Here is a 72,089-nt window from a genome sequence, read left to right on the forward strand (position 1 = left end):
AGGTAAAAGACCAAGAATAAACGCAAATTTAAAGGAAAAGAATAAAGTTTGAGGACTGACATCACCTGACTTTAAGACTTACTGTAAAAATACAATTAAAACACTATGGTATTGCCAAAAGAATAGACAAATAGTCAATGAAATACGATAGAGAACCCAGAAATAGGCCCAGAAATGATATAAATATAGCCAATTAATCTTTGACCAAGGATCAAAGACAATACAATGAGGCAAAGTGGCCTTTTTGACAAATGGCATTGAAACAACTGTACATCCACATGTACAAAACAAATCTAGACAGAGACATAACATCCTTCCTTAAAAATAAAGTATAGCCCTAAATGTAACACAGAAAACTATAAAACCATTAAAAGCCAACATAGGAGAAAACCTAGATGACCTAGAGTATAGCAACGACATTTTACATGCAACACTAGCAGCATAATCCATAAAAATAGTGATAAACTGACTTCATTAAATTAAATAATTCTGCTCGGTGAAAGATACAATCAGGATACAAAGACAAGTCACAGACTATTAGAAAATATTTCCAAAAGACACATTTGATAAAGAACATTTATTCAACCTATACACAGAGCTCTTTAAACTCAACAATAAGAAAATAACCCAAGTTAAAAATAAGCAAAACAACTGAACAGACATGTTGCCAAATGGCAATTTAGCACATGACACCAAATAGCAAATAACATATTTAAAATATTCAACATCATATGTCACCAGGGCAGTGCAATTAATATCTTCCATTAATTAAAACAAGATACCCCTACACAGCTATTAGAATGGCTAAAATATGAAACACTGACTACACCAATTGCTGGCAAGAATATGGAGCAATAAAATCTCTCATTCATTTCTGATGGAAATGCAAAGGAGTATAGCCACTTTGAAAGACAGTTTGACAATTTCTTACAAAGTTAAACATATACTTAACATAGGATTCTCCCATCATTTTCCTTGGTATTTACCCCAATTGAGTTGAAATTTTGTACACAAAAATACATGCACATGGATGTTGAGAGCAGATTTATTCATTATTGCCAAGAATTGCATGTAACCAAGATGTGCTTCAATAAGTGAATGGATAAAGAATCTGATATATCCATAATATGCATTCTCATATGGTGACTAAAAAGAAATGCGATATCAATGTATAAAAAGACGTAGAGGAACCTTAAATGCATATTGCTATGTGAAAAACTGATCTGAAAATGCCACATTCTTTATAATTCCAAGTATATAACATTCTGGAAAAGTCAAAACTATAATGACTGTAGTAAAGATCAGTGGTTGTGAAGGGTTTGGGTGAGGAGAGGAAGGGATGAGTTGGTATAGCATAGGGAACTTTCAGGGCAGTGAAACTATTCTGTGTGGCACTGTAAGGTTGGGTACATGTTATATATATATGTTAAAACTCATAGTACATTATGAAGAATGCTGATATAAATTATAGACTTTAGTTAATACTTGAGTAATATCAATAATATCAGTGTTGGCCTATCAAATGTACATATGTGTGTTAATAAAAGGAGAAAATATGAATAGAGGAGTAAAAGAGTTCATGGCAACTTCTCATACTTTCTGCTTAATCAAAACTGCTTTAAAACTGTAATCTATTTTTTTTTAAAGGCAATGTTGCAAAAGGGATAGAAAAACAGAGAAACAAACAAACAAAGAAAACCCAAGTATGGTTGTGGTGCACTAAGCCCAGTGGAGGTGTGGTGCAAGATGATGTTTAGCATTTGGGACTACAGTCATGTATGTTTAACAGTGGGGCTACATTCTAAGAAATGCATCCTTAGGCAATTTCCTTGTCATGTGATCATCATAGAGTGTACATACAGAAAGTTAGATGTGATAGCCTCCTATATATCTAGGCTGTGTGGTGCAGTGTATTGCTACTAGGCAACAAACTTGTACAACATTCTGCCCCTCTGAATACTGTAGACAATTGTAACACAATGGTAAGCATTTGTGTATTTAAACATAGAAAAGTACAGTAAAATATAGTAAAATTTTTAATGGTACACCTATATAGGGCCCTTAAAAATTAATGGAGCTTGTAGGACTATATGTTTTTCTGGGTAAGTCAGTGAATGAGTGATGAGGGATGTAAAGGCATAGGACATTACTGTACACTACTTGTATCATTATAAACTCTGTGTACAATTAGGCTGCACTTTATTTAAAAAGCTTTTCTTAGCTAAATTAGCTTACTGTAACTTCTTTATAAACTTTTTCTTTTATAAACTTTTTTTTTATTTTTTATTTATTTATTTTTTTATTGCATTTTAGGTTTTGGGGTACATGTGAAAAACATGCAAGATTGTTGCATAGGTGCATACGTGGCAGTGTGATTTGCTGCCTTCCTCCCCTTCACCTATATGTGGCATTTGTCCCCATGCTATCTCTCCCCAACTCCCCACCCCCCGCTGTCCCCCCGACTCCCCCTAACAGACCCCAGTGTATAGTGCTCCCCTCCCTGTGTCCATGTGTTCCCATTGTTCAACACCCGTCTATGAGTGAGAACATGCGATGTTTGATTTTGTGTTCTTGTGTCAGTTTGCTGAGAATGATGGTTTCCAGGTTCATCCATGTCCCTACAAAGGACGCAAACTCATCGTTTTTGATGGCTGCATAATATAAACATTTTTAAAGTTTAAAAAAATTTTGAATTTTTATATATACATTTTTATTTTTAAAACTTTTTTTTTTAATTAAAAACTGAGACACAAACACAAACATTAGCCTGGACCTACAAAGTATCAGGATCATCAATATCACTGTCTTTCACTTCCACATCTTATTCCACTGGAAGATCTTCAGTGGTAATAATAACGCATAGAGCTGTAACCTCTTATAATAACTGGACGAATACTTTCTCAAGAATGTGCCTGAAGCTGTTTTAAATTTAACTTAAATGTAACATTAAGCTGTTTTATATTAACTTAAATATATACATTAAGTGTTTTACATCAATCTTTTTATATAAGTAGGAGAGGTACACTCTGAAATGATGACAGATAGTATAGTATATGACTCACGCCTGTAATCCCAGCACTTTGGGAGGTCGAGGGGGTTGGATCACGAGGTCAGGAGTTCGAGACCAGCCTGTACAACATGGTGAAACCTCATCTCTATTAAAAATACAAAAAATTAGCTGGGCTTGGTGGTGCATGCCTGTAATTGCAGCTACTCGGGAGGCTAAGGCAGGAGAATCACTTGAACCTGGGAGGCAGAGGTTGCAGTGAGCCGAGATTGTGCCATTGCATTCCAGCCTGGGCAACAACAGCAAAAACTCCATCTCAAACAAACAAACAAAGTATAGTATAGTAAATACATTAAGCAGTGACATAGTTCATTGGCATTCCAAGTATTCTTGGAATATGTGTACTATATATACTTGGAATGCTAATGAACTATGTATAGTAAATACATTAAGCAGTAACTTAGTTCATTAGCATTCCAAGTATATGTAGTGCATATAGTACATAATTGTACGTACTATACTTTTGTGTGACTGGCAGCAGAATAAGTTTGTTTACACAAGCATCGTTAAACACATGAGTAATGCATGGCACTATGAGATTATGACAGCTAGGTCATCATTATGCAGTAAGAATTCTTCAGCTCCATTACAATCTTATAGGGCCACCATCATATATGTGGCCATCATCAACCAAAACATTGTTATGCAGCCCATGACTATATATCTGATAAGCCTGTGAACATATCCAAAGGTCTGTATTTTATCAAAGTGCCAAGGGAAGTCGCTAAATTACAAGTGATGACATGATGCAGTCACCCTAAGACAGACAGTGCTTTGGAGGATGAATTACGTGGGAAGAGATTGATGGCAAGGGTGAAGGTGGGCAAATGCACCATTAATGTAGCATAAAAGAGTTAAAACTAAGGTGAGGTAGAAAAGGTAGAGGAACTTTTATAGAAATTCAATAAAATGTAAGCTCTCTAAGCCATCTCATCTCTACAAACAAAATGGGAGTTCTATGTATTTCTTAAGGAAGAACACCATGAACTGCTTTTAAGAAGAAAGGCATAATCTCTGGGGAGAAAAAAAAATAGCTAGTTTGATCCCAGCCTTGAGGGACAAGGACTTGACAATTCACCCTGAATTCTAGAGAGAGATACCTTGGACTTGGGCCTGTTAAGGGACATAGTGAATAGCGATAATGTAGAACAACAGAAAAAGAAAAAAATAAAATTGTTCCAATTACAAGAAATCAATAAAGTTACCACAAATGTGCAATTAAGTAATATTTAATGGAATACTTTTTCATAACTATCATTTAAAGGTTGACTTCAGCAGAAAAAGGTATTGAAAGGTAACTCATGGCAAACTGAGAACACATGAGTTCTTGGGCTAAGGACTTAATGTTTGAGAACCATCAGATTGAGTCTTTATGTTAAAATCTATTAACAGGGAGAAATCACTATTAATTTTCATTTAAGATAAATGACCAAGTTTATGTTATCTTATCCATAGCGATAATTCTTATTTTTAAGCTGTCTTGCACTCAATGTTTGTATTAGGTCTACTGTCCTGAACAATTTGAATAATACTGTAGAGAGGTTTCCAGTTTTAGACTGATCTTTTTTGAATTCTTTACAAATTTTGCATGAGACTATAGCAACCTCAATAGTGTTTTTCAATAAACTAGGAAGGTGTCCAGGGAATTGGATTTTAGAATAATTGGAACCCAAAGACTTCCAGTAAGGAACAAAAGGGTACATCTCAATGAACCTCATTTTCAGACAGGGACCTTGTAAGTCATATGAAGAACTGTTATCTCAAACAATAAAGAAACTGGGAGAATGTAGAGAAGCTGGTGAATTTAAGGGGAGATGAAGGAGGACATCATATATATCATGGTTGAAAGAGTTAAAGTTTGGCTGAGTGGCTCACAACTGTAATCCCAAGTGCTTTCGAAGGCTGGGGTGGGAGGATCTCTTGGGAGCCCATGAGTTCAAAATCAGCCTGGGCAACACAGCAAGACCTTCTCTCTTCTAGAAAGATAGATAGATAGATAGATAGATAGATAGATAGATAGATAGATAGATAGATAGATAGATAGATGATAGATAGACAGACAGACAGACAGACAGACAGATAGATGGCTGCTTGTTGTGGCTTAACAAGCTGTAATCTCAGCTACTTGGGAGGCTGAGGCAGGAGGATTGCCTGAACCAGGGAGTTTAAGGCTTCAGTGAGCTCCGATCTTGCCACTGCACTCCCGCCCCAAAAACAAAGCGAGACACTCTCTATTAACAAACAAAAAATAGTTAAGGTTTACTTAGATAATTCTTATAAGAATATGATGAAAGTATGATTTTGTTATTCCTATTACATTTTGTTGAAGGGATAATTAAGGCTTAGAGTTAAGGATTCTATCCAAAGTCAAATAGATAGTAAAAGATAAAGTTGAGATTAAAACAATTTAACAAAACTAGTTAATTTATCTATTCCTCAGATAATAGCCAAAACTGAATAAACATTAGGTATATAAACTGTATAGTTTTTACTTTCAGAATGTCAAAAGAAGTGCCCATTGTTGCTGCATGTCTGATGACAGCTGTTGAAAGTTATTTCTCTGTTGGTGTCACTGAACAGTCACTGCCTAGAGGAAATGGAGTAACCTCAACTGGAGGTCATTCTGATGAAGTGCTTTGGAAATCAGAACTTTAGCCAAACTACTGAAGTGAGGATTGCAGTTAGAAATGAATCTGTTCTGGTAGTTTGGTTTCACTCTTTGAAGTAAGTTGATAACACATTTCCTGACAGGAAACCTACATGTTCATAAAGTATGAAGGCATGATTTCTTTTCAATTCAACTGCTTTCAGAGGCAATGGAGATACTGCAATTGAACTAAAATATGCTATTAAAGTCAGCTTAATGATTCAATTTGTACAGCTTTTGATAATAGATTTTCAGGTCAAATGAAGATAGAATGAAGGAAGCAGTACACAGACAAACTGTCTCAATTTAAGTTTGATATGACAGTGAACAGATGGAAAAACTGAATTATCATTAAAAACATAGGAAATATGGGGAACAAAATATATAGATGCAATACGTCTGTATATGTGTGTACATAATATAGGCAGAAAGAACTTACGGCCTTTGTTAAAAGTATGATTTTCAAATTACAACCTCACTGATGTAGGAAAAATTAAAATTAACTCTTGAGTGTTCATTAATTCAAATAAAATTATATAATAAAACTGATAACACCAATTAATACAAATATATATTTAAAGTTAAAAATGGGCTGATATTACAGATTTTACATATGTTATACTGAAGCCTCAGTAAGGTCTTATGAAGTCAATATTTATCAAGTTACTTTTCTTACTAGAGAAAATGTATGACATAATGAATAAGGGTGAACTCCTGAATTACAAATCCCCATTCCTTTGCTAATTAGTTATGTGAACTTGGGCAACTCACCATTTCTTTATTTACAAATGGACGTCCATTGTAGTTACACCACATTAGCTTGCTGGTACGTTTAAATGAGAATTCATAGGAGCTACTTAAGCTCTAGGGACTGGTCCAAGTAAATGTTTGATGAAAATGAGATTTTTACTCAATGTCACCATTAATAGAGGAAGAAGTGACCAAAAAAATGTGTGTAATATCACAGCATTGGAAAGTAACAAAGCTGAAATACTGATGTTTAGAAAAACACTGTATGGTCTCCAAAGTGCATATATGAACATTAAAATCTTGTGTTATTATCCCATTCTGATTTTCATTCAAAAATCTTCCCAACATCATTGTCTACTTTAATAAATAAATAATCTAATAGGTTAATATTAAGTAGTTTGTAAAATAAATATTAAAGATCAAATCAAGCCAATTTACCCCTTCCTCAAATTATATTTCTCTTTTACATAGTCTATAAAACACACACACACACACTCCTGTCTGAAAACTATGATAAAATCAGGTGGTTTATATAAAACTGATATCCAAGTTATGGTCCAAACTTCTTCCTTTTCTTTAAAACTGAACTTTAAAAATAAGATACCATTGACAATTCCAAATTCAGTTCATTCCGTAATTCATTTACATCATGCACATTCACCACCTCTTGGTTTCCCCTGTATATACTTTATTGGACTAGCTCAGTTGTCAAAATTTCCTTGGGTTTGTTTTCAGCTGTCCCTGTCCTTGTTTTCTCTTTCTGTATGTTCTTCCAAAATAATGGTATCTGAGCCTAAGGTTTCAAATGCTATTTATATGCTGATAAATTTAAATGTATATTTAAAGACCCCAAAACTCCCAGCTCCCAACTTCACTTCTGGCTGAACACTAGATTTTCCTAGCTTTAAGTTTTTACATACATTCTAGTTTAACTTGTTAATAACTGACTTCTGAGTATTTCCAAAATTCTGCTTTCTTTATTTTCTATTTTGCCATATACCTGTTCATTCATGTTCAAGTCCTTAGAGTCACATTTAACTCCTACATATATCTCATTCTTTATATGTAATTAATCTCTAAGTACCATTGATTCTTTTATAGAATTATCACACAAATATGGCTTTACTGGTTTATTTAAACTAAAGCTGCCTGTGTTCAGATTCAAAATAATTGCCTGAATTATTTTAATATTTTTAAAGTTCCAATATTAGTATTCTCCAGAGAAACAGAACTGAATGCATATATATGTAAGATTTTATATATATAACATAAATATATATACATATATATCATAAATATATATACCACAAATATTTTATATTAGGAACACCCTCATAGAAATATAAAGAAATAGTGTACTTTACTAGATAACTGGGAATTCCTTGGCCCAGCCAAGTTGACACAACAAATAATCATCATAAATCTTTACTCTGATCAAATTTCCATGTGGGTGGCATAGTTATCCATGAAGAAACTTAACCTGCCACACATCTACCTGGACACATATGTTGTATTCCCCCACTGACTGAAGTATTAACCACGAATACATCACCTTGTCATATTGAAAAATATGTCATCAGAATTAGTCATAGTTAATAACTGAAAATGAGAACTGTATTCACATCCTGGTTTTGTCATTTGCTAGCTATAGATTTAGGCACATTTATTCAATCTTTCAATTCTGCTTTAAAATTTTAATTGGTCATCTACCTTATGAAATTAAAGGTACAATGCAAGTGAAAAGGATACCATGGTTATAGGCAATTAAAACATACATAAATAACGTAGAATTTCTATGACTTTGTTACTGTATCACAAATTAGGGGAGTATTAGATTTTCACTAGATTTTGAAGTGTTTGATTTAAAATATGCATAATTTAAAATATTCATCATTTAAATTTATATTCTGGGTTTTAAATTTACTGAAGGCTTTAGGAAGCACTCAAACAAAATAAATAATTCTTCAGAACAGCTGAAACTGGATAAAGTAAAATGCCCATGACACCACTGATGGACAGAAACATGCTATTTGGTAGAATGCTTTGGATGGAGAACAAAGCAAACCAAAACAACGCAAAGAAGAGTCTGATGTTGAGAAATTAATTCATAATAGTCACTTTTTTTCATGGAGAACTATACATAGATGCCCTGGGATGAAGACGAGCAGTTCTCTCTCACAATTTTAGGCCAGCTAATGCTCAACCAGTGCTAGAAATGTACTGTTTGATACTGTAGAGTTTGGTCTCTGGGGACACCCTGCTTAAGACTGCATCCTGACTCTGCATCTTACTAACTATGAGATCTTGGGCCTTTCTGCTTCCTCATTTGTAGGTGGAGATAATAATATCTCCCGCTTCACAGAAATGTAAAAATTAAGTTAGCTTGTTTATGTAAAATACATTTAAAAGAATAGATATACAATATGTGTCAGCAGTTTTTATAACTATTTCATAATTTTACTTCAATTTTTCTCTTTTTGCTCTTCATTATCTCATTATCATGAGAGCAATATCTATATCATGATTATATATGGTTTCCTTATAATGCCAAGGCCTTGCAACTGATCTGCCTTCTACTAGAAATCTATCATTCCTGTTGTCAATTAGGAAAAAAAGCATTATTTAGTATTCAAAGCATGCTAGAAAAATCTCTACAGAACCCTGAAAAAGAGTTGATGCTTTGTCATTGGTGTTTCCTCAAAAGTTTATTCATAAAAAGATAAACTTTATAATGGGGCCTACAGAGCGTTGGTGGGGCATGGAATAGCTTTAATGGGAATCGGTGAGACCTATCTGACAAGAAAAAAATTTTACTAGAACAACTAGAGGTAAACTGGTAATGAAGGGTCTGACTAGAGTTCCTTTTTCCTTGTGTTTTCTTATCATAATAGAAAAGTAACAAAAAACTTCAGAAAATAAATTATCTGTTGAAAAAGTTACATACAAAAAGAGTGGTATTTTGGAGATGTATTTTGCATTGACTACTTTGTAAATATATAACATTGTTTCTAATTTTTCCTAACACCATGCTAAAAGGAGAAAAATTACTGTGCTAGTACATAACAGTAATTAAGAGCACAAGAGCTTAAGACAAATTTTCTGGATTCTATCATTGGTTTGGCCATCTACTAGATATGTAATTTTTGGCCATTACATTAATTTCTTAGGTCATGTAAAAGGAACTCAATAATTATTACCTAGTCTTATAAAGTTGGAGTTATGTGAAATGTAACAGTAAAAAAATAGAATAAATTTATAGGTAAAAGGAGCACACAAAATACACTTAATATGATCCTCTTATTTGTTAAGGTAGACAAATTTATTCTTGGTGATATGGTAGTCAACTCTAGACACTTTATCTCTCATTTTCCTTTACACTTATATCTTTATAATTTGTCAAATAGAATAAAAGATAATTGTTAGGTATTACTAAGTAGAAGAACAACACCTGAATATGAAGCATATTTTTAAATACCAGCATCAAAGAGTTAGGAAATGTAATAATGGTATTTGCAATAGTACATGAGATACAAAGAACCTAAGCAGAAACCTAACAAAGTAAGTGAAAGATCATAAGGAAAATAATAAAAGCTTATTGAAAGATTTTAATACTTCATAGAGAAATATATCTATGGTTAGAAAGCCTCTTTGCCATAAATATGCTGATTTTTCCAAAAATTAACCTATAAATTCCATGCAATCCCAACATTTAATTTCATAGAAATCAAGAATTTGAGGCTAAACTTTGTAAGAAGATTAGCAAAGCTTATTTTGTAGAAAAATAAGATCAGGAATTTACCCTTCTAGATACTAAAACATAATAAAAAGCTATTGAAATTACAACAATGTGGCAATGAAGCAGAGGTGTACAAATTAAGCAAAGAAACAGGATATAGATTATTCTAATAAACTGACTCATACATGAAAATTTCATGTGTATGGATTTTTACAGCACATAACCAGAGAAAGGTTGAAATATTAAGAAAAAGGCATAGAAAATTATGTAAGAAAGTTTGAGAAAAATTATGAAAGGATGGTGATATGGTTTGGCTTTGTGTCTCATCCAAATCTCATGCAGAATTGTAATCCCTGGTCAAGAGGGTGATTTCTAATGCTTTAGCACTATCCTTGTAGTGCTTTCTCATGATAAAGTATCACGAGAGATCTGGTTGTTTGAAAATGTATAGCACTTTCTCTCCTCTCTCCCTCTCTCCCTCTCTCTCTTTGCTCTCGCTCTCGCTTGCCTTTTTGAAGATGTGCCTGCTTCTCCTTCAACTTCTGCCCACTTCCCCTTCAATTGTAAGTTTCCTGAGGTCTCCCAAGAAGCAGAAGCCTGCATAAGCTGCAGAACTGATTAAACCTATTTTTTTAAAATAAATCACCCAGGCTCTTGTAAGTCTTTATAGCAATGTGACAATGGTGTAATACAGATAGTATTCACAGATTGGAAGAATTAAGATTGTAAAGATATCAATTCTCCCCGAATTCATTTACAGATTTCCTTTTCCATCAAATTCCTATCAACATACGTGCAAGGTTTTATAGACATAGATACGCTTATTCTGAAATGTACAGGGAAAGGCACAAGCCTGAGAATAACTGAAAAACAATTCCTTTTTTTAAAAAAAAGAAAAAATTGAGAAGAATTACTATACTTAACATTAAAGCTTTTTATCTAGCTATAGTAATCACAACACTCTGCCATTGGCAAGGAATAGACACAAAAATCAATAGAACTGAATAGAGAACCCAAAAATAACTGCACACAAGTACAGTTAACTCATTCTTGACAGAGTGCAAAGCGACTTAATGAAAGAAGGATAGTCTTTTCAGAAAATGGTGTTGGAGCAACTGGATTTCCATAGTCAAAAAAATGTGAAGCTCCATGTAAACCTCATGCCTTCTATATAAATTAACTTGAAATGGATTATAAATTTATCTATAAATCATAAGACACTAAGACACAGAAGGAAGCTTATGGACCTAGGGCTCAGTCAAGAGTTCTTACACATAGCACCAAATCATGGACCATAAAATAATTTTTAAAAAAACAAGTTCAGCTTTATCAAAATTAATAACTTTGCTCTCTCAAATGCCCTGTAAATAAAGGATTAAAAGACAACCTACAGACTAGGAAGAAATACTTGCAAATCACATGTCTGACAATGAACTTGCATTTAGAGCATATAAAGAACTCTCAAAACACAATAGTAAATGTATAATATATATTTATATAAAACATGTACATATATCTTTTATTTATCTATCTATATGGCAAAAATACATATAGAGACATTTTATGGAAGTAGATATAAAGATGACAGGCATATAAAAATATTCAAACCAGTAGCCATAAGAAAAATGCAAATTAAGACTATGATGTAATATCTCCATGTAATTAGTCAAACATCTAAAAAGGAAATAGAAAAACATGAAATTCTTTCAAGGATTTGGAGAAACTGAGTCTGATACACCACCAGGAGAAATGTAAAGACGTAGGCATAAATCTAGCAAAGTAGATGAAATATCTAGGAATACAGGTAACTATGGAGGTGAAAAGTCTCTGCAAGGAGAACTACAAAACACAGCTCAAAGAAATCAGAGATGATACAAACAAATAGAAAAAGATTCCACACTCATGAATAGGAAAAATCAATATTCTTAAAATGGCCATACTGCCCAAAGCAACTGACAGATTCAATGCTATGCCTATTAAACTACCATTGACATTCTTCACAGAACTGGAAAAATTATTTTAAAATTTATGTAGAACAAAAAAGAGCCCAAATAGCCAATGCAATCTTTTTTTTCTTTAAACAGCAAAGCTGGAGGCATCATGCTACTCAACTTCAACAGGGCTACAGTAACCAAACAGCATGGTTCTAGTAAAATAAATAAGTAAAATAATAATAATAATCAGACACATGGACCAATGAAACAGAATAGAGAACCCAGAAATAAGATCACACAACTTCAACTATCTGAACTTTGACAAACCTGAAAAAAACAAGCAATGGGCAAAGGATTCCCTATTCAATAAATTGTGCTGTGATAACTGGCTAGTCATATGCAGGAGATTAAAAATGGACCCCGTCCTTACACCATATAGAAAAATTAACTCAAGATAGATTGAGACTTAAATGTAAAACCCAAAACTATTAAAACCCAGAAAGACAACATAGGCTAGGCAATATCATTCTGGACATAGGTGTGAACAGAGATTATGATGAAGATGCCAAAAGCAATTGCAACAAAAGCAAAAATTGACAAATGGTATCTAATTAAACTAAAGAGATTCTGCACAGAAAAATAAATTATCAACAGAGTACACAGACAATTTACACAATGGGAGAAAATTGTTGCATCTGACAAAGTTTTAATATCCATGATCTATAAGGAATTTGAACAAATTTACAAGAAAATAATACTCCCATTAAAAAAAAGTGGACCAAGGACATGAACAGACACTTTTCAAAAGAAGACATACATGCAACCAACAATCATGTGTGTGTGTGTGTATACATATATATATATATATATGAACTCAACATCACTGATTATTAGAGTAATGCAATTCAAAGCCACAATGAGATACCATCTCACCCTAGTCAGAATGGCTATTATTAAAAAGTTAAAAAATAACAGATGCCTGTTAGATTGCAGAGAAAAAGGAATGCTAATGTACTGTTAGTGGGAGTGTAAACTAGTTTAATCATTGTGAAAGACAGTGTGGCAATTTCTCAAAGAACTAAAGACAGAAACACCATTTGACAGCAGTCCAATTACTGGGTATATACCCAAAAGAATATAAAGCAATCATTCTATTATAAAGATACATACATACACATGTATGTTTATTGTAGCACTATTCACAGTAGAAAAGATATGGAATCAATGTAAATGTCCATCAATGACAGACTGGATAAAGAAAATATGGTATATATACACCATGGAGTACTATGCAGCTATAAAAAGAGTAAGATTATGTCCTTTGCAGGGACATTGATGGAGCTGGAGGCCATTATTCTTAGCAAACTAATGCAGGAGCATAAAACCAAATGCCACTTTTTCTCACTTATAAGTGGGAGCTAAATGATGAGAACCCATTGACACATAGAGGAGAACAACACACACTGGGGCCTATCAGAGGATGGAAGTTGGGAGGAGGGAGAAGATCAGGAAAAATAACTAATTGGTACTAGGATTAATATCTGGGTGATAAAAGAATCTGGAAAACAATGCCCCATGACTCAAATTTACCTATGTAACAAACCTGTTCGTTTACCTATGTAACCAAACCTGTACCCCTGAAGTTAAAAGTTTTTTAAAAAGAAAACGTATTAAACATATACTTACTACAGGACCCAGCTATCACTCATACTCCCTAGTACTTACAGATATAAAAACTTATTTTCAACATGAACAGCTACATGATTGTTCACAGTTTTTAATGATCAAAAATACTGGAAACAGTCAAAATTCCCTAGAATTGGTGATGGTTAAACAAATTGCTACATTCATAGGCAATAAAAATGAACAAATTATTGATAAATGCAACACTGTGGATGGATTTAGGTTGAGTGAAGAAAAACACAATTGGAGTCATCTTATATACCAAAAAAAAATGTCTATATAGTATTATCAATATGGCACAACCATACACATGGAGAACAAATCAGTGGTTTCCCAGAGTTAGGATGGTGGTGAAATGAAAGTGGGTGTGACTATGAAGGTGTAGCATGAGGGAGATTTGGTGTAAAAGAATATTCCTCTATCTTACTTGTGGTTGGATGAATTTACACATGTGATAAAATAACGGAATATTCACACACAGTGTACCAATGCTGATTCTCAGCTGTTGTTCTTGTATTACTGTTATGTAATAAGTGACCCATGGAGGAAGCTGGATGAACTAGGAGAAGGGTCCTGGGGACTTATCTGTGATATCTTTGCAACTTTCCATGAATTTATAATTATTTCAAAATAAAAAGTTTAAAAATTAAATGAAAATCTAGAAGACTGTGATTTCAGGGGAGACTAGTCCTTTTAAAGAGAAACAAATAGCACAAACTATAAAGCGAAAGGCTGTGCAATAATTTTAAACTAAAACAATTCTGTAAATGAAAATGATATAAGAAAGTAAAAAGGCAATTTATAGATTGAGAAGATACAGTCTTAAAAATAATCATATGTATGGCTCTTGGGCAGGATGGCAGAATAGGAACAGCTCCAGGCTGCAGCTCCCAGAGAGACCAATGAAAAAGGTCGATGATTTCTGCATTTCCAACTGAGATACGTGATTCATCTCATTGGGACTGGTTAGACAGTCCCAAAGAGTGGGTGCAGCCCCTGGAGGGCTAGCCAAAGCAGGGTGGGGCTTTGCACACTCAGGAAGCACAAGGGGTTGGGAAACTCCCTCCTCTAGCCAAGGGAAGCCCTGAGGGACCATGCCATGAGGGAGAGTGCTATCCGACCCAGATACTATGCTTTTCCCATGGTCTTTGCAACCCACAGACCAGGAGATTCCCTCGGGTGCCTACACCACAAGAGCCCTGGGTTTCCGCCACAAAACTGGAAAGCATTTGGGCAGACATGGAGTTAGCTTCAGCAGTTTTTTTTCATACCCCACTGGTGTCTGGAACACCAGTGAGACAGAACTGGTCACTCCCCTGAAAACAGGGCTAAATCCAGGGAGCAAAGTGGTCTAGCTCAGAGGATCCCACCCCCACAGAGACCAGCAAGCTATGATCCACTGGCTTGAAATTCTCACTGCCAGCACAGCAGTCTGAAGTCAACCTGGGACACGAGCTTGCTGCAGGGAGTGGCATCCCCATTACTGAGGCTTGAATAGGAGGCTTTCCCCTCACAGTGTAAACAAAACCACCTAGAAGTTCTGACTGAGCAGAGCCCGCTACAGCCCTACCAAGCCTCTGTAGCTAGACTGCCTCTCTACATTCATCATCTCTGGGCAGGGCATCTCTTAAAGAAAGGCAGCAGCCCCAGTCAGGGGCTCATAGATAAAACTTCCATCTCCCTGGGACAGAGCACCTGCGGAAAGGGGTAGCTGTGGGCACAGCTTCAACAGACTTAAACATTCCTGCCTGCCAGCTCTGAAGAAAGCAGTGGATCTACTAGCACAGCACTCAAGCTCTGGTAAGGGACGGGCTGCTTCCTCAAGTGGGTCCCTAAACCCTGTGCCACTGGGAGGCACCTCCCAGCAGGGGTTGACAGACACCTCATACGGGAGAGCTCTGGCTGGCATCTGGCAGGTGCCCCTTTGGGATGAAGCGTCCAGAGGAGGAAGCAGGCAGTATTTTCTGCTGTTTTGCAGCCTTTGCTGGTGATACCCAGGCAAACAGGATCTAGAGTCGACCCCCAGCAAATACCAGTAGACCTGCAGAAGAGGGACCTGACTGTTAGAAGAAAAACTAACAAAAAGTAATAGCATCGACATCAACAAAAAGGACAGCCATGCAAATACTCCATCTGAAGGTCACCAACAACAAAGACCAAAGGTAGATGATAAATCCATAAAGATGAGGAAAAACCAGTGGAAAAAGGATGGAAATTCCAAAAACCAGAATGCCTCCTCTCCTCCAAAAATCACAACTCCTTGCCAGTAAGGGAACAAAGCTAGACGGAGAATGAGATTGATGCACTGACAGAACTAGGCTTCAGAGGGTGGGTAATAACAAACTCCTTTGAGCTAAAGGAGCATGTTCTAACTCAATGCATAGAAACTAAGAACCTGGATAAAAGGTTAGAGGAATTTGTTAACAAGAATAATCGGTTTAGAGAAGAACATAAATGACCTAATGGAGCAGAGAAACACAGCCTGAGAATTTCATGAAGCTTACATAAGTATGAATAGCCAAATTGATCAAGTGGAAGAAAGGATATCAGAAATTGAAGATGAACTTAATGAAACAAATCGTGAAAACAAGATTAGAGAAAATATTAAAAAGGAATGAACAAACCCTCTAAGAAATATGGGACTATGTGAAAAGACCAAACCTACATTTGACTGGTGTACCTGAAAGTGATGGGGAGAATGAAACCAAGTTGGAAAAAACACTTCAGGATATTATCCAGGAGAACTTCCCCAACCTAGCAAATCAGGCCAACATTCAAATTCAAAAAATACAAAGAACACCACAAAGATAATCCTTGAGAAGAGAAACCCCAAGACATATAATCATCAAACTCACCAGGAGCTGGTTATTCAAAAAGATTTACAAAATAGATAGACAACTAGCCAGACTAATAAAGAAGAAAACAAAGAAAAATCAGACACGATAAAAAATGATAAAGGGGATATCACCACTGATTAACAGAAATACAAACTACCATCAGAGAATACTACAAACACCTGTATGCAAATAAACTAGAAAATCTAGAAGAAATGGATGAATTCCTGGACACACACACCTTCCCAAGATTAAACCAGGAAGAAGTCAAATCCTTGAATAGACCAATAACAAGTTCTGAAATTGAGGCAGTAATTAACAGTCTATCAATCAAAAAAAAAAAAAAAAAAAAAAAAGCAAGCCCAGGACTAGAAGGATTTATAGCCAAATTCTACCAGAGATACAAAGAGGAGCTGGTACCATACATTCTGAAACAATTCCAAAGAACAGATAAAGACAGACTCCTCCCTAACTCATATTATGAGACCAGCATTATTCTGATACCAAAACCTGGCAGAGACACAACAAGAACAAAACATTTCAGGTCAGTATCCCTGATGAACATCAATTTGAAAATCCCAGTAAAATACTGGCAAACCAATTCCAGCAGCTTATCCAACATGATCAAGTCAGCTTCATCTTTGGGATGCAAGGCTGGTTCAACATATGCAAATTAATAAATGTAATCCATCACATAAACAGAACCAATGACAAAAGCCACATACAGGATTATCTCAATAGATGAAGAAAAGGCCTTTGATAAAATTCAACACCACTTCATGCTAAAAATAATAAACTAGCAGTTGATGGAACATATCTCAAAAAATAAGAGCTATTTAAGACAAACCCAGAGCTAATATCATACTGAATGGGGAAAGGCTGAAAGCATTCCCTTTGAAAACCAGCACAATCCTCCTTTCTCTTCATGAGTGCTTTAATTACAGTTGCTTGAATGCTCATGGATTTCTCTGCCTTCAATATCTACCCTCTTGTCAATCTCTGTCTCAATGATTCTCTCTGACTTTTAGGAAATATGGCAGCCTCTTCCATTATACAAATTCTTGTAAATTATAAGATATGTTTTGTAATACTTCCATTGAGATAATATTTTATCTTTTTACATTTTAATCTGATATTTTTATTAAGTTCTCATTTGGGGGGGACACAAATACAAATATTTTTGATCACCTTAACATATGTTATGTTGCAATAATTTTCTTTTTAATGCTATTTGGCCTTTCTCTCTTCTAGTTTTTGTTGTTCTTGGTTTCACTTATTCCTATCTTTCATGTAGCTTATTGTGTATTCAACTATGTCTCTTCTCCTTTGTACTATTTCCAACGTTTTCTACAATTCTTAGACAGTATTCCTTCAACTCCTTTCTCTGAGCTCTCGCAGAGATGTTTTATCTCTTTCTGTATTTTCCCAGAGTTGTGGCATTTCAACTTGGAGTCAGTTTATTTTGGCTGATTTTTAAAATTCTTTGAGTTTTTGTAATATGTTTGAAAGTGAATTTTATTTGCTCAATCATGTTTCTTTTTTCTACCAAATATCTGTTTATAGCTTTTAAAAAGTAATTCATTTCTTCTTTCTATATCTGTAGCTTACAGATTTCTTACTCCTTTCTGCTTCAAAAATGCTTATGTTGGGAGAGATCATGCTAATGTTCTTTTCAGAAGATATTCTTCCTGACTCAGAAAATGTATGAATATATGTTTTTGTTTGGATTTGTGTCTATGACTGTCCTTGTACTAGGTTCTTTGCTTGTTTGTATATTTGTATCAGAGCTATTTTAGCTTTTATCTTTCCACAGCCAATAGAGATTGCCAGCTTCAGGGATGCTAACTGTGTAAAGTCAATCTCCACCCCACTGTTTGATTTCTCATTCAGTTGATACACAGCCACTACTCTATGGTATGATAGTGCATCCCAGAATCTCCTTTTATAAAACTAATGCAACTTTATTTGCATGTCAAACAAGAAAATTATAGTTTCCTTTGAAGAATGAGTACCTCTTTTATAGAATCAAATCTGCTAGATTTGTCCAAAATAAACATCAAGCACCTTTCAGTATCTCCATTTGACATTTATGGCATTTAGCACCCTTTCTTCATATACTGTTGTTCTAATATTTTACCTCAAAATAGTATGTGCTTTTTAATATAATTATTCATAATTTCTGAAATAAGGAAGAAAAATACTGTCTTTTTCTGCTGTTTTAAAGCTTTGTGTACCATCTATTATTATAATAATAGGAATAATTTTTCCTGTGCATTCAGGAAATTTTCAATAGTCAAAAGGTTTTATACTTTAAAACCAAAAATTGCTCATTTGTTTTACTGTAGTTTATACAAAGTTTCCATAGACTGATGTAAGCTGTAATATCACATTTCCTGTGCATGTTAAACAATGACAAAATACATTTTTCTGTTTGTTTTTCATTTACAAAATGGTGCCTGCTATGGTTTGCCTGTATCCCCACCAAAATCTCACCTTGAATTGTAACTCCCACAATTCCCATGTGTCATGAGAGGAACCAGGTGGGAAGTGATTGAATTATAGGGGTGGGTCTTTCCTGCACTTTTCTTGTAATAGTGAATGAGTCTCAAAAGATCTGATGGTTTTTAAAATGAAACTATCCCTACACAGCCTCTCTCTTTGCATGCTGCCATCCATCCAAGACATGATTTGCTCTTCCTTGCCTTCCACCATGATTGTGAGGCATCCTCAGCCACGTGTAAGTGTAAGTTCCTTAATATTCTTTCTTTGGTAAATTGTCCAATTTTAGGTATTTCTTTGTTAGCAGAATGAAAATGGACTAATAGAGTGTTCTACAGAACAAAGGGCAAAGGTGGTAAAATGGTTCTGTGATAGGATCTGTTAATCTGTCTCATAAAACCACCATACAACAGAGATTTTAAAAAATTATAATTTAATTTCTTCTTACATTATCTGGGGGAAAAAAGTAGAAATCTCAGCAGTTTTGCAATTTTGCATGATCGGGGAGTGTATCAATAGAATTTTGTGGCCAGGAGGGACTATCCTATATGGGAAGATGGATGTAATCAGTGTCATTCATTGTAATCAATCCAACAGTCAACACAAATTAAATATTGACAGAAATTTCTCTACCAGTGATAACCTGAACAATCCCTAGGAGGTCCAGGAAAAAATTATCATTGTACAGTAAATTTGTGTGATAATTGTGATCTACTGGTGTTATTTATTATACCTTAGGAGGCTCTGAAGATAGGTTTCCAAGTGGAACATTTTGAATTTAAAGAAGCCTAAAGCCAATGGGTGAAAACTTATATTGGATTTAGTAGCAGTATTAAACAGAACTCCTTAACAAGTTGATTCATATACTATTAACATATCTTACATCAATAAATATTACAGCATATTGCCTATACCTAGAAAACAGAATATTTGTTGGCTTTCAACTTAGGATTCTTGTGAATAATTTGGATAATCCAAATTTTATTTTACTTTTAAAAAAATAGAGGAAATAGAAGAATGAGAAAGAGAGAGATCTAGCTCTTGAGGACTTAGGACGTGTTTGCGATTTTGTAACAGTCATTGGATCTTCATGTTTATAAAAACATTTAGATTTAGTTTTACTTCATCAGAACAAATGGACATGTGATTATAGCTCTTTCAGTAAATATATATATATATATATATACACACATATAAATTTTCAGGAAATATATATAAGTTTTCAGTACACACACATACACATCCCTACATATATATAAAACCGTAGCAAAAAAAACATATTTGTGGGATGGATAAATATCTTAATTCAATGCTCTTTACACTATCATTAATCAGAACTTCACTTTACCTCTGTAGACATACAAATTAAATTAAATTAAATTGTAAAACCCTCTACAAATTAAAACAGGATTTACTATTAATTCCATTGTTCTCTGAAATTTAGACAAAATGGGGAACCTAATAGTAGCATTTAATCAGTTAGTAAATATACATTATTATCCATTACTGCAAGCTAATTCATTCCAAGAGAGAGTCATATCCTTGATGATTTTGTTCACTACTATTTTCTTGGAACCTCAGAATCATACCTGAGACTTAAAAGATAATAAATATTATTGACTCAATGAATAAATAGCAGCAGACTTTAAAAATAATCAGTAAGCATTAATTTAACTAATACAGAAATCATTTAAAAAACAAAAAAGTGAGTCATTATTCTTGCTCTCAGATCTCCTATTACCTAGCTATACAGATAATTTATTTCAAAGCTAATGCACCTGACAACATCAATAAGCATAATAAAATACGTATCAGATCCAATACAGCTATTTGCATAGAAGTATCTGTGTTCTTTATTAAAGAATAAATTATCATACAGAAAACTTCTGAATCATAATTACAAATTAGTGTTACTAAAAGGGGAAAAAGCATTTTACTTTTTCACTTAATTGAAAAATCAAAGGTCTCCATGTATGTATGTGTAGATTAAAAGTAAGGATGACATTTCAATATTAAGATATAGATGGTGGCCCCTGACAGGATGGACACTGTTAGGATCAGGTTGGATTTAAAAAGGATACTCTTCCTGAAAATAGAATCTACCAACTGAAGTGAAGGATGTTTTAAAATATGAGCAAACATGTTTATTGTATATATATATTACTTGTGAAGAAAGCATAAAGTCATAGAAAGTCTCAGTTTATATTCATTATTTGACAGTCTTTGCAGGAATCACTGACCCCAAAGACTATTATTCTCACACTCAAAGAATTAATGAAAATTTGTTGAGTTTTACATACAAGGTAGAATTGAAGAATGGATCTTCTGTATGTGGGTATCCAGTTGGACAGTTTTCTGAAGAGCTTTATTAGCCTGACATAGGTACAGCAACTTGAATATAAAACAGAGCCTGTGGACTTAGATAAGACATCTAAAATTATGTATTAGTATTTTTATCAAATACATTTATAACATTAAAAACTGAATGATTTAAATTAAGCAAAAACATTTTTTCTCAAACCTATCAAGTAGATATTCTTAAGGTCATCTTGGTTTTTGAGGGCAAGATTTTATATTATAGTAGTTTCAAGGTTATTAGTGTTATGGTAAATCTAAAACTTCTTTATTCTGAGTACATGTTGGAAATTATAATATGGGTAAATATACACGATCTACAACATACATTTTTAAAGTCTATAGGAATGTATACCCATAATGGACATGCTTGATGGTAATTTTTACATATTAAACCAGCAAATGCTTATTCCACACAATTATAAGTCTTTTGTATGTTGTCTTATTCTAAAGAGCCTTAAAATTCAGGATGTGTGGTTTCCAGGTTGGTTCTCTATAAGTGTACCACTTATATTCTCTGAAGAAGTTTCTGGCACCTGAAGAAGAATGCAAATGTTTTCCACATGGAATTAGAGCCACACAAATTACTCAGGCAGATTTATAGTGAACGTGTTCCCTCTAGGTTCTTCCTTTTTTCTTCATATGGAGGAAAAAATGCTTTTGTTCTTTGGAGGATAAGTTCAAGCTGAGAGTGCAGAGGCTGCTACACCTCTCAAATATAGCTAGGGAATGTTGCTTTGTGTAAATCTAATCCTGTGCTCCTTATCAGGAAAGGCTGTGCCTACCTATATACAGTGGAGAGAAGACTTCAACTGCATGTACAGTTTTGTTAAACAATATAGAAAAAAATGTTGCAAATTCAAATACAATGACTGTATCACAAAATATCCAACAAATCTACAAATATGTAAAGTGTCCTGGTTCCTGTATTACTGAGCTGATTAGTTGCTTACTAAAACTGAGCAAAGAAGGGTTACACATTTATATGAGTTTTATTATTTTTTTTTCTGAAGGAGAAAGGGGAAGAAGCCCGCCTATCTCCTCACCTAATTTGTCTACAGTTATACCTAATTTTTCTAGAGGAATTTTCAGAAAACCTTTAAAGTCCCAGATCCCTTTATCAAGCTCAATCTGTTATTTGTTGTTGAAGGAAATAAGCATTTTATTTCCTGCTCAAAAAAGACATCTTCATACTTTTTTTCTCCAAAAGGAACTATTGCTAGTCTGTTTCCTGGAGAATAAGATGTTTTACCCTCATAGTATGCAGTGAATGGATTGTATCTAACAATAACATCAGCTGTGTGTTATTACTCACAAAAATAACAGGTCCCTCCGGAATTAAGTTGACCAGATAATTCAGAAATGGCAGAGCTTTAGGGTCCTTCATTTCACTGAATTGAGTTTTAGATGTCACCCTTTCTATCTGGCATAATATATTTGAATTTTTATTTGTGACTCCTTTCCAAGCAGACAATATATTCAGTGTCTCATCAGTTATCACATACATCTGCAGCACATGGTCCATTTCTCCCTGTGGTGACTCGTAAACATGATTTCAGCATAGAGCAATTTCTGTAAACAGAGTTATTTCTATTCTGTGTCTCAACTTATTCTTACCAATCTCTCCCACTCCAGACTTCTTCATAATTTTTTCATTATTAATAGTAGATGCCATAAAATATTGTAAATTAGAACTTTTTTAAGTGATACTTATTAGAAAATGTTCTCATATATAAAAGCCCTGTGAATCTAAAATTTGAATATTTAAATGGGACATTTTATCAAATTCAACATCAAACCGACAACATCCTCTATAACAACAATTTGCCAAATGGAGAAATGTCATACTTTGAATGAGCATTATCCTTCATGCTGAGAGGTGAAATTAATGAATTAATTAAAAAGCCATAAAAAGAAAATGAAGAGTGTCAGAAGACACCAACAAGATGGAAAACAAAATATTTTTGGCATGATAATGTGATTGGCAAAAAAAAAAAAAAATACATTTTGCCATTCTGAAGAAGGAAAATGAAGCTTCATTCACTGAGCTGAAAAATTTTCCATGTAGTTAGCTTATTTTCTTTAATATTTAACATCCAACCTATGTCACAATGGAATATTTTCCCCATGCTTTGTCAAGATAAAAATGCTAACCAGGCACCATATATAATACATTTTTTAATGAATAATTTTGGCATATTTTTTATGAAGCATCCAATGGCTTTGTTACATAACAGTTTAGAGATACCAGCAGATAAGGAAGCATAGGGTACCTTGAATAGCAAATGGCATAGTAGAAAGTATTTCATTTTTCTAAACTAGAAAATACTCATAAAAAAGCATGTTTCTTGGTTTATAGCATTTCCCCATTTGTTATGCTTAGACGTTGTTTTCTTATCTTTTTAAGTGTTAGTGCCTATTAGAAAAATAAGAGATGAATATAAGGAATAACCAATTTTAAGTGCTGTGATTCTTTAGAGACAGAAGAATGCACTATTAAGAAATCTTTCCAAACTTTGTTAATTGTATTCCTAGGTATTTTATTCTCTTTGTAGCAAATGTGAATGGCAGTTCGTTCTTGATTTGACGCTCTTTAAGTCTGTTATTGGTGTATAGGAATGCTTGTGATTTTTGCACATTGATTTTGTATACTGAGACTTCGCTGAAGTTGCTTATCAGTGTCAGGAGATTTTGGGCTGCGATGATGGGATCTTCTAAATATACAATCATGTCATCTGCAAATAGAGACAATTTGACTTCCTCCTTTTCTAATTCAATACCCTTTATTTCTTTTTCTTACCTGATTTCTCTGGCTAGAACTTCCAATACTATATTGAAAAGGAGTGGTGAAAGAGGGCATCCTTGTTTAGTGCCAGATTTTAAAGGGAATGCTTCCAGTTTTTGCCTATTCAGTATGATATTGGCTATGGGTTTGTCATAAATAGCTTTTATTATTTTGAGATACGTTCCATAGATACCTAGTTTATTGAGAGTTTTTGACATAAAGGGCTGTTGAATTTTGTTGAAGGTCTTCTCTGCATCTATTGAGATAATCATGGTGTTTTTGTCTTTGGTTCTGCTTATGTGGTGGATTACATTTATAGACTTGCATATGTTGAACCAGCCTTGAATCCCTGGATGATGCATACTTGATCGTGATGGATAAGCTTTTTGATGTGCTGTTGCAATCGGTTTGCCAGTATTTTACTGAAGATTTTTGCATCTATGTTCATCATGGATATTGGCCTGAAGTTTTCTTTTTTTGTTGTCTCTGCTGGGTTTTGGTATCAGGATGATGTTGGTCTCATAAAATGATTTGGGAAAGATTCCCTCTTTTTTTATTGTTTAGAATAGTTTCAGGAGTGGTACCAGATTCTCTTTGCATATCTGGTAGATTTCAGCTATGAACCCATCTGGACCTGGCTTTTTTCGGTTGGTGGGCGATTAATTGCTGCCTCAACTTCTGCCATTGTTATTGGTCTCTTGAGGGTTTTGACTTCTTCCTGGTTTAGGCTTGAGAGGGTGCAAATGTTGAGGAATTGATCCATTTCTTCCAGGTTTACTAGTTTATGTGCATAGAATTGTTTGTAGTAATTTCTGATGATAGTTTCTATTTCTGTCGAATCGATGGTGATATCTCCTCTATCGTTTTTTATTGCACCTATTTGATTCTTCTCTCTTTTCTTTTTTATTAATATGGGGGCCTCTTCAATATGGGGGCCTCTTCAAGGAGAACTACAAAACACTGATCAAGGAAACAAGAGAGGACACAAACGAATGGAGAAACGTTCCATGCCCATGGTTAGGAAGAATCAATATTGTGAAAATGACCATACTGCCCAAAGTAATTTATAGATTCAAGTCTATCTCCATCAAGCTACCTATGATCCTCTTCACAGAACTGGAAAAAAACACCTTAAACTTCATATGGAACCAAAAGAGAGCCCACATAGCCAAGACAATTCTAAGAAAAAACACCAAAGCTGGAGGCATCACACTACCTGACTTCAAACTATACTACAAGGCTACAGGAATCAAAACAGCATGGTGCTGGTACCAAAACAGACATAGAGACCAACGGAACAGAACAGAGTCTTTGGAGGCAACACCACACATCTACAACCATCTGATCTTTGACAAACCTCACAAAAACATACATTGGGGAAAGGATTCCCTGTTTAATAGATGGTGTTGGGAAAACTGGCTAGCCATGTGCAGAAAGCAGAAACTGGACCCCTTCCTGACACCTTACACTAAAATTAACTCCAGATGGATTAAAGACTTAAACATAAGACCTAACACCATAAAAACCCTAGAAGAAAACCTAGGCAAAACCATTCAGGACATAGGAATAGGCAAGGACTTCATGACTAAAACACCAAAAGCATTGGCAACAAAAGCCAAAATAGGCAAATGGGATATAATTAAACTCCAGAGCTTCTGTACAGTAAAAGAAACGATCATTAGAGTGAACCAGCAACCAACACAATGGGAAAAAATTTTGGAATCTACCCATCTCACAAAGGGCTAATATCCAGAATCTGCCAAGAACTAAAACAGATTTACAAGAAAAAACAAACTCATTCAAAAGTGGGCAAAAATATGAACAGACACTTTTTAAAAGGAAACATTTATGAGGCCAACAAACATATTAAAAAATGCTTATCATCACTGGTCATTAGAGAAATGCAAATCAAAACCATATTGAGATACCATCTCATGCCAGTTAGAAAGGTGATCATTAAAAAATCTGGAGACAACAGAGGCTAGAGAGGATGTAGAGAAACAGGAACACTTTTACATTGTTGGTGGGAGTGTAAATTAGTTTAACCATCATGGAAGACAGTGTGGTGATTCCTCAAGTACCTAGAAATAGAAATTCCATTTGACCCAGCAATCCCAATACTGGGTATATACCCAAAGCATTATAAATCATTCTATTATAAAGACGCATGCACATGTATGTTCATTGTGGCACTGTTTACAATAGCAAAGACCTAGAACCAACCCAAATGCCCATCGATAGTAGATTAGACAAGGAAAATGTGGCACATATACAGCATGGAGTACTATGCAGCCATAAAAGCTGATGAGTTTGTGTCCTTTGTAGGGATATGGATGAATCTGGAAACCATCATTCCCAGCAAGCTGATACAAGAACAGAAAATCAAACACCACATGTTCTCACTCATAGGCCGGTGTTGAATAATGAGAACACATGGACACAGGGAGGGGAGCATCACACACTGGGGCCTTTTGGGGGGAATGGGGGAGAGAATAGCAGAGTTAGGGATGTTGAGGAGAGATAACATGGGGAGAAATGCCAGATGTAGGTGACAAAGTGATGGAGGCAGCAAACCACATTGCCATGTAGGTACCTATGCAACAATCCTGCATGTTCTGCACAGGTACCCCAGAACCTAAAGTGCAATTAAAAAAACTATATGAAGAAAACTTTCAATTGAACAATCTCCAATAAAATGTAATACTTTTGAATATTTGATCTGTTCAAAAATGAGACTAATTCTGTCACGAACATGGCACATAATGAGAAGAAACCTCTTCTATAATGAAAAGACTCTTATTTGTTTATAGTGTCTATTATTGTTTGGTGTGTCCCCACCCAAATCTCATCTTGAATTATAGCTCCAATAATTCCCATGTGTTGTGTGAGGTACTGGGTGGGAGATAATTAAATCATAGGTGGTTTCCCCCATACTATTCTCATGGTAGTGAATATGTCTCACTGGATCTGATGGTTTTATAAGGGGAAACCCCTTTCTCTTGGATCTCATTCTTTTGTCTGCTGCCAAGTAAGGTGTGCCTTTCGCCTTCCGCCATGATTGTGAGGAATCTTAAGTCATGTGGAGCTATGAGTCCATTAAACCTCTTTTTCTTTATAAATTACCCAGTCTTGGGTATGTCTTTATCAGCAGCATGAAAATAGACTTGTATTGTGTTCTAATGTAAATCTGAAGGAAGAAAAACAGTTCCCTGGCATTTGCAAACTGCAGACAAAAGAGGAAAAGTAATAGGAATCCTGTTATCCCAATTACACTCTTGTATGCATTTGTCTTTTGCCAGTCTTCTCTAGTTTATACCCTACTGAGACCCATTAGTGCTTTCCCCGATAGGTCATACGAACTACATCTGTACAATAAAACACTTTTATTTTCCCTATTTTGGATTGAAATATTATTTTTTAGTCTATACTTGGAGCTTAATAAGTACAAACAAAGAGGGAACTATTTGATGCTGCAGGTGGCCAACATTTTAGGAAGGAATGTTGAAACAGTAACAGCCACTAATTGCAATTATGACTATTAGACAAAGAAGCAGCAATTGTTACCAAGGATATAAATTTCCATTCTATTCCAATGTGGAAAAGGAAATTATTGCTCTTTTAAGAAAATAGCCTAATGAAAAATTATTCTCATTTATTCTTTCTACACATAAACACACATACACACACACACACACCTGTTTAGTTGACAGGTATGAGGAAAGAGTATCAAAATGTACTTTGTTGTTTTGTTGAAGCATGGATGTACTGAGGTATTTTAGGCAAGACCTAACTCAGCATCTGTTACAAAATGAAGAACTCCAGGCATCTCGTGAGAAACAAGGCATACTGAAGCTCTGAGCAGACAGTAAATAATGATGCCGAGGAGCACTTCTGAACTAATAAGCCAGCAAAAAATCAGCAGACTAAATGTGTGAAAGTCATTGTATACATATCTTGAGGGACTGAGAATGTTTAAAGCATCATACAAGGGAAAAACATTTCAGAAAACCAGCACAGTTGATGATTAATGTACCATACAGATCCTCTTTTAGTAATGAAGGACTTATTCTCTCCTGGTAGCTGACAAGACTGTTCTCCTTGTTAAGGGTTCTGCATCCAATGACTGACCATTGCAGGCATGTAAATAACTAATCATGTGACCCCAACATGAGACAGGTAGAACTTTTTTTAGAGGATCAACTGATGCTTCCCATGAAAGAAGTTGCCGCTCAACTCTCTGCCTGGTCTGGTCTTCTCATCCTATTTCTTCCCCGTCTCCTTCCCTTCCCCTTCATTTTCCTCTCTTTCCTTCCTCTGGTATTGATTTTAAGAGACCTCCTAATAAACTTCCTGCATACTGATCTGCTTATTGGGAAGCCCAGCCTCATACTGCCAGGTAATTTGAGCCTCTACTGATTGATAGTCGAAAAGATGATGTTTCAAGGCAAGGATTGCTTGCCCTTTTTATATTGTGTTACTACCTGTGGTGACCCTAATTCTCTGAGTATATGTTTAAAGACCAAAGGAAGGTGAAGAAAAGGACAGACACAAATGCTCCTAATTGATCCAGGATAGAAAAGCTTGAACTCTCCCAAATTTCTCATATATTTTCAGCTGAGAACTGTAACACTTTTTTCTTTTTTTTACTTTTCATAGTTAAAACGATAAGAATTATTCCAGCAGTATGTGTCAGTAACTCCTGCTTTATCAGCCAACTGACAAAAAATGTACTCTGTAGTAAGTTACAACACTTATACAACAATCTTATGAGAACAGATCTGTAAAACTGGGAAGTAGAAAAGAAACTCCAGATAAAGGAAGTAAATGACAGTTATTGGGTACTTGCTATAAGCATAGCACAGTCCTAGGCATGCCAGCACTGTTCTAAAGAATACTGTGCAGTTGACATTCTATATTCTTTCTGCAAGTAAAGTCACCAAATCTCAGAACTATTTAGTTATTCACTCAAGGTCAGGAAATTGGAAAAAGGATTTAAATAGACATTCGATATCTACATCCATGTTCTTCAGGTATGTCATAATTCCAAAGACTAAAAGAAAATGGGAAGATTTTAAAATCATATTATATTTTGAGAATGCATATTTTATAAATTAAAGAGTTTGGTTGAAACAAATCATAGTGCCTATTCCGGGCTAGATAGTGGAAAACATAAATTACTCTTACCAATGTAATACCTTCAGGGATTTGCTAAGGAATATTCTGAATTTATTCACTTGTGTTCTCCCCACTGATATTAAGGCTTATTCAGTAAAAGATTTATTGTAGTCAAACCAAGCCTGAAAATACATAAAATTTTATGTGCAAACGTTATTTCTTGTAAGAAAGTACTTATGCATAACAAAGGTCATGCCTTGAACTGCAACCTGGACATTTGCATTACTATGAGCCAGAAAATCCTTTGCCCTGATATTCCAAAATGTGAACTGCCTGCTCTTCAAATTACAGTTTTATTCATCTCATAGTGCAGTGTTGGAATCTACTGACATTACCAAAAATAAATTTCTTGATAATGATTTTTCACTGAAAACGTGTTTTCTGTAATCAATTTATTTTTAATAACTTCTGTAGATGCAGTTACTATTGCATTGCATATGTTTAATGCTATTGCATTAAACATTTAAAAACTATATTTTTTTCTGATTTGAATTTTGTTTAAGATTGTATAAAAAAAACTAACAATATAATAAGAAACTAAGAATAGCTTTTCAGTTCACCTTATAATTTATCTAAAATCTCTAAATAGCAAATGTAATAATTAAGCCAAATTAAGGGAATGGAGTAATGTTGTTTGTATACTTTTAACGAATCACATCAGCTGATTAGAATGGAGTAATATTGTTTGTATACTTTAATCACATCAGCTGATTTGGTCAGCTTGTAATTTCTTGGATGGCGAATCAAGCTGCTAGCTTGAGGGCTGCCATGTGTCAAAGGGATCACCAACAGAACCTAACTGGTCACTCAGACTAAGCAAAAGCAAGACATGCTTATTATCAGTAATGTGTAATTGATTACAGAGTGGAAAGAAGGGGACAATCTTAGAGCCATGATGAGCTTTTGCTTTTCTTAGGATCTGGAGCTCAGCCAAAGAAGAAACAAATAGGATGACTCATGAGCATCACATTTTGTCCTTTGCTCCCACTATCCTTCTAGAGTCAAAAGTTATGAGTGATGAAAGCAGAACTTACTTGTTTCTGGCTAATGGACAATGGACTATAATTGTCTCGGGAAGATATATTAGAATTATCTCTATGAACCTCAACTTGTATCATTATAATAAGACAATTAAACTTACACTGGACTGTATAATAGACCTAGAAGTCTATGAATAACTATAATTGAATACAGTTCATTTTAATCTCAAGTAATTTGAAGCAGGGTTTGTTATTCTGCAGTTAAATTCAGGAGCTTCTTGCTTTTGTCTATCCTATTTATCATTTGAACAAAATTATAGGTCAGTATTCTAAAAAGTATGATTTATTACACAGACATACAGATTTGAATCAATCAACCTATGCACATCTATCAAGCAACTGTTAAGTACAAGACAATATCTAGCTGGAAATATATATATATATATGTGTGTGTGTGTGTGTGTGTATATTTTATGACTGCTTTTATAGATCTTAGAGTTGAGAAAAATATAAACATGAAAAATGTTACAGAAGTTTATGAATGCAAAAACAACACCATCTCTACTAACAACAACAAAAGAAAAACACCATAGCAATGAAAAAGTTTCCAGTGTACGTTTCTTTTTGTTTCTTCACCATCGCATTCCTTTGGTAAAAGCCTAAGCAAAACAAAGTCTATGTTGCTCTATGAGGTGCTGATAACCAAAATGTTTTAATCCTATATATCATTTCTTGGTATGGTACACCAATGAACTCATTGCACATGGATTCTTTGAGCCAGTTTATATTTTATTAATCTTATTATTGAATTTTCTAATTAGGTGTCCATTGATGGTATGTTTTCAATGAGAGGCAAGTTACACCATATTTAAAATGGTACATTTGGCTTGTATGAATTATAGAATATGCTTCAAAGTTCATTTAAAGTAAATAAGTTTTCTGAATTTGGAAGTAAATTTAGAACACCTCACTTTACAGAAAAATCCAGAGAGATTGTAAGTCTTGTCCATGGTAGTTTAGCTAGTTGACAACAAAAGTTGTACTACTGGTCAAGGTCTTTTTACTCAGAAGCCAGCACCCTTTCTGTCTTGCCATCTTTAAATAGAGCTTTACATAACAAGAGAGTATTTTTACACTTTACGTTATTACATTTTTATACAATCTATTATTAGACTTGATCATCACGTCACTCCCTTAAAATAGTCTGTAGTGTTGTGTTAGGGAAAGAGTTTGATATTGATGAGAGAATGCTGCAAGTATTTTTCTAGGCACTTAACTGTTCAGAAATGGGTTCATGAAAGGTTAAGTCTCATATCAAAGTTGCATAATGAATAAGAAAACAGAGCCAGGACATTAATGAAAGAACTTTGACTCTACTCAGTGTCTTGTCTAATTTGCCACTCTGTCCACCAATATAACTGTTTTTTCTTAACTCAAAAGTGAAAAACATTAAACAAATACCATGCAAGAAAAATATATTACAGCTGAAAATAAATAAAGCAAACACCCCAACATAAATGAGTTCATAGACCACATGGCAGATAATGAGTATATAAATAAACAACCATGCTACAGTGTGACAAGGTGCCAATACTGGAAATGTGTCCCATCGGGTATAATGGGGACATAAAGGAAGTCAATATAATTGACTTCTTCACTCTCCTCAATTAAATTAAAAAGCAAATATGACTGTGTATTTTATTACAGAATTTGTCATGTAGTAATATACTAGACTGTTTATTTATAAGGATTACATCTATTGTGCATCTGGTAATAAATACTTTTTAGTCTTAACAGTTTATACTACTTGATAGTTACAAAACTGTCAAAAGTAGACACCAAAATTGAAAAGTGAAATGAAAGAATGGTTTTGGTTTGCAGATTTCTTTTAGACTTATGGGGTGGGGGGACATACATACAACAATGAAAAATAAGAATTTAATTTAGTCCACCAGGGAGAAAATGGATTCTTCCTGAAGAATATATCATTTTAACTGAAAATGAGTAAGCCTCTCCATGTTTAAAATGTGTTATACATTAAATTATGTTTATATAGAACATTGCTAAAGTAAATTTGTGATTTCGATTACCTTTTCAGAATCAGAAATGGGCACAGCCAGTAACAAATCTCCATTTAAGAGAAAAAAACGGTGGTGTAAAGTTGTCCTTTTATTGCCATTGTAAATAATAATTTGAGTACCATAAAGTTATTTGTAAATTTTTTAATTCATTACCATATTTATCCTGGCAAGCACCTTTAAGTTTGACTCACTATTACTATCCTACTTTAAATCTCAGAGAGATTGTCACTTAAGTTATTTCATCTAGCTGGTGAGAAGCTGAGAGAATATTCTAACACAGACTTTTCTATTATATCTTATCTTAATCGTATGAGGTTCCAAATTTCTCTGGAATGATCTGTAATCATTCTTTATAAAATATGAATATATGTTGTCTACATATGTTATTTTTAAAATCAGATTTATGTCATTTACATAGATAAAATTTTCAGTGGTTAATAACCAGTTCTATGAGTTTTGGCATACACATATAATTGTGTAACTATGACTGGCAAGACATAGAACAGTCTTATCAACCCTCATGGGTTGATAAGATATTCCCTTATGACTTTTTAAATGAACTCCTTCTTCCCAAACTCGTGGCCCAGGCAACAATTGATCTCTTTTAGTTCCCTATAGATTGGCCTTTTAAGAGTGTCATAGGAATGAAATTATATGTATCTGTGCCAGCTTCATGGAATTGCACCCTGTGCTGTAATGTTTGAACAAGAGGCTCCCATTAGCATTTTGCACCGGGCACTACAAATTATATTCCTTGACAAATATACAGCATATAAGTATTTGAGTGTGGTTTCTTTCCCTTGGCATTATGCATTTGAATTGATCCATGTTTTTGTGTGGATCGCTAGTTTGTTTCGTTTTATTGTCAAGTGATTTTTCCAGTGTAAGGATCTACCACAGTTTGTTTACTCATTCACCAGTTTGCAGTTTGGGCCAATTACAAATAAAACAACTACACATATCCACATATTTGTGCATGTGAACATAAATTTTTATTTCTTCTAGTTAAAGATCTAGTTGTACAAATGCTAGATTATGTAGTCAATGCATGTTTGTTTTAGAAGAAATTTACAAACTATTTTTTCCACATTAAATGCACTCTTTTATATCCTGGTCAGCAGTGTATAAGATTTCTGATTGCTTCACATCCTCATTAGCACATAGTATTCTTATTACTTTTTTTCTTCACTTCTACCATTCTAATTTTTGTAGTTATATCTCGTGCTTTTTGTGTTGTTGTAAGGAATAATAGTATTGACAATTTTTATATGTTTTCTTGCATTCCATATATGTATTTTTAGTGAACTGCCTTTTCACATCTTTTGCCCATTTTACGTTATTTTTATTCTTATTGTTGAGGATTCTTTATATTTCCCAGATACAAATCTGTTATCGTACATGTGCAGCAATTACTTTCTCTCAGTGGATGAATTTTTCATTTTCTTAAAAATGTCTTCAAAATAACGGAACTTATATCCTTTAAAAAGTGTCTGCCTTGAAAATTTATTGGATTTGATGTTCTTCCATTGAATTAGGGAGGAAGGGAATTTAACAAGCTGCTTTTGTCTCATAAGAACAAAGAATATTTTCTAGCCAGAATGGAAAAAAGGTTTTAAATTGTGCTATTTATGATACATGTGTTGTGGTTTAGGATACTGGAATGTGTGAGGCTGGATCCAGTGTTGGAAGAAAATAATTCTACGTTAGATTATCAAATTCAGTTAAAAAATTGGAAGGAAACAATACCACCAAGTTGATGGCATTGTCTTAATGGTCGGTCAAGCTTATTGCTTTATCACCAAAAGATCTATTGGATTATCATTAATTTAACTGATTTGTACATTTTATTTTTCATACTGATTTTGTGTTCCAATTATAAGTGTTTTGCACATATAAAATTAGCCAAATACGTAATGATTACATTATATCTTTAAAAGTATTCACTTTTCCTACAAAATTGTTCTGATCAGTAATGTTCTATTTATGAATGTATTTATATGTGTATATGTAGACATACATTCATATATATTCATGTATATATACACAGATATATAAGCAATTCATTTTTATAACTCTTTGAAGTGTATATTAGTCAGCTGCTGTCACAATAATTCCAGGTTACAAATCATCCCCCTTAGTTATCGTGCATAGGAGTTTTTAGGACATTAAGCAAGGCCAACTCAGCTGATCTAGTCTGCTTTAGGTTGGTAAGGCTTGACTCCTGACTAGAATTTGGGATCAGGTTTGCTGTACATGCCTCTCCTAATTCTAGAATTGATACTTTTCCTAGCATATTCTTACAGTAATGACAGAGTACAATCAAGCAAACAGAAGCATGCAATGTTACTTTAGGTTGTGGCCTGGAACTAGCACCTTATCTTCCATGCCCGAATTACACTGGCCAAAGAAAGTGATGCAGTCTAGTTCAATTTTAACTTGAGGGGAATATACCCCTTTCACTGTTAGGAGGAACAATAATAATTCACATAGCTCAGGCACAGAGTTTAATTCTACCATGTGGGGAGACTAAAGAATTGAGAAAAATGATTCAGGAAATTGAGATATAAAAACGCTAAATAACTCACATGCAAAGTCTTACTCATGGCTGTGTCTGCCCATACCAACTCCTTCTTCACCAAAGGAAAGATCTGTTAAAGTGAAAGTTTGTGCACTTTTAAAGTTCAGGGTGTGCAGTATGCATATAATTAATATATATATATAATTACACATACACAACTTTAAAAATATATATATATAGAGTGTGTGTGTGTGTGTGTGTGTGTGTGTGTGTGTGTGTGTAGTTACCTGTTTGGGGAAATAGTGTTGGGGGTACAACTAAATTACAGTAATGAAGAAATGAAAGATGTAGCCATGAACTCTATGGTCTTGAGTAAGTTGTCTGACCTCCTCTTTCCTAACTCAGCAACATCTTGTATATTGGAAGGAAATGAAAACAATACTTACAGAAAAGTTCTGAAGACCTTGGAGAATAAACTTTAGAATAAAATCCTAGGGATAAATATATTACAGAATTTCAAAACAGGAAAAATTTATTTAGATTTTTAAAATAAATATATTTGTCGTCCTAAATAGATGTAGCCTAAATTAAATCTCAGGATAGAACATCTTGTATATAGCGAACATTTGCCAAATTATTTTCTCCCATTCTATAAACTTTTGGGGAAGAAAAGATTTCTGAGGGCAAAATTAATGAGTTTTATACAGGCTTGTAAAATGTGCTGCACTGCCCCGCTCAGGGACTGCTTTATGGAACAAGGCTCTTTTGAGGCTTACCTATTATATTGTTTCTCCATTTCATATTTCTCCTTCATCTTTCTACATTTTGGGGTTTCTATCTTACTCTATCCTATCCCTTTTTGTTTCTTGCCCCATTTTTTGTTTAAGATACTATTTATGAGTTTCTTCCTCTGACCTATGAGATTATTAGCTATTCAAGGACACAACATATATCTTAGTGTTTTATTCATTTCTGTTCCTCAGACCTGGTAAACCTGGAAGTAAGCAAGTGATCTGAAAACCAGTGTAGTAATAGCACGTCTTTACCATATTTTTTATAATGTTCATATGCATACTTCCCTATTTTGTTTTAAAGATGTTTTCTTACAGTAAAGTGAGGGGGCACCCTGCAAATTAGTGACACTGTCAGTGGCCCAAAGCATCTTGCAGAAATCAAGAATCAGTCAAAACCCTTGGGTTGTTTCACTCAACTCTAAATTGATGAGAAACAGTTTAGAGTCTTAATTTTCAAAAGACTCTTAGCCAACGTGTTTTTCATGTTTTCAACTTTTCTGAATTTGTTTATTAGTTCTAATAGTTTTAAGGGGGATCCTTCTGAGTTTTCTATATATAAGATTATGTTATTAAGGAACAGCTAATTTTACTTTTGCTCTGTTAGGATTCCTTTATTTATTTCTTTACCTGACAGCAGTGGCTTTGTCTTGTCCTGAATCTTAGAAGAAAAAATTTTCTATTTTTATGTTTGAGTATGATGTTAGCTCTGAGCTTTATTGTGTTGAAGTACATTCCCTCTATATCTAATCTGTTGAGAGTTTTTATCCTAAAATAGTGTTGAATTTTGTCCATTTTTTTTCTGCTATTTAGATAATTTTTTTATTCTTTCTTTCTTTATTTAGTCAGTGTGGTGTATTACATTTTTGCATATATTGAATCATCCTTGCATCCAGGGCATAAATCTTCATTGACCGTGGTGAAAAATTCCTTATGTGTTTTTGAATTTGGTGTGCCAGTATATTGATGAAGATTTCTGCATCGATGATCATCAGGGATATTGACTAGTTATTTTATTTCCTTGGAGTGTTCATGTCTGGTTTTGTTATCAGAGTAATACTGGCCTTGTAAAATGAGTTTGGAAGTATTTTCTCCACTTCATTTTTTTTTTTTGGAAGAGTTTGAGAAAGATTGATATTAGTTATTTCAGTATTCTTATTTACTATTGATCTGTTCACATTTTCTGTTTCTTCATGATTATCTTGGTAGGTTGTGTTCTATTAACCTAGAAATTAATCCATTTCTTCTGGCATATCCAAAGTACGTATTAGTTTCTTAAGATTTTTTGTTTTAAAAATGTTCTTACAATTTTCCTCTTTCTCATTTCCCTGGATGTATATTCCTAGTTTTATAGCTACCTTTTGCACCTTGTTATTATAATTATTGTAAAGTCTGTTTCTGTCCAATGAATATTGCTGTGTTTAAAAATCATTCTTTTATCTCATATCTTTTCTCTAACATCTTTTCATTGCTTTTGAGTTCTGCATTTCATAACGATGTAACCAAGTTTTACATTTTTATCCTGTTTGGGACTCACTGTGTTTCTTTGGTCTGAGGATATATGTCTTTCATAAATTCTAGAAAATTCTCAGTTATTATCCTTTGACTATTGCTGCACCCTTTTCTTATAGAATCGTTGTTAGACAAACTATAGATTTTCCTAATTTATCCTCTTCAGTTCTATGTAATTTTCAGTTTGCCCACCTACTAAGATTTTAAAATTAAATGTTTTGGTTTGATCTTAAAATGTACAAAGAGGACTGTTGTAAACAGTTACACTTGAAAAATTAATACATTTACAAACATGCTTATTATACTACAAATTTTTAAAATTATTTACAAAATGTGCTTCCATGCCTGCAGACTGTTGGATACACTTTTTCACTTCTCTTTACCCAATACCCCACAGAATCAATAGCTTATTATTTTGCTATATAATTAACTAGATTTTGTTAATATAAAACATATTGGAAAAAAGAAGAGACAGTCAAATGTAATCTCAAATATGATTTTGTGTTTTTTATAATTTCATTGACCTATAGTTACAGCACATTGAATTTCACTTGTTGAAAATACAAGTTGGTACTGCTTTGACATATATGTGCTTTTGTGAAACAGATAGCACAATCAAAATAACAAATATTTCCACCACACTCCAAAAGTTGCCTTATGCCATATCCTAAACCATCCCTTTTCAACTCCTGACTCTAGGAAACAGGAGTTTCTTGGTGTCGGTTTCTTTATTTAAACAGTTACATTGAGTTATAGTTCGTAAACCCATCTCTAGTTATAAAGTGTGTATTTCAAGAATTATTTGGTAAAATTCAGTAAGTTTATGGAGCTGTGCAATAATTACCATAACCTGTATTTAAGAACATTTCTGCAACCCTAAAAAAGTATCCTCACACCTATTTGTTGTCACTCTCAGCCTCAGAAAATTGCTGATTTGCATTGTTTCTATATAGATTTCCCTTTTCTAAAAATTCAATATAAATGAAATAATACTCTACACTGTAAATACTCTACATTATATATATACATATATAAGCATATATAGAGAGTGTGTGTTCAAATTTTTCTTTTTATTGCTGATTAGTATTTAAGTATATAATTGTATCATGTTTACCTTATACTTTCACCAACTGATAACTACTTCAACACTTCCCTTTTAGAGGCTATTATAATAAAACTGATATGAATATTTGCACAGTCTTTGTGTATACATGAGATTTCATATATCCTAAGTTGTTACCTATCTAGCTGAATTTCTTGGTTGTATAGTAAATGAGTGTTTAATATTTTAATAAACTACTGTTCTCCCAAGTGCTTGATTTATTTTACATTTTCATCGGCAATATATGAGAGTTCCAGTTTCTCCAAATACTCAACAATACTTACTAAATTTATTTAATGGTTATGATAACTTTTTTTGTAAATTCCTCAGAAGCATCTACATGAATGATCAGATTATATGCCATTAAAAACAATTTGCTTGTTTTTTTCTATATTATTTATTGTCTCATTAAATTGGCTAGAATGTCCAGAGTATTATTAAGAAGGAATGGTGAAAGCAGCCATCCTTAAGTTCCTGACTGCAAGGGTGAAGTATTGAAGTATTCAGTATTTCATCATTAACTACAACATGAGATGCAGGCTTTTTATAAATGCCTTTTATTAGGTTTAGGACTTTTTTTTCTATTTGTTTTACACTATGAATAATACGTTGCTTACTCCCTAGATTTTGTTGGCTTTCTTTAAAAAAAAAAATAGTTGTTTTGAAGACAGTTGTAGAGCAAGTTGAACTCTGAAATTTGTTTTTAAGCATTGTTAGAGTCTGTCTTAAGTTTATAAGGTTAGTTTAATTTTACTAAAAAGCATAACCTTGACAGATTGTGTACTGAATGCTCAAGATTGAACCAAGTTTCTGTATTGTAGCTAATTAGACCTTGGATATTTTCTAACATTTTGTATTTATGAGCAATTTTATTTCATAGCATTCTAATAGTTCTGTGCTTTGTCTTGCTGTTTCAATTTACATGTGTGCTATTTAGCAACAGACTCAAGTGGACACCTATGCAGATTTCTAAAGTTCTTATTTCGCAGAATTTCCTCCTCTACGTAATCTTCCCTACAAATTCCAATGTCTCAGACTTGTTGAACTGTGAAGTCAGTCTTCTCAACTCAGCACAACTAGTATGTTCTGCTTGGTTTGTTCTCTCCCTATGGCTGGTTTCTGAAAGTGCTTCCAGGCAGAAAGCCAGGATAATAAGAGGAATAATCTCTTTTGCTTCCGTTCCTCACCTGTTGTCCAATATCTGCAAATCACTGTTTCACATAATTTAAAAAAATACTATAGTTGTTTTCACTGGGAGGATAATGCCTTCACCAATTAAATCACAATGAATGAAAGCAGAAATTCCATTTGTTTTTTTATAAAAAGTAAAATTTTGCTAAATGATTCCTCTATTTTAAGTAGTTTTTATTTTTCTATTACAATTTTTAAAAGCTCATCACAGAGGTTGGCCAATATCTTTGTGCAGACTACCATCTTAATAAAAAATCTTAATATAATATTGTGCTAGAGTGATTATAAAAATATCTTTTGAGAAAAAGGCTACTATTCATGTTAATTGCAACAAAAGTTGGTTAACAAGAAGTATCTGGGAAATTTCTGGAAAGTATCTGGAATTATGGAGTGCATTATCTTCCATAGATCCTGGCATAGTCATTTTCAAATATCAGATAACGATATAGAGCTAGACACTAACATCCTAGGCATATGACAAACATGACACCATCCAATATGTGCGTAAATAAACATTTGTATTTCAAAGAATAATATCATTGACTAATATTTTACAAATTCATTTAGATTCATAGGATGCAAGGAAAATTCAAAGAAGTAGTTTGCTCTCTTCAACTCTGCCTCTATAGCCAACTTATGCCTATATGGCCCAGACCGAAAAAACAAAAAAACAAAAAAAAAACCTGACTTGGCTTGCTCTGTTTCTATCATTAAGCCACAGAAAGATTTTATCAATCCATTTGTCAGTTTCTGAATATCACTGCTTATAAGTCACAGGAGAGTTCTATAAATGGAAGTATTCTAACATATTTAAGAGATTAATCCTACAGAATAGAATGTTTTGACAGGACTCTGATCTCCTGCTGGCAAAGCTCCAGAGATATTTTCTTTCAAAGTGGCAAACCATTATCTTGTCTCAGTATTCTAGTACTAATGACAACTTTTTGTCATTTCAAATAATTGAAAAGTAAATATGACAAAGAAAGGAGCACTCTGGGCTGGCCAACTAGATAACTGTAATCACGAGAAGGCAAGGTCAGGGAAAAGGAAGAGATTCTGTGCTTTTGTTTCAAAGACTGTTAATTCCTGCAATAGCTATGCAATTTCCGAAAACAGACTACTCCCTCACAGAAGTGAAATTACTTTTTTTCAGACAGGAGGTTATTGGGTTCTGGATTCCATCACAATGTGTCTAATGGGAATGAGACATATTATAGATACTTATGAAACATGGGGGCCTATGAGCCTGAACCATGTAACATTATTTCACTCACTGTTTAGGCCAGCGTTCACATGGATATAAACGTGCAAATCCCATGGAAAAAAAATATTCAATTTTCTCATTTAAGGACATGGTTTGTTTTAGGGTTTTTCTGTACTGGAAATCTTTCAAAATAACAAATCGCATTAAATTCCACTGAGAACAGTGAATATGTGAATATCTGGGAAACTTTCTTGAGTGTTTCCTTTCTATACTTCCTGCACCAATTCTATTGGTTTAGGTATGATGTTTTGACACTTACAGTGCCAAAGATCAGTGACAGTACCTGCATACACAAATACATTCTTGTACTTTATTATAAGTGCTTTGGACACTGGAGCTACCCCTTCACTTATTGTTTTATTCTAAATGCTTAGCAGAGTGTTTTGCACACAGCTCAAAATATAAGTATTAGTTAGATTATTTCATCCCTAAAAAAGGTCCTAACTCCTATCTGGTGAACAAGTTCTCAGTGAATATTTCTAGCATACATTGCACTAGGTACCATGTAAAGATTTAAAAGGCAACTAACAAGTTATTTTAAAGAGCTTCTAGAAAGGAGTGTGAGGACACCATTAACACTTGTTCAACAAAAATTGTTAGAAAGTCTTGGAAGAGAGAAAGAAAAAGCTATTGCCATGAGCTAATCAAGAACAGCAAATCCCTGGTCAAAGGACTATTCTTCCTCTTTCTTGGAAAGTACGTTTTTATTAGTACTATTATATATCACTTTGCTTTTCATATATTTAGGGAATAAAATAAGATTAAATACACAAGACATAATCAAACAATCACTATGCTATAAAGTAGAACTTCATCATCTTTATTTTAATATCTGCTAAGATGAGTTTTCTTAACCTTTGTTGATGCTATTTGAAAAAACCAAATATCAGGCTTTGCCATTACTGAAAGATGATGAATATAATATAAAAGTAAAAAAATATTTTTTAAAAGGTGAATAACATCTAATTTACAGTCATTGGTAAATCAATCCTAATAACTTTTAAATACTGCTTGAAATTGTTATTTTGTTGATTTTGTAAACATTACTGAACTCCTAGAAGACTTGAAAATCTCCAATAGATTATTTATATAACAAAAAGTCACAATTCAAGCCATCCAAGTGAAATTTGAAAATTTAGGGGTGGAGAATCAAGTGAAAAAACAGAGTCAAGTGTTTTCAGGAAAATGGTTTCTTAATATATAATTTTTTTTCTTATATTAATAATGATAATAACCAATAATCCTCAAGCTCTAATCATGTAACAGAAATTATAAGTACTTCATAGGCTTTAATGCATGGAAGAGTCACAGCCTTATACAATAGGTTTTATTATTCTTCCTATTATAGAAATGAGCAAACTTATGCTCAGAAAGATTTATGTTTTTGCCTAACTTCACACACTTAATAAATGACAGAGCTTAGACATTAACTCAGTCTGTTTGAGTTTAATATCCATGGCCTTAACCCTGATGCAATCCTGCCTCATCAAAATTTCTTTTTGGAAAAAAAAAGATCATTTTGAACTCAAAATCAAAACAAAAATATGTTAGTAAATTACACATTGTATAATACATGCATTCAACTTTCATGGTGCATTTAGGCACAGATAAAATTATTCTTAAAGCTAGAAGACCCTACACTTGAAAAGATCATTGCTTTCCACTAATATTAACTTTTCATTTTATAAACTGGGAAAGTAAAAATTAAATATTATAAGTAATTCAAGGTAGTCAACTAGAAACTAGGTATTTGATAGTCAAATCAGCCAAGTTTACTTTTTGCAAATAAGCACTACCGTCTTCCTACCCTTTCCAGATAGAGGTTGCCTAACATTGCAAATCTACTTGGGTCTTGCAGAAAAATGAAAACTAATAATTTAATAGGCTGAGCATGGTGGCTCACACCTGTAATGCCAACACTTTGGGAGGCCTAGGTGGACGGATCACAAAGATAGGAGTTTGAGACCAGTTTGGCCAACATAGTTAAAGCCTGTCTCTACTAAAAATACAAAAAAAAAAAATTAGCTGGGGATGGTGGCACGTGCCTGTAATCCCAGCTACTCACGAGGCTGAGGCAGGAGAATTGCCTGAACCCAGGAGGCAGAGGTTGCGGTGAGCCGAGGTCATGCCATTGCACTCCAGCCTGGGTAACAAGAGCAAAACTCCGTCTCAAAAAAAAAAAAAAAAATACGCAAATTAGCTGGATGTGGTGGTAATTCAGCTACTTGGAAGGCTGGGGCAGGAGAATTACATGACCCGAGAAGCAGAGTTTGCAGTGAGTGAAGATCATGCCATTGCACTGCAGCCTGGGCTACAGTGCAAGACTCCGTGTTAAAAATAATGATAATAATTTATCAAGCATGGCCAATATCAGTAAATATGAGTGCACCAAATAAAAGCTTTCATTCATTCATTCACCCATTCATTACAACACATTGATTACTAATGGTTCATTATTTGCTAAATCCTCCAGTATGCTTTAGGGAAAAGGACAATGCCTGACATAAAAAATTCTCAGTGAATGTTGAATGATTATAAAATGAATTTTAAAAAAGGGTTTCTGCCTTTAAGAATATCCAAGCAAACATGTAAACTTATAACCGGAACACAATAGATTATATATTAATAAACAAAAATATAAATGTTAGTGAATTAGAGAAAAATAAAACTTGAATGTAAACAGGTTAGAATCAATGAGAGGGGAGGTTAGTAAAAAGAGTATTAACATGGAAGTAGAAGTGGCTAATAAAAGAGTGTCATGCAATCAATAAAAATATTATAGAATGCACTTTTTTTTTTTGCAAAAGTTAGAAGGCATAAAACATTTGAGAAAAATAATCTCAATCTCCCTAGACAGCAGGATAACAATATAGACACAAAATGAAATAATGTGATTTTTAATAAATGTTACATTTAAAGGAATGATAAATATTTGGACTCACATGACTTAGAAGGGTTTCACTAAACAGAAATTTAAGTGGTAGCTTCACAGAAAGAGTGATCTTATGAATGAGTTGAGGAGATGGCTATTTGATGAAAAAGAAAAATGAATGGCAAAAGCAAAGAAGGACAACCTATCAAGACTTATTAAATGAAACGCTGAGGATCTTAGCAAGATGTCTGAATAGGAACAGCAATCTGTAACTCCCAGCGAGACCAATGCAAAAGGCAGGTAATTTCTGCATTTCTAACTGAGGTACCCAGTTCATCTCATTGGGACTGGTTAGCAGTGGGTGCAGCCCACAAAGGGCAAGCAGAAACAGGGTGGGGCATCACATTACCAGGAAGTGCAAGGAGACAGAGGACCTCCATTCTCCAGCCAAGGGAAGCCATGGGGAACTGTGTTATCTGACCTTGATACTACACTTTCCCAATGGTTTTTCCAATCTGCATATCAGGAGATTTCCTCATGTGCCTATATCACCAGGTCCCTAGATTTCAAGTACAAAACTGGGAGGCTGTTTGGGAAGACACCCAGCTAGGTGCAGTTTATTTCATATCCTAGTGGCACCTGGAACCCCAGCAAGACAGAACCATCACTCCCCTGGAAAGGGGGCTGAAGCGAAGTGGTCTCCCTCTGTGGGTCCCACTCCCATGGAGCCCAGCAAGCTAAGAACCACTGGCTTAATATTCTCACTGCTGGCAGAGCAGGCGGAAGTCAACCTGGGATGATGGAGCTTGGTAGGGGGAGGGGCGACCATAATTACTGAGGCTTTAGTAGGTGATTTCCCCTGACAGTGCTATGGAGGCTGGAGGCCAAGAGGTTTAGACTGGGTGGAATTCGCCACAGCATGGCAAAGCTTCTGTGGCCAGACTGACTCTTTAGTTTCCTCCTCACTGGGCAAGGCATCTCTGAAAGAAAGGTAGCAGCCCCAGACAGGGGCTGATAGATAAAATTCCCATCTCTCTCGGACAGAGCACCTGGGGCAAGGGGCAGCTGTGGGCACAGCTTCAGCAGACTTAAACTTTCCTGCCTGCAGGTTCTGAAGAGAGCAATTTATCCTGGCAAGGAGGATTCTCCCAGCACAGCACACCAGCTCTGTTAATAAACAGACTGCCTCCTCAAGTGAGTCCCTTACCCCTGTGCTTCCTGACTGGGAGAGACCTCCAAACAGGGGTCAACAGACACCTCATACAGGAGAGATCCAGATAGCATCAGGCCAGGGCCCCTCTGGGATGAAGCTTCAGCAATCTTTGCTATTCTGCAGCCACCACTGGTAATACACAGTCAAACAGGGTCTGGAGTGGACCTCCAGCAAACTGCAGCAGACCTGCAGAAGAGGGGCCTCACTGTTAGAAGAAAAACTAACAAAGAGAATGAAACAACATCAACAAAAAGGACCCCACACAAAAACCCCATCCAAAGGTCATCAGCCTCAAAGATCAAAGGTAACAAAATCCATGAAGATAGGAAAAACCAGTGCAAAAATAATGAAGATTCCAAAAATCAGAATGCCTCTTCTCCTCCAAATGCTTGCAGCTCCTCTCCAGCAAGGGTACAAAACTGTGTGGAGAATGAGACTAATGAATTGACAGAAGTAGGCTTCAGAAGGTGGGTAATAGAAACTTTTCTGAGCTAAATGAGCATGTTCTAACCCAATGCAAGGAAGCTAAGAACCATGATAAAAGGTTACAGGAACTGCTAACTAGAATAACCAGTTTAGAGAGAGGAACATAAATGACTTTATGGAGCTGAAAAACATAGCACAAGAACTTCAGGAAGCACACACAAATATCAATATTCAAATCAATTAAGTGGAAGAAAGGATATGAGATTGAAGATCAACTTAGTGAAATAAGGTGTGAAGACAAGATTAGAGAAAAAAGAATTAAAAGGAATGAACAAAGCTTCCAAGAAATGTGAGACTATGTAAAAAGAGCAAACCTACAATTGTTTGGTGTACCTGAAAGTGATAGGGAGAATGGAACTAAGTTGGAAAACACATTTCAGGATATTATCCAGGAGAACTTCACCAACCTAGCAAGACAGACCAACATTCAAATTCAGAAAATACAGAGAACACCACTAAAATACTCCTTGAAAAGAGCAACCCTAAGACAATGGTCAGTTTCTCCAAAGTTGAAATGAAGGAAACAATATTAAGGTCAGCCAGAGAGAAAGGCCGGGCTACCCACAAACGGAAGCCCATCAGGCTAACAGCAGATCTCTCTGCAGAAACCCTACAAGCCAGAAGAGAGTGGGGGCCAATATTAAACATTATTAAAGAAAACAATTTTCAACCCAGAATTTCACAGAAGAAAGTCAAGCTAAGATTCATAAGTGAGTGAGAAATAAAATCCTTTACAAACAAGCAAATGCTGAGGGATTTTGTTACCACAAAGTCTAGAACTCCTGAAGGAAGCACTAACTATGTAAAGGAAAAACTGGTACCAGCCACTGCAAAAACACACCAAAATATAAAGACCAGTGACACTATGAAGAAACTGCTTAAACTAATGGGCAAAATAACCAGCTAGCATCATGATGACAGGATCAAATTCACACATAACTACATTAACCTTAAATGTAAATAGCCTAAATGCCCCAATTAAAAGACACAGACTGGCAAATTGCATGAAGAGTCAAGAACCATTAGTATGCTGTATTCAGGAGACATAGCTCATGTCCAAAGACACACATAATCTCAAAATAAAAAGATGGAGAAATATTCACCAAGCAAATGGAAAAAAAGAAGTAGCAGGCATTGCAAACCTAGTCTGTGATAAAACAAACTTTAAACCAACAAAGATCAAAAAAGACAAAGAAGGGCATTACATAATGGTAAAGGGATCAATGCAACAAGAATAGCTAACTATCCTAAATATATATGCACCCAATGCAGGAGTACCCAGATTCATAAAACAACTTTTTAGAGACCTACAAAGGGACTCAGACTCCCACACAATAATAGTGGGAGACTTTAATACTCCACTGTCAATATTAGACAGGTTGAACCAGAAAATTAACAAGCATATTCAGGACTTGAACTCAGCTCTGAACCAAGAGGACCTAATAGACATCTACGTAACTCTCCAACCCAAATCAACAGAATATACATGCTTCTCAGCACCACATAGCACTTAATTTAAAATTGACCACAAAATTGGAAGTAAAACACTTCTCAGCAAAAGAACAGAAATCACAAAAAACAGATTCTCAGACCACAGTGAAATCAAATTAAAACTTAGGATTAAGAAACTCACTCAAAACCACACAACTGTATGGAAACTGAACAACCTGCTCCTGAATGACTATGGGATAAAGGATGAAATTAAGGCAGAAATAAAGAACCTCTTTGAAACCAATGAGAACAAAGAGACAGTGTACCAGAATCTCTGGGACACAGCTAAAGCAATGTTAAGAGGAAAATTTATAGCATTATATACCCACATCAGAAAGCTGGAAATATCTGAAATCAACACCCAAACATCACAATTAAAAGAACTAGAGAAGCAAGAGCAAACAAATTCAAAAGCTAGCAGAAGACAAGAATAACTAAAATCAGAGCAGAACTCAAGGAGATACAGACATGAAAAACCCTTAGTAATCAAGAAATCCAGGAGTTGTTTTTTTTTAATTAACAAAATAGGCTGTCAGCTAGACTAATAAAGAAAAAAAGAGAAGAATCAAACAGACACAGTAAAAAAATGACAAAGGGGATATCACCACTGTACCCACCGAAATACACACTACCATTGGAGAATACTATAAATACCTCTACACAAATAACTAGAACATCTAGAATAAATGGATAAATTCCTAGACACCAGGAAGAAGTAGAATTGCTGAATAGACCAATAACAAGTTATGAAATTGAGGCAGTAATTAACAGCATAACAACCAAAAAAAGTCCAACAGAAGAATTCACAGCTGAATTCCACCATAGCTACAAAGAGGAGCTGGTGCCATTCCTTCTGAAACTATTCCAAACAATAGAAAAAGAAAGACACCTCTCTAACTCATTTTATGAGGTCAGCATCATTCTGATATGAAAACCTGGCAGAGGCAAAAAAAAAAAAAAAAAAAAAAAAAAGAAAACTTTAGGCCAAAATCCTAGATGAACATTGATGTGAAAAATCTTAATTAAATACTAGAAAACCGAATCCAGCAACAGATCAAAAAACTTATCCACCATGATCAAGTTGACTTCATCTCTGGGAAGCAAGCCTGGTTCAACATTTGCAAACAAATAAATGTAATCCATCACATAAACAGAACCAATGACAAAAAACACACAATTATTCAACAGGTGTAGAAATGGCATTCGATAAAATTCAACACCCCTTCATGCTAAAAATATTCAATAAACTAGATATTGATGGAACATATCTCAAAATCATAAGAGCTATTTGTGAAAAACCTATAGCCAATATCATACTGAATGGACAAAAGCTGGAAACATTCCCTTTGAAAACCAGCACAAAACCAGGATGCATTCTCTCACCACTGTTATTCAACATAGTATTGGAAGTTCTGGCCAGGGCAATCAGGCAAGAGAAGGAAATTAAAGGTATTCAAATAGGAAGAGAGGAAGCCAAATTGTCTCTGTTTGCAGATGACATGAATGTATATTTAGAAAACCTCATCATCTCATCCCAAAAAAACCCTTAAGCTGATAACCAACTTCAGCAAACTCTCAGGATACAAAATGAATGTGCAAAAATCACTAGAATTCCCATACACCAACATTAGAAAAGCAGAGAAGCAAATCATGAGCAAACTCCATTCACAATTGCTACAAAGAAATTAAAATACTTAGGAATACAACTTATAAGGGATATGAATGACCACTTCAAGGAGAACTACAAACAACTGCTCAAGAAAATAAGAGGACACACACAAATGAAAAAATATTCCATGCTCATGGATAGGAAGAATAAATATTGTGAAAATGGCCATACTGCCCAAAGTAATTATAGATTCATTGCTATCCCCATCATTAAGCTACCATTTACTTTCTTCACAGAATTGGGAAAAACTCCTTTAAAGAATTTCATATGGAACCAAAAAGGGCCCACATAGCCAGCACAATCCTACGCAAAAGGAACAAAGCTGGAAGCATCATACTACCTGACTTCAAACTATACTACAAGGCTACAGTACCCAAAACAGCATGATATTGGTACTAAAACAGATATATAGACCAACAGAATAGAACAGAGGCCTCAGAAATAACACCACACATCTACAACCATCTGATCGTCAACAAACCTGACAAAAAGCAATGAGAAAAGATTCTCTATTTTAAACAGTGCTTGGAAAATTGGCTAACTATATGCAGAAAACTGAAACTAGACCCCTTCCTTACACTTATATGAAAATTAAATCAAGATGAATTGAAGACTTAAATGTAAAACATAAAACCATAAAAACCCTAGAAGAAAACTTAGGCAATACCATTCAGAACATAGGCATGGGCGAAGACTTCATGACTAAAACACCAAAAGCAAAGGCCACAAAAGCTAAAATTGACAAATGGGATCCAATTAAACTAAAGAGCTTCTACAGAGCAAAAGAAACTATCATCAGAGTGAAAAGGCAACCTACAGAATGGGAGAAAATTTTTGCAATCTATCCATTTGACAAAGATCTAATACCCAGAATCTACAAAAAATTTAAACAAATTTACAAGAAAAAGACAATTCCATCAAAAAGTGAGTAAAGGATATGAGCAGACATTCCCCTAAATAATTCATTTATGCAGCCAAAAAACAGAAAAAAAAAAGCTCATCATCACTGGTCATTAGAGAAATGAAAATCAAATCCACAATGAAATACTATCTCACACCAGTTAGAATAACAATTATTAAAGTCAGGAAACACATGCTGGTGAGGATGTGGAAAAATAAGAATGCTTTTACACTGGCGGTGAAAATGTAAATTAATTCAACAATTGTGGAAGGCAGTGTGGTGATTCCTCAAGGATCTAGGACCAGAAATACCATTTGACCCAGCAATCCCATTACTGGGTATATACTCAAAAGATTATAAATCATTCTGCTATAAAGATACATGCACATGTATGTTTACTGAAGCATTATTTACAAGAGCAAAGACTTGAAACCAACCCAAATGCCCATCAATGATAGACTAGATAAATGTGGCACATATACACCATGGAATACTATGCAGTCATGAAAAAATAATGAGTTCATGCCCTTTGCAGGGGTATGGATGAAGCTGGAAACCATCCCAAGAAACTAACATAGGAAAAGAAAAACCAAACACTGCATGTTCTCACTCATAAGAGAGTTGAACAGTGAGATCACACTGACACAGGGAGAACATCACACAATGGGGCCTGTCGCTGGATGGGGGCAAGAGAGAAGAATATTAGGAGTAATACCTAATGCATTCAGGGTTTAATATCTAGATGATGGATTGATAGGTTCAGCAAACACCATGTCACATGTATTCCTATGTGACAAACCCTGAATGTTCTGCACATGTATCCCAGAACTTAAAGTAAAATTTAAAAAATTTAAAATAAATAAAATGAAAAGTCAAAATTACATCCAAACATTTATCTTGTTTAACTGGGATCTGGACCTGTTAATAACCTTGCCACACAACCATGTACCTCTATGTAAATATAATGATATCATGAATTTGTGAATATTTATTTTAGACTTTGAGTTAAAATCCAAAACTACTTTTTATGTCTCAGATTGTTTCAGTTTGGGCCATGGGAGTCCTTTTAATTTTATCTTGTGTTCATATGACACTGGGGAGGGGGGAGGATGGTTTTCTGGAAAGTTATATTGTGGGATTTCTTTTGATTAGATAACATTTCTTCGTTCTCTCTCTCTCTCTCTCTCTCTCTCTCTCTCTCTCTCTCTCTCTCTCTCTCTCTCTCTTTCTCTCTCTCTCTCTCTGTGTGTGTGTGTGTGTGTCTTAGATCATTCAGGACACTATAACAAATATGTTAATCTGGGTAATTTATAGACAACAGAAATGTACTGCTTATAGTTCTGGAGGCTGGGAAATCCAAGATCAAGATGCTGACATATTCAGCATCTAGTATGAACTTGCTCCCTGCTTCAAAGAAACACCTTGCAGCTGTGTCTTTACCCTATGTAAGGAGAAAACAGCTCATTTGCACCTCTTTTATAAGGTCACTAATTCCACTCCTGGGGGGCTCTGCCTTCATGACTTATTCACTCACTGAAGGCCCACCTCTTAATAGCAGCACATCAGCAATTAAGTTTCAACATGAATTTTGAGAGGACACACTCAGATCCTAACAGTGTGTGTTTTATTAGCATTTTATTACTTTCTGTTGTACAAGAGCCTTCAAGATTATCTTTTATATTTTCTGCCACAATCCTAGAATAGACAATGAACTCTAGCTTCTATTACTGGAGAATAATATAAGAAACTAAGATGTAGGTACTAGGTTTGCTCATTGCTATGAGATCTCATTGAATCTAGAAATTCTTAGCTGAAAGTACATGGAAATGCATGTGGATATACTAGCCTATATACTTATACCAGTCTGTAACAGGTATCTGTAACACATCTGTAAATATTTGTGTAAGTCTGTATTTATGTCTAGCTAAACATGAATTCTTACTGATGTCTCTGTATCTAAAACATTACTCTTTGGATCACTCTTGCCTCATTCCCTTGATTAGATATATGATCTAAAACTTCAGCAAGAAACTTGGTTCCCATCATCAAACATAAATTTATTTAATTATTCATTCTAGTATATGAATAAAAGCATTGGAATTGTTGAAGCCTAACCCTGTGAAAAACAACATAATAAATTAGAGTGCAGTGCCTATGTTTAGTTTGCTTTAGATTTAGTCTTGTAGACTCAATTCATTTTCAAATTTAGTTGCTAGAAACCTGCTTCCCCAACCTCCTTAAGTGAAGTTGGTTCATACATTTATAACGCAGTTAGATTATCTTGTCAGAGTCTACATTTCATCATCACATTTCACACCCTCCTAAGCTGTTTCCTTTTTATAAATAAACAATATACCATTATGTGGATATACTACAATGTGTTTATCAGTTCTTCTATTGAAGGAAATTTTGGGTGCTTCCAGTTTTAGATGATTATGAATAAAGTTGCTGTAAACTTTCACATGCAGGTTTGTACCTGGAAATAAATCTTCCAATTAGTTGACTAAACACCTAGAAGTGCAGTTGCTGGGTCATATGGTAAAACTATATATATCTTTGTAAAAATCTGTCAAATTGTCTCCAAGTAGCAGTATTATTTTGCATCCCTACCAGCAATGAATGAGTGTTATTGCTGCTTGATATGTCTCCCAGAAAATGACATTAACATTTCTGGCCATTCTCAAAGTAATGTTATCTCATTTTTGTTTCAACTAGTTTGTAATAACAAATGACCCTGAATATCTTCTTATATGCTTATTTGCCATCTTTATATCTTTTTTGGTGAGGTATCTGTTAAAAATGTATCCATATTTGATTGAGCTGGGTTGTTTCTTAGGAAGTGTTTAAAAGTTGTGGTTTTTTTTCACTTTTTCAAAAATTTTAGATACAAAGCTTTTACCAGATATGTGTTTCATAAATATTCTTTTCCAGTGTGTGGTTTATTATTTCATTCTCTTTGTATTCTTTTTAACAGAAAAGTTTTAAATTTAATAAACTCTTATTCATTTTTTTCATGGATTGTATTTTTGATGTTGTATATAAAATTCATTATCAAAGCCAAATATGGTACATATTTTTCCTATGTTTTCCTTAAAGAAGTTTTATGTCTTTGCATTTTACTTTTAGATCTGTGATCCATTTTGAGGATCTAAGGTTTGTATCCAGGTTTATTTTTTTACATGTGGTCAATCTGATTTTTCCAACATGTGGAAAACTTCATTCCTTCTCCACTGAATTGCTATTGCTCCTTTGTTAGATTACCTCATGATATTTGTGAAAATCTATTTCTGGGCTCTCTTTTCTATTCCATTCATGTATATGTCTTCATTCTTTTGATAAAGTCATGTCATATTTATTACTGTGACTTTATACTAAGTTTTGAAAGTGGATAGTCTGAGTTCTCCAGCTTTATTTTTCAGTGTCATGTTGGCTATTCTAGGGTGTTTGCCTTTTCATATAAATGTTAGAATTAAGTTGTCAGTATCTACAATACAGCTTGCTAGAGGTTAACTGGGATTGTATTTAAACTATAAATCACATTGTGAAGATTTAACAGCTTAAAATATTGAGTTCTGAATTTCATGAACAGGGAATATCTTTCTATTTATTTGAATTTCATTGATTTTCGTAATCAGCTTTGTAGTTTTACACACTTAGATTCTTTATATATTTTGTTAAATTTATACCTATTTAAAAGGCATTTTTTAAATTCCAAGCTTCAGTAATTCATAGGAAAGCAAGTGACTTTTGTCAGGTTTATTGATTGTCTTCATTGATTACTTATTTTTAGTTTAATTGATTTTTACTTTATAGTTTTATTTTATTTTTTCCTCCTTGCTTTGAGATTAAGCTACTCTTCTACTTCAAGTGTCTCATGGTGGAAATTTAGGTTATTGATACTAGGTTTTTTTTTTTTTGCATGGCCAAGGAAGGGAGACATAGAGTGAGGAAAGGGGAGAAAGATGAAGGGCTGTGATGAGATAGAGCTTCTTTTATATATACCCGTCTAATGCCGTAAATTTCCCTTTAAATTTAGTGTTGCTTTTGGTGCTTTCCACAAATACTAATTTTCATTTTGTCTTAAATAAATAGTTTTCATTTTCTCTTGAGATGTTTCCCTTTACTCATGTATTATTTAGAAGTATGTTGTTCATTTTCAAATATTTAGGAGATTTCTAGCTTTCTTTCCTTTATGTATTTCTAATTTATGCCAATTTTGATCTTATAGCATACTTTCTATCTTTTTTTGTTTTAATTTGTTAATATATCCTTTTTGGTACATAATGTGCTTGGTCTTGGTGAATACGTGAGCTTGAGAAGAATATGTGTTCTGCTGTTTTATAATGCTTATTCTATAAATGCAAATTAAATTGAGTAGATTGATTGTACTATTCAGTCCATTTACATCCTTATTGAGTTTCTGACTGCTTGATCTTTTAATTACTAGAAGCAGGTTATTAAGTTCTTCAATTATAAAAATGAATTTGTTTATTTCTCCTTAAAGTTTCTCAAGTTCTATGTCATTTTTAAGGTGATGTTGTTAGGCACAGGCATGTTAAGGATTGTTATGCCTTCTTGAAGAATTAAACTTTTCTTCATTATAAAAGCCTCTGTTTATTCCTGATAATTGTCTTTGTCCTGAGTTTAGTCTGAAATTAATATCGTTATTGTAGCTTTCTTTTCATTGGTGAAATACAGTGGTGTTCACAGTCTATATTTCTCCATCTATTTATTTAAACCTATTTTTTATATTTAGAGTGGTTTTTTTTTTATATACAGGATATTTGTAGGTGGTGGTGTTTATCTTCTCTATCTTTGTCTTTAATTCATGTATTTAACACATTTATACTAATTATAGATACAGCTGAATTAATATCTACTGTGTTTTAAAATTTTTGTTTGTTATATTTGTCCTTTTATATCCCTGCTTTTCTGACTTCTCTTTTATTATTGAGTACTTCATGATTTCATTTTATAAGTCTCTCTTAGAATATCAATAGCACTTTTTAAAAAATAGTGTTTTCCCTAGAGTTTCCAAAACACAATTTAACTTCACTTACAAATTGCACAATAGTATATTATGAGCATTATCCATACATTGTTAAAGAGTATTTTCAGTTCTACCTATTTATTCCTCCCACAATACTCTTCCTTTTTTATGTAGATACATGCTTCTGAACTATATAATTCTACTTTCGCCTGAAGAAAGCCTATCATTTCTTTTGAAGCAGTTCTCCTGATGATGAACTCTCTGTTTTTGTTTGTATAAGAAAAAAATTTCATTTCTCCTTTACTTTTGACGGATAACTTCTCTGTATACAGAATTCAGTATGTTTTTTAAAAAGATTTTTTTCTTTCAACACTTCAAATATTTTATTTCACTCTTACTGGTTGCTTGGTTTTGACAAAAAGTCTACAGTAATTCTTATTCTTTTTGTTCTATAGTAAGGTGCTTTTTTCTCTGGCTTCTTTTAAGATTTTCTCTTTGATTTTGGTTTTCTTCGGTTTGAATATGATATACATAGGTTTAGATATGTTGATAATTTTCCTGCTTTGTGTTCTGTGAGCTTTCTGAATTTGTAGTTAGATGTCTGTCATTAACTTTGGAAAATTCTTGTTCATTACTATTTTTACTTGAAGTATTTTTCTTCTCTTTTTGCTGTTTCTTCTCTTGCTATTTTTCTAGTTACACATGTATCGTACCTTTTGAAATTATTGCAAAGTTCTTAAACATTTTGTTTATAAAATTCTTTTTTAAAATTTGCACTTAAGTTTGGAAAGTTTCTGTTCAGAAAACCAAACACCACATGTTCTAACTCATAAGTGGGTGTTGAACAATGAGAATACATGGACCCAGGGAGGGGAACATCGCACACTGGGGTCTGCTGGGGGTTGGGGGGCTAGGTGAGGGATAGCAGAGGGTAGGGAGATTGGGGAGGGATAAGATTAGGAGAAATACCTAATGTAGGTGATGGGGGATGGAGGCAGCAAACCACCAGGCATGTGTACACCTATGTAACAATCCTGCAAGATCTGCACATGTACCTTTAATTTTAAGTTCTTTTAGAACTTAAAATTAAAAAAAAAAAAGAAAGAAAGTTTCTGTTCATCTCTTTCAAGCTAACTAACTGAGTTTTGTTTGCCATGGCTAGTCTGCTGATGAGCCAATCAGAAAAAGTTTTTATTTTCTTTACATTATTTTTAGCATTTCCTTTTGAGTATTTATGAGGGTTTTTCTCTCTCAGCTTATATTACTCATCTCTTCTATCACATTATCTACTTTTTAAATTTTTCTTTGAGCCTTTAATATACTAATCATAATTACTTTAAATCTCTGATAATCCAATATATTTGATTTGGTTTATGATTCTTTGTCTCTTTGGAATGTATTCTATTTTTATTTTTACAAAATAAAAATGATTTTGCCTTTTAACATGCCTCATAAATTTTTTTGAAAGCCTCGTATTTTGTACTGAGTAAACAGGTGTTAGTGTGAACACTTATGTTAACCTGGCTAAGAGGTCAGCTATGTTTATTCTTTTCTGTTGCTCTAGGTATGAAAGGTTTCAAATTTCTTAAATGTCATTTTGGTCTCCACTCTTGACTTTGTGCTTTCCTAAAGTACTACACTTCAAAGAGAATCCCTGTCTAACAGCTATTTCTTTTATAATCTGTTGTTACGATACTGAATCCCTGTCGGTATAATGGTAAATTGTGACGGAGAAAAAGATTTCTATGATCTTATGATTAAATTTCAGTCTTTTTGTGGGACTATGTCTCAAAGCTGTGCCCTAAACAAACATTCTCCAGTGGTATAATTTTTTGTTTGCTTTAGTGAGACAAAATAATGAGTCTAGAGTGAGAGGAATCCACCCTCCTCACATTCTATGACATAATGCTCTGTGCAAATATTTTACCATAAGGAATTAGAGCTATGCGTTTTCAGTTTATCTCTATTTCTACCCCTGGGCAAAATCTCTGAACTACTAGGCTGGTTCTAGGAACAAAAACATTGTGCACTTCTTTGTAAGTGGCATTTACACTTTAGAAACCAAGCTCTTGATGAATTTAAAGGGTAACCCAGATCTCTCTGCTTGCCTTTCTGGTACAGAACTCCCACTCTTTGAGCCCAACCAAGGCAATCAGACCTCAATATATTCGGCATCCCATGCCAAAGATATAACCACTATCCTACAAATGAGAATAGGGTAGAAGAAGAAAGCCCCCATATCTTGGCTTTACTAATCTAGAACTTAGCTTCAGCAGCATTTGGAGGAAAGATGAGAAACGCTGACATCTTGCCTATATCAGGAAATGTTCCTCTTACTTGGACTGGGGAAAACAGTAATCTTGTGCCTTGGGTGTACTACTATTGAATGGACTTTCTGTTTTGCTGAACTGAGAAGGCAAAGGGAGAGTATGGATACTGGGTTCAGATACCACTGGGTTCAGATACCACTGGGTTTCTCTTATCTTAAAAATGTTTAGAAGTTTTATCTTTTTTCATCATTAACTATATATCTATAGAGACACTTCAAGATACCTTAAATAAATTATATTTTAAATATGTTTCAGCAGTTTCATTGAGAGGGGTTTCACAGAGGTCCTCATACACACATAACTAGAAGTAAGACTTCCTACAGAAGATTTCTACTTTAATCATTCAACTTATGAATTATCAGAAATAAGGCAAGTCAGTATTCCACAGGAAAATGCATCAGTTTTGATTTCAAACAATGTGTAGCATACCAGGATTCATAATCTAGCAGCAACGATGTCATTTTTGAGACATTTACTTTATGTGTTTAGTTTTGAGAAATTTAGCAAACATTATTAACTTCATTGTATCTAATAATTTCAGGGGCGGTTGTAAATGCTAGCAAAAATAGACAAAGGATGATGATAAAAATGAAACAATATAATTACAAAGTGAAAGAAGTGAGAGGGCAGTGCGTATGGCATATTGGCATGTATAATTTACTCAGTATAAGCAACCTCTTTGAAGAACAAACTATTCATCATACAATAGGTAAAATGCTGTGGTGTTGTATGACTACATAATTGTAATTTATGAAAGAAAAAGTAAAGGCAATGTCGCACTTTCAATAACATGTAATGAAGGCAGCCTATTTCAATTTTGTTATTGAAAGGCTTAATATTATGACTAGAAAACCAACATCAATGTTGCTTTGTCTGAAGTTAATTCAAGAGAAAGCCAGCAAGTTGTTGAAGAATATTAAAGTCCAAGTATAGTAAGAGGGCCTCTGATAAAATGTTAATAGCCAGGAACAGATAGGAAAAAATTATGTTTTCATAATTTGAAAGTGTGTTTAATTGTGCACAGCAGTGTGTGCACAGCAATGTGTTCACAGAATGTGAATGCTGATAGAGAAGTTTTATGGGATTATCAAGAACAAATATAAACTGATTTACCAAGGGATTTTTAATTAAAGTTGTGTTTTATTTAGAAAATTGAAAACATTCCTTATAAATTATGGTTGCTAGGAAAAAAAGGATACCTAGATTTAAAGGTTTAAGAAATGACACACAATCCCATTTGTTGTATATGAATCCATATAACCTGGAATGGCTGAAACCATGCTCTACCAATTAGATATAGAAATAACTCTTTGGAAATTAGTGTATTAGAAGAGCCTTGCCTCAGATTTATTAAGAGTAATGGGGAAAATGAAGTGAGGAAATCACTTATCACAATGTCTAGATAAATAATAGACCTTTTTCTCATTCTCTCAGCAGTCTAAGATCACTGGATGCTTTGGTTTCAAAGGGAGCTATCTAGGATTAGGCTCTCAGAAAACACTCAGAAGCTATGAGCTTTTCATGTAGAAACTTCACTGGGGAGTGTTTTCCTAATGAATTGTTTCACTGGAATGAGAGGAGCAGGACTTGTCAGAGAGAGATTTTTAATTATAATTCGGTTGCAATAGAGACTTCCTCTGATTCCAGGGGAAGTTCTTGTGGGTACCTGAGGAATGAATGCTTCCATTCTGAAGGGAAAAATCTGAGGAATGACCACATAACTTTACTTTTAATTGTGGTAAGGACAGTAAACATGATACCCATCCTCTTAACAAATCTTAAGGTGTACAATACATTATTATAGACTATATGTACAATGTTGTATAGCAGATTTGAAGGGCTTATTCATCTTGCTTGGCAGAACTTTATGCTCATTGATTGGTAACTACTTTTTTTACCCCAAGTCTCAGTCTCCCCATCATCAACCCTATAGCTAACATTCCACTCTTGAGTCTATAAATTTGACTATTTTAGATATTTTATTTAAGCAGAATCATGCATTATCTCTCTATTTACTGGCCCATTTAACTTAGCACAATGTCCTCAAGGTTCATGTATGCTGTCATATATTGCAAATATCCCTTCTTTTTTAAAAACTGAATAGTAGTTCCTTGTATAAGTAGTTCCTTATCCCATATTTTATTTTATTCATTCCTCTGTTGATGGACATTTGGGTTGTTTCCACATCATAGCTAGTGTGCATAATGCTGCAATGACATGGGAGTGAATGTATCTCTTGAATATCTGATTTCAATTTTTTATTTTTTGAGGTAGAGTTTCACTCTTGTTGCCCAGGCTAAAGTGCAATGGTGCAATTTCGGCTCACAGCAACCTCCGCCTCCTGGGTTCAAGCAGTTCTACTGCCTCAGCTTCCCGAGTAGCTGTGATTACAGGCATGCACCATCAAACCTGGCTAATTTCGTATTTTTGGTAGAGATGGGGTTTCTCCATGTCGGTCAGGCTGGTGTCGAACTCCTGACCTCAGGTGATCCAACCACCTCAGCCTCCCAAAGTGCTGGGATTACAGGCACTTTGGGATGAGCCACCATGGCTGGCCCAATTCTGTTGGATATATACATAACAGTAGTACTGCCACAGCATATGATAGTTCTATTTTTAACTCTTTGAGGAACCTCCATTCTGTCTATAGCAGCTACACCATTTTTCATTCTCACCCAATACTATGTAAGAGTTGCAATTTTTCCACATTCTTACTAATGCTTGTCTTTTATTTTAAAAAATAGCTATCCTGACAGGTGTGAAGTGATATCTCATTTAGATTTTGACTTGCATTTCCCTGATGATTACCGTTAAGCTGTTTTTCACATGCAGGTTGATCATTTGTATACCTTCTTTGGAGGAATATCTATTGAAATCCTTAGCCCATTTTAAATTAAATTAATGTTATTTTTAAAATATTGAGTTGTAGGAGGTATATATTTTGGAAAGTAACCTCTTATTTATCAGATGTTTGGTTATCAAGTAATTTTCCCATTATTCGGGTTGTCTATTCACGTTGTTATATTCTTTGCCACACAGATACTTTGGGTATGATATAGTCCCTTGTTTATTTTTGTTTTTATTGCCCATATTTTTGTTATCATGTGAATAAAATAACTGCCAAGACTAATGTCATTAAGCATTTCCCTTATATTCTCTTCTAAGTATGTTACAGTTTGAGATTTTAACATCTATTTGTTTTTAGTCCATTTTGAGTGGACTTGTATATGAAGAAAGATGAGGTTCCAACTTAATTCTTTTGCATATTGGTATCTAACTTGCTCATACCATTTGAACTCTTTCTCTATTGTATAATATTGATAACCTTATTGAAAATAACTTGACCATATATATGTGGGTTTCCTTCTGGGTTCACTAATCTGTTTCACTGGCCCATATATCTGTCCTTATGTATTTTGATTACTGTAGCTTTATAATATATTTTAAAATGAAAATGTAATACTCTCTTGTTATTCTTTATCAAGATTGATTTGGCTATTTGTGGTCTTTTGTAGTTACATGTGAATTTTAGAATTGTTTTTTCTATTTCTGTAAAATTTTCCAGGAACAAGGCAAGGATGCTCACTCTCACCACTTCTATTCAACACAGTGCTGGAACTCCTAGTCAGAGCAATAGAGCAAGATAAAGAAATAAATAGCATCTAAATCAGAAAGTAAGAAATAAAATTATCTTTTTATGCAGGTGTCATGCTCCTATATGTAGAAAACACCAAAAAACTGTTAGAACAAATAAATGAATTCAGTTAAGTTGCAGGATACAAAATTATCATACAGATATCAGTTGCATTTCTTAACCAACAATGAACTTCTGAAAAGGAAATTAGAAAACCAATATCATTTGCAATAATACCAAAAAGAGTAAAATACCTAGGAATAAAATTAGCTAAGGAGGTAAAAGACTTGTATACTGAAAGCTACAAAGTATTGATGAAATTAAAGTAGAAACAAATAAATTGAAATGCATTCTGTGTTCCTTGATTAAAATTTTTAATATTGTTGAAATGACCATACTACTCAAAGGAAGCTGAAAATTTAATGAAATCTCTATCAAAATTCCACGGATTGTACACACCATTGATGGAATATATTTGCAGAAGACTCACATAATGCAATCTTAATGGAATGGTTATTAACTTTAACAGGTCTAATGTGCATGGGAAGGTTTATGAAGAGGTGAATCTTCAGTTAATTTTGAAGATAGGTGGTGTTGATATAACAAAAAAAGAAGTGGAAGGGCATTTAAGGTGTCAGAGTATCTTTTCAAAGGCCTCCAAAGATATACCATCACCAATTGCATTCCAAAGACTTCAAAATTCTAAACAAAGAGAATTCTGTCTCATTGCAATGGGCATATACACTGACAATGGCTTGGAGAAGATTTATAGATATATCTTGATAAATTAAGCAAAAAGATTATTTCTCCTTTACCTGAAAATCCCACATGATATTCTCACTTAATATTCACTTTGTAATTGTTCAATACTCTAAATTTATGTGGGCAAATTCATATAACAACATGTCTGAAAATTTAGAATGTCAATGTATCTCTTCTTGAAAGAGAATAGTATGTTTGAATTTCATTTGGAATTTTATGTTGAGAATTCCATAAATTAATTCAGATTAAAATAAATTTGCTAACATCACTTTTTAATATCCATGATTAGAATAGACATATAATATTATAAACATAAAACATTAAAAAAAACATGTTCTGACATTTGAATATGATGACAAACCATTTAAATTTATGTAGGCACTATCTGAGTGTCATTTCATCTAATATTCCTTCAAACACTTCAATATTTTTCTCTGCATTTATGTATTTTTGAAGGTCTTCACTTTCTGATAATGACTTCAAATTTCTCAACAAGGATATTATAGAAAACTTTCATTTGAGAAATTCAATTTTCCTTCCCACTTTAGGGGAAAAAAAGTTAGATCTTGGGCTCAATGATAAAAGGCATAAGCAATAGTGCCTCACTAAAACAGTGAAGAACGTGTCCCATTTACCAATCTATAGTCATTTATTTATTTTTTCACTTAAACAATTTGAACATTCACTGTATGCAGGTTCCCATGAAACTAAATAACTTAGGGACCTGCGCAGGAAGGTGAAAATATTAAAGCTGATTTTCTCCAGGTGACATTGTCTTTCTCCCTGAGAGTATGGAGTCCTTCGAGCCCATCTTACAGACTTACTTTTCTTTCATTCCTGTCGACTTTATGCATAATCTTAAAACATAAATTCCTGCATACACAACAACTGGTCTTCATTTTTTTTTTTTTGTTCCCAATTTATCTTACCACCTATTCATTATTCTATTTTTACCCTTCTGTTTGCTCTGCTGAGATTGTTGTAATGGTGGAGCAACTACTATGTACCTTGAACATTCAAAATAAAGAGTCCCTAGAGATCTTCATCTTAGGTAACATGTTTTCTTCATTGACAATCCAAGGCTCTGGAAGCCCTTATATAAAATATTTGTATTATTTTCTTTTATTTGTTCATCTACTCCTTATGAAACTTTGAGACACTCCCTTTACTAGCTCCTCTAAAGTTATGTATGAGTGTGTGCATGTGTATTTATTTATGGCTCATGATATTCACCTATTTTCTGGTTACTACAGACAACCAACTTATTAGATAACCTTACTTTTGAATCAGTTATCTTAGCCTCCCCGACAAAATCCCTTTTCCCTACTCCCTTATTTACCATTTTAATCTGCATTAAACTCATATTCATTGAACACCTTGTTGTCTTTAAATAATTTTGATCCTTATACATCACATGGTCTTCTATTTCATTATGGGCAGACCTTAAATCTCAAGGGCACTAATCTAAAACTGATGTACTAGAAATGGCCAAATAGCAAGACAGGCTAGTTAAGAAGCAATTACACTTAATCAAGTAAGAAGTAATGTAATCCTGGACGATTGCATTCACATTGCTTTTAGTGAAGAGATTCTAGTGGACAGATTTGAAAGAGAAAGGCACTGAGAGTGAACAGAGGGAAGACATAGAAGTTGAGCTGAAAGGGGAAGAAGCTGAGAATTCTGCACAAGATTTCCATGCACAGGAATTCCTTTATGGCCCCCAGAATTTCAGGAAAATGGGTTAGTTGAACTAGCAAGGTGTAACTTGCTCCTGCCACAAGTCTCTGGAACCCTGGCAGGGGGAGACCTCTAGACCACCACAGACAGAAAGAGTTGATTAGAGGAGTGGTAGGGGCAGTACTCCTGTCAGTGTGGATCCCAGAGGGTTCAGTAAAGGAATGTCTGTAGTGAAGCATGGCCAGGGACACCTATCCTCCTAGGCTCAACTTGCTTCCATAGATTTTACCTCTAGGGGAACAGTCCAACCTGAACTCTGCAGGTGGTCTTGCCTATCACACTGGGCCATCTGACCTGAGCTCCCCTTGGCCTAATGACCTCTCCTGGGACTCCTTTCCAGTACAGCCTCAGGTACCCTAGGGGTTCACATCATAGTTACTACACTCTGACTGACCATGCCTGAATGGCAGAGAGCTCTAGCATAACAGCCCCCAGGGACAGGTACCAGCTCACTTGCTCTGTTTCCCCACTGCAGTTTCCCCCTAGGCCCATGGCCACTGCTCACATCACTTTGGGAATGAGTGTGCATGCAGATGGTTATTGCTTTCCTTGCTTCCCCAGCGTACATGTGGGTGGACACTCTGTTATGCCACTGCTGCTGGACTGGATACGTACCTTCCCACCCCCAGCACACATCATAAAGCCATTGTAGTAGGAGCCTTGGCTGGCAAAGAGCCTGCCAACCCTAACTCACCAGCATCCAGTCCCTGAGCCAGCACTGCTGCTGGAGTGAAACTAGGTATGGAGAACAGTGGACCTTCCCCCATACAGAGCAGAGGGCACACACAGACCTGCACCCACCAGTGCCCCACCCCCGTGCTAACACAACTACTAATGTGACCACACACAGTCACCAGCAAGGGCCCTTGCCCCCCACCCCAACACCCAAACTGTGTTGTTTCCATTGCTGTGAATGCCTGCATGGAGGCCAGCAACTATTAGTACCCTGCTACAGCTGAGAAGCATGCACAACCTTGTGCTGCTGCTGCCTTTGGTCCGAGAGCACCTCCACTCCCTCAGCACAGTGGATTCCTAACCTCAAGGAGACAGAACAAAATCCAGCTGGATACTAGTCCCACAGTGTTAGAGCACACAGTCCAGGAGTTGGGAGCTGAGCCTTGACCCTCTAAAATCTTCCAGAAATGAAGCCAGTTGACTAAACCCACTTTATACCACAATCAAACCCTCGAGGTCATCAAACAGAATTTTTTAAAACCCCATCCAAAGGACACCAACTTCAACGACTGAAGAAACATCAACCCACAAAGATGAGAAAGAACCTGTGCAAGAACACTGACAACTCTAAAAGCCAGCATGGCTTCTTTCCTCCAAATGACTGTACTAGCTCTCCAGCAAGACTCGGAAGCAGGCTGAGATGGCTGAAATAACAGAAATGGAATTCAAATATGGATAGGAATGAAGATTATTAAAATGGAAGAGTATGTTGAAACCCAATCCAAGGAAACTAAGAATCACAATAAAATCCTACAGAAGCTAACAGAAAAACTAGCCAGTATAGAAAATAATGTAACACACCTGATTGGAGCTGAAAAGCACACAAGACTTTCATAATGCAATCACAAATATTACAGACCAAACTGAGGAAAGAGTCTCAGAACTTGAAGACTAGTTTTTTGATATAAGACAATCAGACAAGAATCAAGAACAAAGGAATAAAAGGGAACAAACAAAACTTCTGAGGCATATTGGATTATGTAAAGAAACTAAATCCATGACTCAGGGGTGTCCCTAAAAGAGATGGGGAGAATGGAATTAATGTGGAGAATATGTTTTAATATATTACCCATGAGAACTTCCCCAACCTATAGGGAGGCCATCATCAAATTCAGGAAATGCTGAGAACCCCAGTAAGATACTTCATAAGAATATCATCCCAAAGGCAGATAATTAATTTTCTCCAAGGACAAAATGAAATAAAGAAATGTTAAAGGCAGCTTCAGAGAAAGGTTAGGTTACCTACAAAGGGAAGCCCATCAGACTAACAACAGACCCCTGAGCAGAAACCCTACAAGCCAGAATAAATTGGGTTGTATATTCAACATTATTAAAGAAAAAAATTTCTACCAAGAATTTCATATCTGGTCAGACTAAGCTTCATATGTGAAGAAGAAATAAGATCCTTTTCAGACAAGCAAATGCTGAGAGAATTCATTACAAATAAACCTGCCATACAAGAGCTCCCGAACAAAACCCTAAACATGAAAAGGAAAGACCATTACCAGCCACTACAACAACACACCAAAGGACACAGATCAGTAACACTATAAAGAAACCATAAAACAAGCTAGCATCTTGATGACAGGATCATATCCACACATATCAATATTAACCTTGAATGGAAATGGGCTAAATGCCCCAATTAAAAGGTACAGAGTCGCAATCTGGATAAAGAACCAAGACCCACTGGTATGCTTAAAAGGTACAGAGTCACAATCTGGATAAAGAACCAAGACCTACTAGTATGCTATCTTCAAAGACACATCTTATATACAATGACACACACTATTTTAAAATAAAAGGATGGAAATAACCAAGCAGAGCAGGAAAAAGGAAAGTTGAAATCCTAATTTTAGACAAAATAGACTTTAAATCAAAAAAGACAAAAAAGAAAGAAGGGCATTACATATTGGAAAAGGGTTCAATTCAACAAGAAGACTTAACTATCCTAAATATATATGAATCCAACACAGGAGCACCCAGAGTCATAAAGCAAGTTATTAGAGACCTTCAAAAAGACTTAGACTTCCATACATTAATAGTGGGATACTTCCACATTTTACTCACAGTATTAGACAGATTATTGAGGCAGAAAATTAACAAAGATATTCAGAAACTGTACTCAACACTGGAGCAAATGGAGCCAACAGACATCTATAGAACTCTCTACCCAGAAATGACAGAATATACATCCTTCTCATTACAAGGCACATGCTCTAAAATCAGCCACACAATTGAACAGAAAATATTCGTCAGCAAACACAAAAGAAATGAAATCATAACAATCCCTCCCCTGGAGGGATAGTAAAATAAAATTAGAAATCAAGACTAAATAGCTCAAAACCATACAATTATATAGAAATTAGATAACCTCTCCTGAGTGACTTTTGGGTAAATAATGAACTTAAGGTAGAAATCAAGAAGTCCTTTCATAATTATGAGAACAACATAACAGACTCACTTGGACACAACTAAGGCAGTGTTAAGAGAAAAACTTATAGCACTAAATGTCCACATAAAAAGTTAGAACTCACTATAACAACTTAACTTCACAGCTAAAATAACTAGGGAACCAAGAACACAGCAACTGCAAAGCCAGCAGAAGAAAATAAATAATTAAAATCAGAGCTAACTGAAGGAGACTGAGACATTAAAAAAAAAAAAAAATTAAAAAATCAGTAAAGCCACGAATTGTTTTTTTCTGAAAAAAATAAAATAATTAGCTAGCCAGAATAATACATAATGAAAGATGATCCAAACAAATAATTATAAACAACAAAGAGATATTATCACTGATCCCACAGAAATACAAGTAACTATGAGAAAATATGAACACCTCTATGCACACAAACTAGAAAATCTACAAGAAATGGATAAATTCCTGGACACATACACCCTCCTAAGATTGAATCAGGAAGAAATTGAATACCTAAATAGACCAATTATGAGCTCCAAAATTAAATCAGTAATAAACAGCTTCCCAATCAATAAGAGTCCAGAGCAAGGTGGCCTCACAGATAAATTTTACCAGATGAACAGCAAAGAGCTGGTATCATTGCTACTGAAACTATTCCAATAATTGAGAAAAAGGAACTCCTTCCTAACTTGTTCTATGAGGTCAGGATAATTCTGATGCCAAAACCTGGCAGAGAAAGAGCAAAAAAAGAAAATTCAGCCAACATCCTTGAACAATGATGCAAAAATACACACACATACACACACACACTCACACACACACACACACGTAACTGTTAAGCTATATCCAGCAGTATGTCCAAAAGCTTATCCATCACAATCAAGTAGGCTTTCTCTCTGGGATACGAGGTTGGTTCAACATACACAAATCAATAAATGTGATTCATCACATAAACAGAAAAAATACAAAAGCCATCTGATTATCTCAATAGATGCAGGAAAGGCTTTTGATAAAATTCCCAACATCATGTTAAAAACTCTCAATAAACTACATATGAAAAGAACATACCTCAATATAATAAGAGCCATGTATGACAAACTTGAAGTCAACATCATAGTGAATTTGCAAAAGCTGAAAGCAATCCCCTTGGAAACCAGCACAAGACAAGGATGCCCTCTCTCACCACTCCTATTCAACCTACTATTGGAATTCCTGACTATGGCAATCAGAGAAGAAAAGAAATAAAGGACATCCAAATAGGAAGAGAGGAAATCAAACTATCCCAGTTTGCAGATAATATGATTCTATATCTAGAAAACTTTCCCAACACAAAAGCTCTTTAAGCTGATAAACAACTACAGTAAAGTCTCAGGTTACAAAATCAATGAATTAAAATCACTAGCATTCCTAAACACCAACAACAGCTAAGCCAAGAGCTCAATCAGAAATGCAATCCCATTCACAATTGCCACAGAAAGAATAAAATACCTAAGAATACAGCTAGCCAAGGAAATAAAAAATCACTACAAGGAGAACTATGAAACACTGTCCAAAGAAATAAGAGATGACACATATGGACAAACTTCCCATGCTCATGGATTGGAAGAATCAATATTGTTAAAATGGCCATACAGGCCAAAGCAATTTGTAGATTAAATGCTATTCCTATCAAACTAACAATGACATTCTTCACAGAACTAGAGAAGACTATTTTAAAATTTGTATGGAACCAAAAAAAAAAAAAAAAAAAAAAAAGAAAAGCCTGAATAGCCAGGGCAATCCTAAGCAAAATGAACAAAGTTAAAAGCATCATGCTACCTGACTTTATATTACAAGGTTATAATAACAAAAGCAGCATGATACTGGTACAAAAACAGACACATAGACCAATGGAACAGAATAGAGAGGCCAGAGACTGCACACCTATGATCATCGGTTTTTGACAAGCAATTAAGGAAAGGACATCCTATTCAATAAATAGTGCTGGGATAACTGGCTTGCCATTTGCAGAAGATTGAAACTACACTCCTTTCTAGCACCATATACAAAAATCAACTCAACATGGATCAAATACTTAAATGTAATACCCAAAACTATAAAAACACTGGAAGACAACCTAGGCAGTACCCTTTAGGACATAGGCATGGGCAAGGATTTCATGATGACGATGCCAAAAGCAACTGCAACAAGAGCAATAATTGGCAAATGGGAACTTAATTAAACTAAAGAGCTTCAGAGCAGCAAAAGAAACTAACAGAGTGAGAAGACAAACTACAGAATGAGAGAATAATTTTGCAAACTGCATCTGACAAAGGTTTAATATGCAGCATCTATAAGGAACTCAACACACTTACATGAAAAAAGAAACAATGCCATTAAAAAGTGAACATAGTACATGAACAAACACTTTTGAAAAGAAAACATACATGTGACCAACAAGTATATGAAAAACAACCTTAACGTATGGATCATTAGAGAAATGCAAATCAAAACCACAATGAGATACCATCTCACAAAAAAATCACAAAATAACAGAAGCTGGCAAGGTTGCAGAAAAAGGGAATCTTATACACCATTGCAGGGAGTATAAATTAGTTCACTAATTGTGGAAAGCAGTGTGGGATTCCTCAAAGAGCTAAAAACGAGCTAGAATAAAGGAATAAAAGGAATGCAAGTAAAGAAAAAATGGAGTGCTAACATCCTAAGATGCTGGATAAAATGTAATACTAATATAAAGATTCAGGAAAATAAATGAAAAAATAAGTGGAAAAATATACAGGAATATGTAGCATGACTTAAAGCCAACTAAATCAATAATTATAGTAAGTATAACTGGACAATATATTCCAGATAAAAGACAGTCTAAGTTAAATAGCGAAATCCAGTGTTATTCAGCCTATGAGTGATGGACACGAAATATAAAGACAAAGATAGTTAAATATAAAAAGAATAACACTAAGTATACAAAGTTGATGTAATTGTACCTCTATCAGACAAAATTAATATGAAGGTCAAAACATGCAATTAATCAGGAAGATATAAATATCCTAATTATGTTTATTCCTAATATCAGAGCTTCAACTAAAAACTGCTCAAACAAAAGAACAAAACAAATCCACAATCATACTTGGAATTCTTAATACCTCACGTGCAGTGATGGTTCAAACAGAGAAAAAATAGAAATGATGTAAAATCATGGATGAGAATTACTCTCTCCCACCTTTACTTAAATTTAAATTTATAAACCACTACAACCAACAAATGAGGACTATTCTTACTGGTCAAAGGCATGTGGAACATTCAAGATGGAATATATGCTGAAAATAAATCTAAAGTAATTTTTAAAAATGAGTATTTTATAAAATATTCAGGAAAGAACTCCCAAATGGCTTAAAGAAACCAACTTTCAGTAGTCACAAGTGAATGGAAATAATACGTCTTCCCAGAATCCAGACTGGAAAACAGGAATATCGCAAAGAAGAGCCTTGCCTCAGCAGCAGTGAGTAATTAGGCTGACACTTCTTCAATCCCAAATCACAAAATTTCAGAAAACAAAACCCACAAAGATCATACTAAAAAAAAAATTTCTAAATAAATAAACTGCATTCCTAAACAAAGCTCAGATGTATTTATATATATATCCCCAGAAGGTAAAATTCACAATATTTGATAGTCAATAAAGAATTATCAGTATGAAAAAGAGAAGAAAAATCTGAACTATAATGAGGAAACAATCAATCAGAACTGACCCAGAAGTGACAAAGATGTTGGGATGAACAGAAAACAGCAATAACAAGACCTCCTTCTTCTGAAGTCTGAATAGTATTCCTTTGTGCATATATTTCACATTTTCTTCATTTGTATATCCACTGATGGACCTGTAGCTTGATGTCATATCTTGGCTCTTATGAATAAAGCTGCAGTGAACATTGGAGTGCAGATATCACTTAGACATACTGATTTAATATCCCTTTGACACACAGCCAGTAATGGAATGGCTGGATCATATGGTAGATCTAGTTTTAATTTTTCAGAGAACTTCTGTACTGTTTTCCAAGACGGCTGTACTAGTTTACGTTCCCATGTATGGTGTGTAAGCATTTCCTCTTCCTACATCCTTGCCAACACTTATTACGTTAGAACTCAGAATTCAGAAGCCAACCCAGAACCGCACAGCCTCATGGAAAATGAACAACTTTCTCCTGAATGTAGACTGGATAAACACTGAAATGAAGGCAGAAATAAAGATGTTCTTCGAAACCAACGAGAACAAAGACACCACATACCAGAATCTCTGGGACACATTTAAAGCAGTCTCTAGAGGAAAATATATAGCAATAAGTGCCCACATGAGAAGAAAGGAGAGAACTAAAATTGACACCCTATCATCAAAATTGAAAGAGCTAGAGGAGCAAGATCAAAAAAACTCAAAACCTAGCAGAAGACAAGAAATAACTAAGATCAAAGCAGAATTGAAGGAGATAGAGACACGAAAAACCCTACAAAAAATCAATAAATCCAGGAGCTGGTTTTTTGAAAAGATCAACAAAATAGACAGACCACTAGCCAGACTAATAAAAAAGAAAAGAGAGAATAACCAAATAGATGCAATAAAAAATGATAAAGGGGATATCACCACAGATTGCACAGAAATTCAAACCATCATCAGAGATTATTACAAGCAACTCTATGCACATAAACTAGTAAACCGGGAAGAAATGGATAAATTCCTGGACAGTTGCCTCCTCCCAAGCCTAAACCAGGAAGAAGTCGAAACCCTGAATAGACCAATAACAAGGTCTGAAGTTGAGGCAGCAATTAAGAGCCTACCACCCAAAAAAAGCCCAGGTCCAGATGGGTTCACAGCCAAATTCTACCAGATGTACAAAGAGGAACTGGTACCACTCCTACTGAAACTATTCCAAATAATCCAAAAAGAGGGAATCCTTCCCAAATCATTTTATGAGACCAACATCATCCTAATACCAAAACCCGGCAGAGACTCAACAAGAAAAGAAAACTACAGGCCAATATCCATGATGAACATAGATGCAAAAATCTTCAATAAAATACTGGCAAGCTGATTGCAACAGCACATCAAAAAGCTTATCCACCATGATCAAGTAGGATTCATCCCGGGGATGCAAGGATGGTTCAATATACGCAAGTCTATAAATGTAATTCACCACATAAACAGAACCAAAGACAAAAACCACATGATTATCTCAATTGATGCAGAGAAGGCCTTCGACAAAATTCAACAGCCCTTTATGCTAAAAACTCTCAATAAACTAGGTATCGACGGAATGTATCTCAAAATAATAAAAGCTACTTACGACAAACCAACAGCCAATATCATACTGAATGGGCAAAAACTGGAAGCATTCCATTTGAAATCTGGCACTAGACAAGGATGCCCTCTCTCACCACTCCTATTCAATATAGTACTGGAAGTTCTAGCCAGAGCAATCAGGCAAGAAAAGGAAATAAAGGGTATTCAATTAGGAAAGGAGGAAGTCAAATTGTCTCTATTTGCAGACGACATGATTGTATATCTAGAAGACCCCATCGTCTCAGCCCAAAATCTCCTGAAACTAATAAGCAACTTCAGCAAAGTCTCAGGATACAAAATCAATGTGCAAAAATCACAAGCATTCCTATACACCAATAACAGACTTAAAGAGAGCCAAATCAAGAACAAACTGCCATTCACAATTGCTACAAAGAGAATAAAATACCTAGGAATACAACTAACAAGGAACGTAAAGGACCTGTTCAAGGAGAACTACAAACCACTGCTCAATGAAATAAGAGAGGACACAAACAGATGGAGAAACATTCCATGTTCATGGTTAGGAAGAATCAATATCGTGAAAATAGCCATACTGCCCAAAGTAATTTACAGATTCAATGCTATCCCCATCAAGCTACCAATGACCTTCTTCA

Source organism: Aotus nancymaae, unplaced genomic scaffold (assembly GCF_030222135.1).
Source record: "Aotus nancymaae isolate 86718 unplaced genomic scaffold, 86718_ANA_hifiasm-v0.15.2.pri h1tg000003l, whole genome shotgun sequence".
NCBI classification, from domain to species: Eukaryota; Metazoa; Chordata; class Mammalia; order Primates; family Aotidae; genus Aotus; species Aotus nancymaae.